Here is a 54,593-nt window from a genome sequence, read left to right on the forward strand (position 1 = left end):
TACTAGATAACATAGTCAAAGACAAAGTCAGAACAGCTTTCCCATTTTGACAACAGATGTCGTTCCGGCGGGAGAAAACAATAGGCGAATATCACAGCCAGTCACAACACTGGCGAGTCAGTTATACTGTGAAACACTGTCGTTCCACTATTACTGCAGATATATTATGGACATTTTCTCCCATTACAATGCAAAAATCCAAAGAAATCCTTATGTGTAGCACCTTTAACCAGTGATAACTAGAGAAGTAACTTTAAAGCTAGAATCCTTAATTGAAACAAAAACAAAGTGGTCCCCCCACCTGAGGGATGGGCCTGGAGAAATATAGGCTCTCAAATTCATAGACACCGCTATGGATGCAGGCACTGACCATCCACGATGTTTCCATTTACATTGTTTACAAACATTGGAGTAAAACAAGCTTGTATTTTGGTTCTGATGGTGTACGACAGTTGAACAAAGCTCATGAGGGATTCCTATAAGATATATCCTATAAGAGCCAATGGGTATACAGTATATAATTCATATACAAGTCCGAAAATGGATGTAGCGTCTAAGGATGTCACGTTCTGACCTTTATTTCCGTTGTTTTGTATTTATTTAGTATGGTCAGGGCGTGAGTTGGGTGGGCAGTCTATGTTTGTTTTTCTATGTTTTGGGGCATTTCTATGTTTTCGGCCTAGTATGGTTCTCAATCAGAGGCAGGTGTCATTAGTTGTCTCTGATTGAGAATCATACTTAGGTAGCCTGGGTTGCACTGTTTGTTTGTGGGTGATTGTCTATGTTGATGGCTTGTTTCAGCACAGGTCTCATTTTGTAGCTTCACGGTCGAATTTGGTTTATTGTTTTTGTTACTCGTTTGTATAGTGTTCAGTCTTTCTTGATTAAAGATTTGCCATGGACACTTACCACGCCGCGTATTGGTCCTCAGATCCATCTCGTCTCTCCTCTTCAGATGAAGAGGAGGACGGCCGTGACAGAATCACCCACCAACCAAGGACCAAGCGGCGTGGTAGAAAACAGCGACGACAGCAGCAGCAGCAGCGGCAGCAACAACAACAGCGGCCGGCTTCACAGGACTACACAACTTGGGAGGAGATAGACAGATGGGCCATCGACCCAGGGAGAGTGCCGGAGCCCGCCTGGGATTCGATGGAGCAGTGCTAGGAAGGTTACAGGAGAATGAGGTTGGCGAAGGCAGCACGGCAGTGCGACAGGTACGAGAGACAGCCCCAAAATTTTTTTTGGGGGGGGCACACGAGGGGTGGAGCTAAGCCAGGTAGCAGACCTGCGCTCACTCCTCGTGCTTATTATAAGCAGCAAGATGCTGGGCAGGCACCGTGTTATGCGGTTAAGCGCACGGTGTCGCCAGTACGTGTCCATAGCCCGGTGCGCTATAGGACAGCCCCCCGAGAGTGTCATGCGAGTGCGGGCATCGAGCCAGGGCGTATGGTGCCTGCTCAGCGGGTCTGGTCGCCGGTACGCAGTTTTGGCCCAGGGTATCCTGCGCCGGCTCTGCGTGCTGTGTCTCCGGGGCGCTGGGAGGGTGCAGTGCGTCCTCTGCCCGCGCTCCGCTCGTACCGGGCGACTGTGGGAATGGAGCCGAAGGGAGAGGTGCGTGTAGTAAGCACTAGATCTCCCGTGCTTACCCACAGCCCGGTTCAACCTGTGCCTGCACTCTGGACGGTCCGGGCTAGAGTGGTTATCCAGCCTGGGGAAGTGGTGCCAAGGTTGCGCACCAGAGCTCCAGTGCTCCCCCACAGCCCGGTCTTTCAGGTGCCTCCTCTTAACCCCAAGCCTCCTGAAGGTCTTCCCAGCCTGGTGGTTCCTGTGGCAGCCCCACGCACCAGGCTGTCTCTCTGTCTCCTCCCTGCAGGTGGTCCTGTCTGTCCGGCGCCGCTGCCGGAGTCTCCCGCCTGTCCGGCGCCGCTGCCGGAGTCTCCCGCCTGTCCGGCGCCTCTGCCGGAGTCTCCCGCCTGTCCGGCGCCTCTGCCGGAGTCTCCCGCCTGTCCGGCGCCTCTGCCGGAGTCTCCCGCCTGTCCGGCGCCTCTGCCGGAGTCTCCCGCCTGTCCGGCGCCTCTGCCGGAGTCTCCCGCCTGTCCGGCGCCTCTGCCGGAGTCTCCCGCCTGTCCGGCGCCTCTGCCGGAGTCTCCCGCCTGTCCGGCGCCTCTGCCGGAGTCTCCCGCCTGTCCGGCGCCTCTGCCGGAGTCTCCCGCCTGTCCGGCGCCTCTGCCGGAGCCTCCCGCCTGTCCGGCGCCTCTGCCGGAGCCTCCCGCCTGTCCGGCGCCTCTGCCGGAGCCTCCCGCCTGTCCGGCGCCTCTGCCGGAGCCTCCCGCCTGTCCGGCGCCTCTGCCGGAGCCTCCCGCCTGTCCGGCGCCTCTGCCGGAGCCTCCCGCCTGTCCGGCGCCTCTGCCGGAGCCTCCCGCCTGTCCGGCGCCTCTGCCGGAGCCTCCCGCCTGTCCGGCGCCTCTGCCGGAGCCTCCCGCCTGTCCGGCGCCTCTGCCGGAGCCTCCCGCCTGTCCGGCGCCTCTGCCGGAGCCTCCCGCCTGTCCGGCGCCTCTGCCGGAGCCTCCCGCCTGTCCGGCGCCTCTGCCGGAGCCTCCCGCCTGTCCGGCGCCTCTGCCGGAGCCTCCCGCCTGTCCGGCGCCTCTGCCGGAGCCTCCCGCCTGTCCGGCGCCTCCCGCCTGTCCGGCGCCTCTGCCGGAGCCTCCCGCCTGTCCGGCGCCTCTGCCGGAGCCTCCCGCCTGTCCGGCGCCGCTGCCGGAGCCTCCCGCCTGTCCGGCGCCGCTGCCGGAGCCTCCCGCCTGTCCGGCGCCGCTGCCGGAGCCTCCCGCCTGTCCGGCGCCGCTGCCGGAGCCTCCCGCCTGTCCGGCGCCGCTGCCGGAGCCTCCCGCCTGTCCGGCGCCGCTGCCGGAGCCCCTCTGCCCAGATCAGCTGTCTCTCTGTCCCGAGCAGCTGTCTCTCTGTCCCGAGCAGCTGTCTCTCTGTCCCGAGCAGCTGTCTCTCTGTCCCGAGCAGCTGTCTCTCTGTCCCGAGCAGCTGTCTCTCTGTCCCGAGCAGCTGTCCCTCTGTCCCGAGCAGCTGTCCCTCTGTCCCGAGCTGCCCCTCTGTCCAGTGGGGTCATTGAGAGGGGTGGTCATGCTGAGAGAGCCACGGAGGCGGACAATAAGGCGGACTAAGACAATGATGAGGTGGGGTCCGCGTCCCGCGCCTGAGCCGCCACCGCGGACAGACGCCCACCCAGACCCTCCCCTATAGGTCAAGGTTTTGCGGCCGGAGTCCGCAGCTTTGGGGGGGGGTACTGTCACGTTCTGACCTTTATTTCCGTTGTTTTGTATTTATTTAGTATGGTCAGGGCGTGAGTTGGGTGGGCAGTCTATGTTTGTTTTTCTATGTTTTGGGGCATTTCTATGTTTTCGGCCTAGTATGGTTCTCAATCAGAGGCAGGTGTCATTAGTTGTCTCTGATTGAGAATCATACTTAGGTAGCCTGGGTTGCACTGTTTGTTTGTGGGTGATTGTCTATGTTGATGGCTTGTTTCAGCACAGGTCTCATTTTGTAGCTTCACGGTCGAATTTGGTTTATTGTTTTTGTTACTCGTTTGTATAGTGTTCAGTCTTTCTTGATTAAAGATTTGCCATGGACACTTACCACGCCGCGTATTGGTCCTCAGATCCATCTCGTCTCTCCTCTTCAGATGAAGAGGAGGACGGCCGTGACAAAGGATTCCAGCTTTAACCATTAGTTTCTTGTTAGATCCATCCTTTGAAGTTTCAGGATTTTGAGGAACTCCCTCCTGGTTTTATAACTCTTATCACAAACGGCACGCTTCATGTTGTCATTTATATGCTTGGAGATACTTGCGTTAGGTTTGGACACCCTCCACAAATGAATTACTGTTGTGCTATGTGTGCAAGTGACAGAAGTTGAACCTTATCTTGTCTTACCATGTGCGTTGCTATAGTGCTAGGAATGTGATAGTTGTTGCTGGTTAGTACTCTGCATGATCATGGAGTAAAAAGCATGGACATGCACGTGTTACAGAGAGAGCGTGCAGAGCTGTGGCCTTGCATGAGGACTAAAGAGTAACCTGCTAAAAAGTATGTCTTCGTGGTGTGTGTGGTTGACATCTGAGTAAAGTGTTGACTAGGGTTCAGTCAGTTAATTGACATTTAGAGTTTTTTAAATTGTATATTTTGTACTGTCTTGATGTTCTTCTCTGTTATGTTCTTTTGTGAGTTGCATTATTTTGCTTTGCACTCTGCTGAGTTTATCACTCCAAATCTTCACTTTGTTTTGTCTCAAGTCATTCACGTCTTGAACATCAGTCATCAGATTCATTGTGAGAGGTCAATCATGTCAGATATGAGTAATTACATTGACACCGTGTGGGTGACATCGTTGATTCATTTTCCTCTATGCCGGTTTTGGCGATCGTCCAGTAATGAAATGACTTACTACAACCATCATAATGCTGTACTTCTCTCACTAGAGTGCTTTTTCACCATCCATTTCAATGGGTTGAAATTGTTACTGTAGCTGGTTGACTAAAGCCGTTAATCAGACATTTCGGTCAACACTTTAATGTATGTGTCCTTATTGATGAAGCCTTTATAACAGCTATATTACACATTATACCAAATGTCATAAGCTGTCATAAGTATTTTTAAATAGTAGTGAGTAACGGCATGAGATGTTATAAAACTAGTTAATAATGGGTTTTATAGATGACTGTTCATTCTGTTGTCATATTCTCTAATGTCAACTGTTAGTAACAACTGCTATTATACAGACTGCAAGACAACTTTTGTCATATGTTATTACATGCTACATAAGTGTCTACATACCAGATGTTATAACTGGGTGTTTTGTCATTTACCAACCTCTGTGTCACATTATTAAATTGAATGGAATGACGGACGTCATAACCTTGTCATATGGCTTTATAGTGTGTGCACAAACACCTTCAGTATAGTGACATTCATTTGAGGTGTTATGAAACAGTTACTGTATGAATGTGCTTATACCACAGGTCGAGTTGAATATCACAAAATGTTACCATTCAAATGATCTCCAAGAAACATGGGCAAATGGGAGCACAGATGTAGATTTGATTCTGGCGCCTACTAGCACTCTTGACTCCACATCCTGTAGTGCTTCTGTCAAGGCACAGCCTTATGGCTGTAGCCTAGCAGTTAACAGCACTGGGCCAGTAACTGAAAGATCGCTGGTTCGTATCCCCTAGCCGACTAGATAAAAACCTGTCGATGTGCCCTTAAGCAAGGCACTTAACCCTAATTGCTCCTGTAAGTCTCTCTGGATAAGAGCATCTGCTAAATGACTCAAATGTAAAAAGGTAAATGCATATTGCCAATGGCACATCATCCAGAATAGACACTATGTTGTTACATGATATAAAGCAAAGATATCGAACAAAACTTCAGTCAAACTCCATGTAGAAGCAGAATGTACATTTGATATCACTCTCATTTCAAGTGGACATAAGTAGTGTGACACCACACAGTTGATAACTTAGTAATGTCATGATGTGGCCCTTTCTGAGTATAGATCAGGGCTTCTCACTCTCTCCTACACCCAGGTTCTGTTATCTCAGGTTGTAAATTCCTAGCGGAGACCCATTCCGAATGTGTACATTTCTCAATTATGGTGTTTGCTTCTAATTCTTGAATAAAATGATTGAGTAAAGATGAAACTATTTGTGAAATGATGTAATGTGATGTTAAACCTTTAATGTGAGAGAATTTTGTTCCCTTTAAAGTTTAACTAAGTCATTGGCCCGCCCCCATGAGCACAGACATGATCTGGCGTCATGGAACCGCCTTTTCTATTGTTACGAATTAAAGCCTCTCCTAAGAAAATCCTCTTTAGACTGAGCAAACCCACAGCGTGAGCTGTGATTGTGAATAGTTTAGACCACGCATACCTCGGTGTAAATTGAGGTGGAACAGGTTTGAGTACCAAGATTAGAAAACCATACCACATGGAGCACTGGCTACACGGCTGGAAACGGTTCAACTCTGAGACTATCGATCCCTGCAGAATAAGAGCAAATCTTAGATACTAATTACTAGTATGCAGCTAGAAATTATGTAAACCTGGGACGAGAATACAAACAACTTTCTTTGCGAACATTTCTGAATGGTACTCTAAAGTATCCATTCTAACCACAAAATACTTTGAAAGAGAGAGAGAGACTCGGATGAACTGACTCTCCAGCAGACGGACTGGAGATTCCAACAGAGAAGATCACAACAACAGATGTGATCTTCTCTGGGGTGGCAGGTAGCCTAGTGGTTAGAACGTTGGGCCAGTTAACCGAAAGGTTGCTAGATCAAATCCCTCAGCTGACAAGGTAAAAAATCTGTTTCTCTGCTCCTTAACAAGGCCCACTGTTCCTAGGCTGTCATTGTAAATTAGAATTTGTTCTTAACTGAATTGCCTAGTTTAACAAAAAATGTGGCCATGGTGACTCCTGTAGTCAAATGTATTTGTTTTCCGTAAAGGCTTGCACCAGATTTCCTCTTCCTCTACCCCTATGGACTTCACCAGGTGAGATCCTAAGTGAGCATGTTATCATTCAAATGTAACTATAGAACAGTCAAAGTCATGTTCTTCATGAAATTGGATGATATTTGAAGGAAACCAGATCAATGTAGGAAAAATTACTGTAGATTCTACATTGATAAAGTTTGATCATAAAGTTACTGGTCTCCTGCCTCATTTAAAACAATTGGATTCGTTAGGATAAAGTTATTGATAAAGTTTGATCATAAAGTTACTGGTCTCCTGCCCCATTTAAAACAATTGGATTCGTTAGGACAAGGTGACATTTTAATACAACAATGGCAAAATGATATTTTCACCCCTAATTGAAATAAGTACGTCATTGTAACCAACATCGGGGGAAGGCATGTTTGCAGAGGGGCGTGGTTTATATAGCTAGATAGCTACTGTAGAGCTACTGTAATGTGACTGTAGGGTGTCAGCAAATATAAATACAAGTTTACCCTATTAATCTATGGCAAAGATACTTAAATGTTTCCCCTTTCATTTATGTCTGGTGTTAGCTTGTTACCGGCTAGCTAGTTCTTCAGCAAGCATGAAACAAAGGGGGGAGGTGTCATTCAAAACTCTGACGCAGTTGTCAAGTCAACACATCCATTAGTGGAGGTGGACTGCATCACAAGAAAAATGTTGATATCATTGACACAAGTTCAATGTTGAATGAGTTGCTTTGTGTATCACCAAATTTGCTTGAGATGATGTGACTGCAACACTGTATCGAAGTTGCTTGACATAGGAGTTTCATAGAGCTGTCAGTCAAGGCGAGCTCATGAATTTAAGCTCCCCTTACACTCAGGGTTGTTTGGATGACCCAACTGCTGGGTGGCTGGCAATGGGTCACTTAGTTTGTTTGTTTTTTTTAAAAGAGCAAGGTTGGTTTGGTGATGATGGGTTGTTGAGATATGACCCAGAGGGTCAAATCAGAAGTATGGAGGCTTGGAGTTTTAGGGGCGTGGCTTTAAGGAAGTTATTTTGGGCCACCCGTGAGAGTAAATGTAAATCCTGTTCATCTTTTCTGTTGAATTGTTGTGACATGTTACAGCTGAATGCTGACATTTCTGTAGCTTTAATTATGCCTGCAGAAGTATATTAATTATTTAAAAGCCTATGCAAATCAATGCTATATCCCCAATGGGTTAGTAACCACTTTAGTGCAATATGTCAATAATAATGTTAATATTTTTGTGTTTGAATATGTGATGTGAAATAATATTAAACGAAAATGTAAAATTGCAGTGTTCAGAATTAACATGACTAACCGGAATTACAAAAATAAATAAAAAAAAGCCTACTAATGCCTAAAAAAAAAAGCCACACCTCCTGAAAATAACCTATGGATTTCAATAAAAAGACCAGGCTGCTTGGTCAACCCAGAATGAAAGTGAATAAAAACCCATCTGATGGTTAAATTAACCCATGTTTAGATAATCACATAACCTGTCACTTTATGCTGGCTTGCAAAATTATGTCTAATTCCGGTAGAAATCAAACCGGAATGGGGATATCCAACCTTCTGAATTTTATATCACCCACAACCTGCATTCAGAATGACTGCCAGGGTGGGAAAACTGAAATATGAGACTACCTAAAGCATCTAAATTGGAACAACCATTTCAGTAACATATCGGATTAGTTTAGAAAATGTATGACATTTGTATTTGAGAAGCATAACATCAATTAATCAATGTACATTAAAAACACATAGATATTGGCGGAGCTAGCATGTTGGAGTGAACGGATGTGCGTGAGAGGCTCCTACAACCTTTTTGCGAAATAATCTAATTTAATCTACTTTATGGCACTTTTTACAACAAACGTTTCTTTCTAATACAGAATAGTAACTTTTTGTATGAAAATGCCGAGTAATAAGCGACCAAAGGACAATAAATCCACAGCGGAGGCCTACTCCCCACTAAACAACGAGATAGACATGGCGGGAGGCACCTGCAACAACGTGACACTTACAGAATTTACCCGGGCTTTGGGGGAGCTACGTGTTGCTATAGCTGAGGATCTTAAGGCCACTATTGCTGAACTGGACACCAAAATCGAGAGCATCATTCAAACGGTTGTTTCGCAAGGCCAGAGTATTGTGGACCTAGAGAAAGCTTCTGAATTCAACGCTGCTAGGATCGACGAGTTAGAGAAGCTATGCAGGTCATTGCAGGATAGTGTGCAGAGGCTTTCTGTGAAAGTGGTGGACCTGGAGGGCTGATCCAGACGTAATAACCTTTGCGTTGTTGGTCTGGGTTTATTTTTGAACCATTCCATTGTAGATTTTGCTTTATGTTTTGGATCATTGTCTTGTTGGAAGACAAATCTCCGTCCCAGTCTCAGGTCTTTTGCAGACTCCATCAGGTTTTCTTCCAGAATGGTCTTGTATTTGGCTCCATCCATCTTCCCATCAATTTTAACCATCTTCCCTGTCCCTGCTGAAGAAAAGCAGGCCCAAACCATGATGCTGACACCACCATGTTTGACAGTGGGGATGGTGTGTTCAGGCTGTTGAGCTGTGTTGCTTTTACGCCAAACATAACATTTTGCATTGTTGCCAAAAAGTTCAATTTTGGTTTAATCTGACCAGAGCACCTTCTTCCACATGTTTGGTGTGTCTCCCAGGTGGCTTGTGGCAAACTTTAAACAACACTTTTTATGGATATCTTTAAGAAATGGCTTTCTTCTTGCCACTCTTCCATAAAGGCCAGATTTGTGCAATATACGACCTGCCTGGTGTGTTCCTTGTTCTTCATGATGCTCTCTGCGCTTTTAACGGACCTCTGAGACTATCACAGTGCAGGTGCATTTATACGGAGACTTGATTACACACAGGTGGATTGTATTTATCATCATTAGTCATTTAGGTCAACATTGGATCATTCAGAGATCCTGACTGAACTTCTGGAGAGAGTTTGCTGCACTGAAAGTAAAGGGGCTGAATAATTTTGCACGCCCAATTTTTCAGTTTTTTATTTGTTAAAAAAGTTTGAAATATCCAATAAATGTCGTTCCACTTCATGATTGTGTCCCACTTGTTGTTGATTCTTCACAAAAAAATACAGTTTTATATCTTTATGTTTGAAGCCTGAAATGTGGCAAAAGGTCGCAAAGTTCAAGGGGGCCGAATACTTTTGCAAGGCACTGTAAATATGTAATTTTACTATTACAAGTGTTACCAGCCAAGCACACCAACACCATCACAGCTCCTCCTCCATGATTCATGGTGGGAACCACACATGCAGAGATCAGCCGTTCACCTTCTGCGTCACACAAAGACACGCCGCGGTTGGAACCAAAAATCTCAAATTTGGACCAAAGGACACATTTCCACCGGTCTAATGTCCATTGCTCATGTTTCTTTGCTCACACAAGTCTCTTCTTCTTATTTGTGTCCTTTAGTAGTGGTTTCTTTGCAGCAATTCGACCATGAATGCCTGATTCACGCAGTCTCCTATGAACAGTTGATGTTGAGATGTGTCTGTTACTTGACCTCTGTGAAGCGTTTATTTATGCTGCAATTTCTGAGTATGGTAAATCTAATGAACTTATCCTCTGCAGCAGAGGTATCTCTGGGTGTTCCTTTCCTGTGGTGGCCCTCGTGAGAGCCATTTTCATCGTGGCACTTGATGGTTTTTGCAGCTGCAATTTAAGTGTTCTGACCTTCATTTCTTAAAATAATGATGGACTGTCGTTTCTCTTTGTTTATTTGAGCTGTTCTTGACATAATATCTACTTGGTAATTTACCAAATAGGGCTATCTTCTGCTACCCCTACCTTGTCACAACACAATTGATTGGCTCAAACACATTAAGAAGGAAAGAAATTCCACAAATTAACTTTTAGCAAGGGACACCTGTTGATTGAAATACATTCCAGGTGGCTACTTTGAAGAATCAAAGGTTGGCTACTTTGAAGAATCTCAAATATATTTTGATTTGTTTAACACTTTTTTGGTTACTACATTATTCCATATGTGTTATTTCATATTTTTGATTTCTTCACTTATTTCTACAATGTAGAAAATAATAAAATAAAGAAAAACCCTGGAATGAGTAGGTGTGTCCAAACATTTGACTGCAACTCATTATACAGTATGTTTCTTGTTGTGGAACACTGTATAGCCTATAGCTCAAAAACACTGTTAATGAAAAGGTTGCTTGTGAAGTCGAACAAGGGGATCAGAGGGATACAGGCCTATCAGTGTAGAATGAGACATGCAGAGAGAGATGGGGTGATTTTAAACCTCAGCTTTAACCGTAACGTTAACCACACTTCCAACCTTATCCTAACCCTAACCTTAAATTAAGAGCAAAAAGCAAATTCATTTTTACGATATAGTTTTTGGGGCTGTGGTAACCATTGGTGGTAACTAGTGACAACCGTTATGGGCAGAGGCTCTGTTTCCGGGCGTGATTACGTCACTCAACCACCGTGAAGATTCTAGTTAGTTTAGCCAACTCAACACTTACCACCCGGCGACTCCCGGACCCAAACCCGGATAAGAAGTGGGCCAACAATTCACTCGGTCAAGGTAACGTTAATTTGCAAGATTTCAGAATATGTGCATTTCATAGATAATGCGTAGAGAAAATATCTGATCTCAATGATGAGGTAGGTAGCTGCAATAACATTAACTTAGCTAGCTAATGTTACTTGTTAGGCAGCTAGTGTGGGCTCTACCGATAGAGCTAGCTAGCTTTACAGAACCGGTTTTAAAGAAGTAATTTATTTTATGATTATGATCTGGCGTTTCTGCGAAGAAACAATAATCTGATTTTAAATAAGTGTAACATCTGTGTTCGTAGCTAGTTGGCTAGCTTCATTTGTTTTAGCTTGCTAACTTGGCACATTTTGTCACCATGCAATCATGTCTCTAGTTGAGAACACTTTCTGAAAAATCACTTTGGAATTATTGTGATCTTATCCTACCTAGCGTGAGGTGTGTGTGACACTAACAACTTCAGAGATTCAGCACTGAAACACTGTGTTAACTGAGACCTGTGGCAATGGAATCTCTACCGCCAGGAAAATCACGACAAGCTTGTCAAGTTCAGAATCAGCAGATGCCTTGGAGCAGGATGTTGCTGGGATCACTGATTGTCTTCAGTTGTCTGGTAGCTTCTGTGTCCTCTGATGAGGATTACTATAAGTTATTGAAGGTGTCCAGAGAAGCCACAACCAGAGAGATACGACAAGCCTTCAAAAAGCTAGCTCTGATCATGCACCCGGATAAAAACCCAGTGAGTAGCCTGCCCTATAGATAGATATACACTACCTGTCAAAAGTTTTAGAACACCTACTCATTCAAGTGTTTTCCTTTATTTTTACTATTTTCTATGTTGTATTGTTGGAAGACATCAAAACTAAGAAATAACAGAAATGGAATCATGTAGTAACAAAAAGTTAAACAAATTAAACAAATCAATTTGCCTTGATGACAGCTTTGCACACTCTTGGCATTCTCTCAGCCAGCTTCACCTGGAATGCTTTTCCAACAGTCTTGAAGGAGTTCCCACATATGCTGAGCACTTGTTGGCTGCTTTTCCTTCACTCTGCGGTCTGATTCATCCCAAATTATCTCAATTTGGTTGAGGTCGGGTGATTGTGGTGGCCATGTCGTCTGATACAGCACTCCATCACTCTCCTTCTTGATCAAATATCCCTTACACAGCATGGAGGTGTGTTGGGTCATTGTCCTGTTGAAAAACAAGTGGTAGTCCCACTAAGCCCAAACCAAATGGGATGGCTTATCGCTGCAGAATGTTGTGGTAGCCCTGCTGGTTAAGTGTGCCTTGAATTCTAAGTAAATCACTGACAGTGGCACCAGCAAAGCACCCCACACGATCACACCTCTTCCTCCATGGTTTACGGTGGGAAATGCACATGCGGAGATTAGAGGTCGACCGATTATGATTTTTCAACCGATACCGATTTATTGGAGGACTTAAAAAGCCGATACTGATTAATCGGCCGATTTAAAATAAAAAAATGTTTTTATTTATTTATTTGTAATAATGAAATTTTCAACAATACTGAATGAACACTTATTTTAACTTAATATAATACATCAAGTTCAATTTAGCCTCAAATAAATAATGAAACATGTTCAATTTGGTTTAAATAATGCAAAAACAAAGTGTTGGAGAAGAAAGTAAAAGTGCAATATGTGCCATGTAAGAAAGCTAACGTTTAAGTTCCTTGCTCAGAACATGAGAACATACGAAAGCTGGAGGTTCCTTTTAACATGAGTCTTCAATATTCCCAGGTAAGAAGTTTTAGGTTGTAGTTATTATTGGAATTATAGGACTAATTCCCTCTATACCATTTGTATTTCATTAACCTTTGACTATTGGATGTTCTTGTAGGCACTTTAGTATTGCCAGTGTAACAGTATAGCTTCCGTCCCGCTCCTCCCAGGGCTCGAACCAGGAACACAACGACAACACCACCATGCAGAGCAAGGGAAACAACCACAGGCTCAGAGCGGGTGACGTTTGAAACGCGCACAAACTAGCCAGCCATTTCACTTCGGTTACACCAGCCTCATCTCGGGAGTTGATAGTCTTGAAGTCATAAACAGCGCAATGCTTGACGCACAACGAAGAGCTGCTGGCAAAACGCACGAAAGTGCTGTTTGAATGAATGTTTACGCGCCTGCTTCTGCCTACCACCGCTCAGTCAGATACTTAGATACTTGTATGCTTTTATGCTCAGTCAGATTATATGCAACGCAGGACACGCTAGATAATATCTAGTAATATCATCAACCATGTGTAGTTAACTAGTGATTATGATTGATTGATTGTTTTTTATAAGATAAGTTTAATGCTAGCCAGCAACTTACCTTGGCTTACTGCATTCGCGTAACAGTCAGTCTCCTTGTGGAGTGCAACGAGAGAGAGGCAGGTCGTTATTGCGTTGGACTAGTTAACTGTAAGATTGGATCCCCCGAGCTGACAAGGTGAAAATCTGTCGTTCTGCCCCTGAACGAGGCAATTAACCCACCGTTCCTAGGCCGTCATTGAAAATAAGAATGTGTTCTTAACTGACTTGCCTAGTTAAATAAAGGTGTAAAAAATATAAAAATGTCCAAAAATACAGATTTCTGATTGTTATGAACTTGAAATCGGACCTAAGTAATCGGCCATTCCGATTAATCGGTCGACCTCTAGCGGAGATCATCCATTCACCCACACCGCATCTCACAAAGACACGGCGCGGTTGGAACCAAAAATCTCCAATTTGGATTCCAGACCAAAGGACACATTTCCTCCGGTGTAATGTCCATTGTTCGTGTTTCTTGGCCCAAGCAAGTCTCTTCTTCATATTGGTGTCCTTTTTAATAGTCGTTTCTTTGCAGCAATTTGACCATGAAGGCCTGATTCACGCAGTCTCCTCTGAACAGTCGATGTTGAAATTAGAGGTTTACCGATTTAATCGGCATGGCCGATTTAATTGGGGCCGATTTCAAGTTTTCATAACAAATCGTCAATCAGACTTTTTGGGCGCCAATTACATTGCAATCCACGAGGAAACTGCATCGCAGGCTGACCACCTGTTACGTGAGTGCCGCGTCAAAAGGACCTTGTGGCTACAAGGAGCCAAGGTAAGTTGCTAGCTAGCATTTAACTTAACTTATAAAAAACAATCAGTCTTCACATAATCACTAGTTAACTACACATGGTTGATGATATTACTAGGTTGACTAGCTTGTCCTGCGTTGCATATAATCAATGCCGTGCCTGTTAATTTATTATCGAATCACAGCCTACTTCAACTTCGCCAAACGAGTAAAGTTTTAACAAAATTGCACAATTGTTGCACAAATGTACCTAACCGTAAACATCAATGCCTTTCTTAAAATCAATACATAGAAGTATATATTTTTTAAACTTGCATATTTAGTTAAAAGAAATTCATGTTAGCAGGCAATATTAATGAGGCAAATTGTTTCACTTCTCTTGCGTTCAGTGCAAGCAGAGTCAGGGTATATGCAACCGTTTGGGCTGCCTGGCTCTTTACGAACTGTGTGAAGACCATTTCTTCTTAACAAAGACCAGAATTAATTTGCCAGAATTTTATGTATTTATGACAAACATTGAAGGTTGTGCAATGTAACAGCAATATTTAGACTTGGGGATAAACGTTTTGTTTTCTAAATGAAAGTTTCCGGATTTTACCATATTAATGACCAAAGGCTCTTATTTCTGTGTTTATTATATTATAATGAAGTCTATTACTTCATAGAGCAGTCTGACTGAGCGGTGGTAGGCAGCAACAGGCTCGTTCATTCAAACAGCACTACTGCATTTGCCAGCAGCTCTTAGCAATGCTTGACATACAGCGCTGTTTATGACTTCAAGCCTATCAACTACCGAGATTAGGCTGGCAATACTAAAGTACTAGAGAGAAATACTAAGGTATAGAGAGAAATAGTCAATGTGTCATAATTCCTATAATGACTACAACCTAAAACTTCTTAACTGGAAATATTGAAGAACTGGAAATATTGAACTACCAGCTTTCAGATTACTGCACCTGTACATAGCCCACCTATAATTTAGCCCAAACAACTACCTCTTTCCCAACTGTATTTAATTAATTAATTTATTTTGCTCCTTTGCACCCCATTATTTTTATTTCTACTTTGCACATTCTTCCATTGCAAAACTACCATTCCAGTGTTTTACTTGCTATATTGTATTTACCTTGCCACCATGGCCTTTTTTGCCTTTACCTCCCTTCTCACCTCATTTGCTCACATTGTATATAGACTTGTTTATACTTTATTATTGACTGTATGTTTGTTTTACTCCATGTGTAACTCTGTGTCATTGTATCTGTCGAACTGCTTTGCTTTATCTTGGCCAGGTCGCAATTGTAAATGAGAACTTGTTCTCAACTTGCCTACCTGGTTAAATAAAGGTAAAATAAATAAAATATGTTCTGAGCAAGGAACTTAAACGTTAACTTTTTTACATGGCACATATTGCACTTTTACTTTCTTCAACACTGTGTGTTTGCATTATTTAAACCAAATTGAACAAGTTTCATTATTTATTTAAGACTAAATAGATTTTAGTTCAAATGTGTTCATTGTTCATTCAGTATTGTAATAATGACAATTACAACAAATATATATATTGTGGCAAATCTCTTCAAGATTAGGAGCGTTTGTCACAAATTAAGTGGGAAACTGTCAGCAAAATCACAGAGTTATTTCGAACAGGAAATAACCTGTGTGCTTGTATCTCCGTTCTGGTCCAACCAGGCCGCAGGCAAGGACAAGGATAGCAGGGTTCGGTACACGAATCAGGTTTTCGGTAGGTCGAGGTCCAAACGCCAACAGGTAAGTCCAAACAGTCAGCTCATACATGGTAAATCCAGCCTATATATATATATATATATCTCTATGGTTCACAGATCCTTCCAGCCCTTTCTCTCTCTCTTCCTGGTTTGTCTTGACCCCTTATCTGTGGATCGGCCCCACCTTCTGAGGGTTCCCCTTGCTTCTGAGAATTGTAGTTTTGGCAGTCGGACATTTTGTGATCTGTAGTTCTGATCGGGGTGGCCATTTTAGTGATAAGGCAGAGACCCTTTATTAGTTCACATATCTGACATTTACCACTCGACCCCCTTCTTTGCCACAAAATGTATATAGGCCGATTTAATCAGTATCTGCTTTTTTTGGTCCTCCAATAATATGTATCAGCATTGAAAAATGATAATCGGTCGACCTCTAGTAGAGATGTATCTGTTACTTGAACTCTGAAGCATTTATTTGGGCTGCAATCTTGGGTGCAGTTAATTGCAGATTCCTGAGGCTGGTAAACTCTAATGAATGCATCCTCTGCAGAAGAGGTAACTCTGGGTCTTCTTTTCCTGTGGCGATCCTCATGAGAGCCAGTTTCCTCCTAGCGCTTAATGGTTTTTGCGGCCGCAGAAACTTAACGTTTTTAAAGTCTTAAAGTAAAGATTGACTGTCGTTTCTCTTTACTTATTTGAGCTGTTCTTGCCATAATATGACCGCCAGGTGCACGCTGTTTCCTCCGACACATTGGTGTGCGTCCCCCCATGAACCTCGCGGTCGCGGCCGGCTGCGACAGAGCCTGGGCTCGAACCCAGAGTCTCTGGTGCCCTAGACCACTGCGCCACCCGGGAAGCCACAAATTAACTTTTTTAACAAGGCACACCTGTTAATTGAAATGCATCCCAGGTGACTACCTCATGAAGCTGGTTGAGAGAATGCCAAGAGTGTGCAAAGCTGTCATCAAGGCAAAGGGTGGCTACTTTGAAGAATTGTTTAACACTTTTTGGGGTTGTTTCATAGTTTTGATGTCTTCACTATAATTCTACAATGTAGAAAATAGTAAAAATAAACACCCTTGAATGAGTAGGTGTGTCCAAACTTTTGACTGTGTGTGTTATAACATGTTAAAATGTAACTTATCATTGGCTTTAACATATCACAACATACTGGTGATTTCCTAGACTGGTCCCAGATCTGTTTTTGCTATTTTTCTTAATTCTATGGTCATTGTCACAACAAAACAGCACAACCACGTCTGGTAGCAGGCTAGATATTTTCTACAAAGTCCTTTACTGAATTTGTTGCTCTCATTGTCCAGCATGATGAAACTGCCCATGACAAGTTCCTGAAGGTAACCCGAGCCTATGAAGTTCTGAAGGATGACGATCTGAGGAAGAAGTATGACAAGTATGGAGAGAAGGGTCTACAGGATGAGCAGCAGGGAGGAGGACGATATGAGAGCTGGAACTACTATAGAAATGAATTTGGTAAATCCATTTTTATTTTGGAGTAGTCTAAGAATGTGAAATATAAACATTGCCAAGAAATATGAAGAAAGGGGATTGATGGGCCACTGCTAACATGCAACATTTTCAGTCATTTCCTCAGGATGTTGGTGTGACTTGTCATCTTACTCTTTCTGCAGGTATCTACGATGATGACCTAGAGATTGTCACTTTAGATAGGGGAGACTTCGGTAAGTGATGTCACACTATTCCAAACCTTCAGAGCCATCCTTTCTTGTTGGGGTATGTTTGTTGTTATGATACTGACTCTACTACTATAGATGCAGCAGTGAACTCCGGGGAACTCTGGTTTGTCAACTTCTACTTCCCTCGTTGCCATCATTGTCACGAGCTGGCCCCCACGGTAATACTTTCCTCACTCACTGTAAAAGTGCATTCTGCAATATTTTCTGCTATTCGTTGGTTGTTTCATATACTTAATTAAAATGTCCATTGAACAGTGGTAGATATTGCAGATGGTACCTTTGTTTAAGTCGTCTTCATTTATCTTTTGATAATTGTCATCTGTGTTTGATATTTCAACATATTATGTTACTTTGCGTGTGTGTCCGCAGTGGAGGGAGTTTGCTAAGGAGATGGATGGAGTGATCAGGATAGGAGCAGTGAACTGTGGAGACAACAACAGACTGTGTCGCAGCAAAGGCATCAACAGCTACCCCAGCCTCTACATTTACAAAGCTGGAATGGTAGGAGAAACCTCACAGCTGTCTTTTAGGATAGCTCTGTCATGCATCACGTAGCCTGGTTAAACCAGACTGAATGCTACGCTCACCATGGTTTTAGCACGTTGTTCAATCTGTTTTAAACAGGCTACGTATCACTCACTGCTCATGGTGTTAGGAACAACCCTCTAAAACGCATCCCTTTCTGTCGTCCCAATAGAATCCAGAGAAATACTTTGGAGATAGGGCCAAGGAGAGTTTGACTAAGTTTGGCATGCAATTTGTGAAGAGCAGAGTTACAGAGCTGTGGCAAGGCAATGTCTTCACTGAGATTGAGGCAGCATTTTCATCTGGAGTTGGATGGCTGATCACCTTCTGTGCTGACTCTGGAGGTAAGACGAGCTGTTAAGGGTTACGTTGAGATGCTTTGTCATGTTTACAAATAGAGACTTTTAGTCAGAAGTAGTGAAACCAATATGGTAGGAATTGTATTTTCTATACAGTTAAAATATGATCTGTGTTTGATCTCTTCATAGACTGTCTAGAGTCACAGACGAGGCAAAAATTAGCAGGAATGTTGGTAAGTCCTCATTGAACCCATGCTGTATGTTTACCTTCCCATGAGCATACATTGTTATTGTGACTGAAATATGTCTCTTCTCTTGTGTTCTCTTCAGGAAGGTCTAGTGAACGTGGGCTGGATGGACTGCTCAACACAGGCTGAGTTGTGTGACAGCTTTGAGGTGACCACCAGCACCACAGCCTTCTTCCCCCCCGGCAGTTCACTGAAGAACAAGGGCAGCGTGCTGGTGAGTGAGGCCCATGTTTTAGTTTTGTTTGCGTACACTAAAAACAAAGCATAACATGAAATGTATTTGTAAGTGAGAAGGAGAAACCCAGGATGGGTTTATCAAGAAGCCTCACCATACATGGCTTAGAGAACACTTTTTATTTTATTGACATGAGATGATAGAATCATGACTGTTCTGAAAGCCCAGATTTACAACAAACATTGGTTTCATCACAACAACAGTTCCTGCAGAGTTTGGATACCAGAGAGATCTATGGAGAGGTGATGCAGCATCTGCCTGACCTGGAGGCTCTTACTAAGGAAACCTTCCAGGTACAGTAATAATAACCCAATAATCAAATCTAAGGTACAGTAAAAATCATCTGTATTGCCATCTTGTACCACCATATATTTATTGTGCCTGGGGGGGGTGGGGTTATGTCTTAGTGCAGAGTCCTCTGTGCTGTCCAATCTGTGAGAGGCAGACTCGGTTGTTGGAGGCAGACTCGAATGTTGTGGATGTTTGAGTGGTGTCCTGATGTTCTTTCCTCTTCCTAGTAATACTATACCTACCTACTAAAAATAACCACATATATTTGACATGAAATAATCTGTTGTCTGACATGATTTCAGTTGAGGAAAACACCTGTAGTGGTGATGCTGAAATATTTAGGAAAAATACAGTTATTCTGTTCTATTCTATTCTCCATCGGTCTCTGTAGAGTAAACTGGCCCATCATCGGTGGCTGGTCAGTTTTTCTTTCGGACAGAAGACCATGGCATCTCATGAGTATAAGAAGCTCAAGGCTCTTCTGAAGGCAGCCCACATACAGGTAAGGTCTGAAATCCACAATGAATATCGCTCTGATTCACTGTTCATTCACGTCACTGATTCAGTCTGGATGTTTAATACTGCCAGTACTCTGTGCTTTTTTTCTCAGGTGGGAAAGGTGGACTGCCTTACTGACTCAGAACTATGTGTCTCCTTCTACATTCAAAAGCCCTGTATCGCTGTCTTCAAAGGCCTTGGGATTCATGACTTTGAGATCCACCATGGTAAGTCAGCGTCTTATTCGAACTCAATCGATTTGGGTATTTCACTTGGCATTCCTTTTCACTGGTTGTTGTATACATATGCACATTTGTATATCTACTCGGGGGGGCTCCCGAGTGGTGCAGTGGTCTAAGACACTGCATCTCAATGGTACCTGGTTTGAATCCAGGCTGCATCACATCCAGCCGTGATTGGGAGTCCCATAGGGCGGCGCACAATTGGCCCAGCGTCATCCGGGTTGGGCCGGGGTAGGCTGTCATTATAAATTAGAATTTGTTCGTAACTGACTTTCCTAGTTTAACAAAAAGTATTTTTTAATTTTTCTTGTTTTGTGTTTCATGAGAGCTTGAGTGAGTAAGATTTGCAATCTATTTCTTATAAATGGCAAATAAACTGTTTATGTTCTCCCAGGGAAGGATGTGCTGTATAACATCATAGCATTTGCTAAGGAGAGTGTCAGCGCCCATGTCACCACTCTGAGACCAGAGAACTTCCCCAGTGATGGAAAGGAGCCCTGGCTAGTTGACTTCTTTGCTCCTGTAAGTATCAGCCTAATGTTAGTGACTAATACTCTACTTGCTTATCGATGTTTGAAAGATCAAATCACATTGTAGTTGTCACATGCGCCGAATACAACCGGTGTAGACCTTACAGTGAAATGCTTATTTACAAACCCTTAACCAACAATGAAAAAATAAGTATTAAGTCAAAAATATAAAATAAAAGTTGAAAATAATTAAACAGCAACAGTAAAATAACAATAGCGAGGCTATATACAGGGGGTACCGTTACAGAGTCAATGTGCGGGGGCACCGGTTAGTCAAGGTAATTGAGGTAATATGTACATGTCGGTAGAGTTAAAGTGACTTTGCATAGATAATAAACAGAGTAGCAGCAGCATAAAAGAGGGTCTGGGTAGCCCTTTGATTAGCTGTTCAGGAGTCTTATGGCTTGGGGGGTAGAAGCTGTTTAGAATCCCTTTTGACCTAGACTTGGCGCTACGGTACCGCTTGCCGTGCGGTAGCACAGAGAACAGTCTGACTAAGGTGGCTGGAGTCTTTCACAATTTTTTGGACCTTTCTCTGATACCACCTGGTATAGAGGTCCTGGATGGCAGGAAGCCAAGCAGTTGACATACCAGGCAGTGATGCAACCATGCTCTCGATGGTGCAGCTGTAGAACCTTTTGAGGATCTGAGGACCCATGCCAAATCTTTTCAGTCTCATGATGGGAATAGATTTCGTCGTGCCCTCTTCACGACTGTCTTAGTGTGTTTAGACCATTTTAGCTTGTTGGTGATGTGGACACCAAGGAACTTGAAGCTCTCAACCTGCTCCACTACAGCCCTGTCGATGAGAATTGGGGCGTGCTCGGTCCTCCTTTTCATGTAGTTCACAATCATCTCCTTTGTCTTGATCACGTTGAGGGAGAGGTTGTTGTCCTGGCACCACACGACCAGGTCTCTGACATCCCTATAGGCTCGTCGTTGTCGGTGATCAGGCCACTGTTGTGATCAGGCCACTGTTGTGTCGTCGGCAAACGTGATGATAGTGTTGGAGTCGTGCCTGGCCATGCAGTCATGAATGAACAGGGAGTACAGGAGGGGACTACAGGAGCACGCACCCCTGAGTGGCCCCCGTGTTGAGGATCAGCATGACTGATGTATTGTTCCTCACCACCTGGGGGCGGCCCGTCAGGAAGTCCAGGATCCAGTTGCAGAGGGAGGTGTTTAGTCCCAGGGTCCTTAGCTTAGTGATGAGCTTTGAGGGCCCTATGGTGTTGAACGCTGAGCTGTAGTCAATGAATAGCGTTCTCACATAGGTGTTCCTTTTGTCCAGGTGGGAAAGGGCAGTGTGGAGTGCAATAGAGATTGCACCTGTGGATCTGTTGGGGCGATATGCAAATTGGAGTGGGTCTAGTGTGTTTGGGATAGTGTGTTTGTTGATGTGAGCCATGACCAGCCTTTCAAAGCACTTCATGGCTACAGATGTGAGTGCTACGGGTTGGTAGTCATAAACTAGGTGTGGCTATTAAAATAATAATCTGTTGGTGACTAACATTAATCCCTGAAAGTAAACAGACTTTAGTTGTGTAAAGTGAACTAGATCCTGTTGAGTTGGCTGAGACATTGGGTGAGGTCCATGAACAAATACTAATATACGGTTTCCTTGTAGTGGTGTCCTCCCTGTCGTGCTCTCCTCCCTGAGCTGAGGAAAGCCTCGATCCAGCTGTTTGGTCAGATGAAGTTTGGAACGCTGGACTGCACCGTGCACGAGAGACTCTGCAGCATGGTGAGTGTTGGAGAACATACCAAACGCAAACCCCCTAGATGTGCTATTCTTCTATGTATTCCACAATATCTGCTTAGATGTATTGAGAGAGCCTGGTTGCCAGTCTGTTTAGCTAGCATTCTACTTCTTGTACTCCATGTCGTGTGCATATGATGCGGTGTAAAATTAGTGGAATGTTAGCTAAGAAGACTGCCAACTAGGCTAGAATTGCAGAGCCAGCCATGCTCTGTTGCTCCCAGAGTTGTCCCCAAATCATGGCCCTACTGTATGACATAATTTCTCACTATAATGAAGGTATTCATGATTGAAGTAAATAATAAGCGTTTCATTCAATAGACTTAGTATGACTAGTATCAACAAAGCCGTTTTTATTTGTTCAGGTAGCATTTTTACTGTTTCCTCTCGGCTGTATGGCATATAGGCATAGTAGAGCTATCATTCCTCTGGCTGTGTTGTAGCAAGGCTAGCCGTAGGGCTATCATTCCTCTGGCTGTGGCATAGAGCCATACTAAGGCCATCATTCCAGCCCTGTCACCTGTGATTGTGTGGTGAACTCAGTATCCACTTTTCCTGGCCAAAATAAAGATGTTCTATTTTATATCCTGATCACATCCCTGAGTATGAACCAAATTAAATGTGTTTGTGGTTTTGATGGATAACTTAAAGTGGCAGTGGCTACCACAGTTATTTAACGTACTGTATGTCCTATGTGCCTGTTTTAGGTCCACGCCTACGCAACCACCTTGATATTTAATCGAAAGTACTACTAGCTACCAGTGATGTTGTGTTTGTGTTTTCAGTATAATATCCATGCCTACCCGACCACGGTAATCTTTAACAAGTCCTCCATCCATGAGTACGAGGGACATCACTCTGCTGACGGAATCCTGGAGTTCATACAGGTGAGAAGCTTACCATTAGCCTAGTTCACAGTATCGGTCCATCTCCTTTCTAGCCAGTGCTTATAGTGCCACAGAAGTTTAAAACTAAGAGACTCAACATAGTTACTTCATGTACCTTGTGAAGGAAACGTAGCACTCTCCAATAGCCTTAATTGTCTGTTACTGTTATACAGTACATCCCTACTGTAGTGACTCCTCTTTCTTCCCACTCTTCCAGGACTTGGTCGACCCCACTGTGGTGACCATGGACCCAGACAGCTTTGCAGAGCTGGTGAAGAGGAGAAAACACAGCGAGACCTGGATGGTGGACTTCTATGCACCGTGGTGTGGGCCCTGTCAGGCCCTGCTGCCCGAGTGGAGGAGGATGGCACGGGTAGGTAGTGGATTGTAGGGTGGTAGGCTATAGGCTGTATAGAATACCTACTAGGTAATAGGCAGTAGGATGGTAGACTTCTTTGCCCCCTGGTGTGGGCCCTGCTGCTGGAGTGGAGGAGAATGGCACAGGTAAGTTCAGTAGGGCAGTTGAGGGATATTGAGGGCTTGAATCTAGCATAGATGGAGAGATACATGATATCTATTAAGATAAAATATTAGCATTATCTCATTTAATTCTAGGGTGGGTGGGTGTAATCAACAAATCCAACTTAATGCATTTGTCAAGATTTTTTAAATGTTAATTCACTCTAGCGAATCATTTGTTTTCTGGTTTTCTGTCTGTTGATGTCTCTTCTCAGGCGGTGAATGGTATGATAAAGGTGGGGACGGTAGACTGTCAGAAACACCACTCCTTCTGCCAAGGAGAGAGTGTCAGAGCCTACCCTGAGATACGCCTCTACCCTCAGAACGCCAACCGACGAGACATATACCAGTATGTACCTTACTGTTCTTTCAGTCTTACTATAGTTACTGTTTACGTGTTCTACAGGTTACACTAAGTTTACATGTTTTAAAGTATACTACATGTTGTAAAGTTTACAGTAAGTTATGTTGTAAAGTCTGTAAATAAGAGTGCTGTTTTTATTTCCCTCACCAGGAGTTACAACGGCTGGCACAGAGATGCTCACTCTCTCAAAGTCTGGGCTGTGGGGTAAGTTCTCTCCTCCTGTGTTTCTGTCCTAGCCTTTTAACAGTCACCACTGTTGGAACCTTTGTATCTGATTTGTAGTCAACAGAAAGGAATTCATACAGTGTCTGTCTGTGTCTTAGTACTCTCCCAAGAGCATCAGTGGATCTGACTCCAGATGACTTCAGGAACAAGGTAATAGGAGGGAAGGATCACTGGGTGGTGGACTTCTATGCTCCGTGGTGTGGACCATGTCAGCACTTTGCCCCAGAGTTCGAGGTCCTCGCTCGGGTAAGATATTTTCTCCACTCCTCCATCTCTCAAACGCATGTTTCTTGGCCCGTTTTCATAAAGCATCAGAGTAGGAGCGCTGATCTAGGATCAGGCACCCCCTGTCCATGTAGGCTGATCTTATTTATTATGATATAAATGGCTCAACTGATCTACTCTGAGACACTTCATGAATATGGCCCCTATTCATGCTTATAATATGAATACATTGTTATGTTCATGCTAGAGCGAAGTTATTGTACTTTATACAACGGGTGGGTCTAATCCTGAATGCTGATTGGTTAAAACCGCATTCTAGCCTCTGTCTATTCCACAAGTTACCACTGGCTGAATCTATGAAGTTAAAATGCCTATTTACTCTGTTCCATCTGACTGCGCAATCCACTGTCTCGTCAACCCATCCAGACAATTTATAAACTTGATCTCCACTATAAAAAGCATCTAGGCATTCTTACATTTCTTTTAGACTAACATCTCATTTTCAACAGCGGAGATTTGTATAAACCTTGCTGTCTGTCTCTCGGACATTTGCAACATTGTTTCAATATTCAAATTGGATCTCCAGCTGTCCCATAGTAATGAACGAGTCGGGACGAGAGATGCAAGCAGGCAGCGTTTCTCCGCCAGTCGAAATCATGAATCAGCTGGCATAATTTTTATGGATATATACAAATAAATGTCACTTGAAAACAGGTAAAACCATATGAAGCGCAGCTAGTTTACAGTCTTTCCAGCTTCAGTTTGAAGTGATTGTGTTAGCCGTGTTGGCTAGCTCCTCTGAACAACAGTGTCCTGATGGGAGCATATTTTCTATGCCAGGCAAAACCTTGCCTCATCAACTCATTGTTATGGATGTCAAAACAAATGCAAATGCTGCTACTGTTGTTATTCGGGCTGCACTGTTTGAAGTGACTAAGTTAACCGTTGTTGGCTAAGAACAGCCCTTAGTTGTGTGCTATTCAGTAGTGCATTACTTTTGACCAGAGCCCTATGGATAATGTAGTGGTTCTAATGTGTTGATTCACTGGGCGGCCATGTCTTTTTAGTGGGAAAATAAGGAAATTTGTGCTTTTTCCGATGTAATCTTTCTTTGTCTAGATGGTGAAAGGGAGTGTGAGGGCAGGGAAAGTAGACTGTCAGGCCCACTACCAGACCTGTCAGTCAGCTGGCATCACAGCCTATCCCAGCGTCCGATTCTACCCACACCTGGGCACCAAGAAGGTAAGAGACTCCTGATTGGTAACTTTTTTTTAATGGGTTAGCTATTTATCCAGGTAAGTTATTTAGAAGACTTCATATTTACGACCTGACAAAGAGGCGGCAATGATAGTTTTTCATTATAGCAGCTTATCGTTATCTTACTTATTCCTGTCCTTGTTAGAGGACAAGCTGCAAGTTGTAAGTTAAATACATTTGATTACTATGTATCAGAAGTTCCAGTAGTTAGATATTCTTATTGAAACTTGTTTAACTGTATATTTGATGTAGTATTTTTCCTTTGAGGACCTCTTGCCTAATAATACCATTTATATTATTAGAGTGGCGGAGTCAGTCCCCCAGATCACTGTGCCCTAACTAGCCCCTCCATCCATCCTTCCACCCCTTACTCCTTTCATCCCTCTGTCCCCAGCGCGACCAGGGAGGGGAGCACGTCAACAGCCGGGATGCTAACAACATCGCAGACGTCCTCCACCAGAGGCTCCAGCAGTTATCTCCATGGTTACAGGGCAAGGCGGACAACTTCAAGGTAAGCTTCTTACGCAATTCAGCAACTCTGCAATCACCATTTTGCTTTTTAATCTTAGTAGCTATCTCTTACCTTTTGCAGTCAAGTGGAAATATATTATTCTCTGGCACAGACTTTTAGGTGAGAGTTTGGGTTTTGGGCTTTGGCTTAGCTAATTCAGGCAAGATGACTGCTAACACTTTATTTCATTTTATTATTATTATTATTATTATTATTATATATATTTATTTTTTTAGGCCCATCCATCACCTCCACGCCCCTCTTCGGAGGACAAAAATAAACGTTTTTACTTATTTTCATTTTGTTACGTATTCAGAGCTCTTGACTTTTTCCATATTTTGTAATGTTACGGCCTGATTGTAAAATTGATTAAATTGTTTTTTTCCCCTCGTCAAATTACACACACTACCCCATAATGACAAAGCTAAAACAGGTTTTTACCAAAATAAAAAAAAATATTAAAACATCAGATTTAAATAACTATTCAGACCCTTTACCCACTATTGCTCAGCTTGGCTGAGCACCAGCTCTAGGAAGAGTCTTGGTGGTTCCAAACTTCTTCCATTTAAGAATCATGGAGACCACTGTTCTTGGGGACCTTCGATGCTGCAAAACATTTTTAGTACCCTTCCCCAGATCTGTTTCTTGACACAGACCTGTTTCGGAGCTCTTGCTCTGACATGCACTGTCAACTGTGGGACCTTATATAGACAGGTGTGTGCCTTTCCAAATCTGGTCCAATCAATTGAATTTACCACAGGTGGACTCCAATCAAGTTGTAGAAACATCTCAAGGATGATCAATTGAAACAGGATGCACCTGAGCTCAATTTCGAGTCTCATAGCAAAGGGTCTGAATACTTATGTAAATAAGGTATTTCTAAAAAACCTGTTTTCCCTTTGTCATTATGGGGCATTGTGTGTAGATTGATGAGGGCAAAAATAATATTTAATTAATTTTAGAAAAAGGCTGTAACATAACATTTGGAAAAAGTGAAGGGGTCTACATTTTACATATGTGGCTTTTATTTATTTTTTACAGTAGTTAAATAGCAAGAATAAAGTATTTTGATATACGTTACATCTAGATGGATATTACTTGTACATCATGTTTTCACTCACAACTATTATAGAACATTAACTTTTAAACCCACCCCTCAGCTACTCTGTCCATCCCACCTGTCTCCGTAAACAGCTCTCTTATGATTTCCATGTGCCATATTTTTCAACTGCTAATAGTTAGTTGAAGTGACTTTGGATTGAGTTGGCTCAGTGTATCAAACCACAATCACATTATCTCTCTCTCTCTCTTTTTGTTTTTCTCTCTCTTTCTGCAGGATGAATTGTGAGTTCAAGGGGGTCGATTCCACTGAGATGGTTTTCCTTATGGAAACATAAAGGATGGACACACACACACACACACACACACACACACACACACACACACACACACACAACAAACAAAAAGACTCTGAGAAGAGATATGTTTCTGCAAGGAGGATTACTGCCAAGGAAAGAAGACGTTATTGAAAGGTTACCTCAGTATTGTCGTACTGTCAAAACAAACCTGTTTCTCAACTGATTCAACGATAAGGAAAGACTGACTCGCTGTCTTAGGTTTTACTAGTTCTATAGGTGAAGTGTGTCCATATGGTAGGTGTCGACCTGCCTGATATCTGAATGTACTGTCTGATGTAGGTTGGGGACAAGATATTTTATGCCTATATTTATGATACAAAATGGCAGTTTATCAGTTTATAATGCGCCTGCCAATGTCAATGCTTCTTGTTGATTCAACTTGAACCATTTGAGTGTAGTGAACAGTGTTTTATTCATTCTGTGAAGTGACCACACTGTACTGGCTGTGTTGGTTGTATTATTATTATGATGATACCAATCTATTTGTTTGTCTGCTGATAGTAGGGTTCAGTATGCAACCTCTGTATACAGTAAAACACACAAACACACTTTAGAAAATACATCCTGTACACTGAAAACAATTAACAGAACATATGTTACCAATTCACTCCACATCATTCATTAATATGTTACTGTTTGCCATCACTGAAATGTGAATGGAAATGGTTTGATTAGTTGTGGGATGATGCAGTCTTGCAAAAGTTTTCTGTCATACCAGAAATGTGGGAAATCTAGCACGGTTTTATAGAATGTCTTTGTAATCTGGTATTTTCAACTCAAAATACAATACTATCTTTGGATGATGTTTGATAGTAACTTATGTGGGAACTTGTAGTCTTGAAAATAAAACTACAATGCTGAATAGTGTCCCTTTAAGACACTCCTTCTTTTCCTTTCAAGTTGTTTTGTACGGACTCTTGTATTGAGTAAATATCATGTTTAAAAAATATATATACAGTGTATTCGGGAAGTATTCAGACCCCTTTTTCCAATTTTTGTTGTTACAGCCTAATTCTATTATTTTTTTCCCCTCATCAATCTACACAAAATACCACATAATGACGGCAAAAACAGGTTTTTAGAAATGTCACATTTACATCAGTATTCAGACCCTTTGCTCAGTACTTTGTTGAAGCAACTTTGGCAGCGTTTACAACCTTGTCTTCTTGGGTATGACGCTACAAGCTTGACACACCTGTATTTGAGGAGTTTCTTCCATTCTACTCTGCAGATCCTCTCAAGCTCTGTCGGGTTGGATGGGGAGCATCACTGCACAGCTATTTTCAGGTCTCTCCAGAGATGTTCGATCGGGTTAAAGTCGGGGCTCTGGCTGGACCACTCAAGGACATTCAGAGACTTGTCCCTAAGCCACTCCTGCGTTGTCTTGGCCATGTGCTTAGGGTCGTTGTCCTGTTGGAAGGTGAACCTTCGCCACAATGTGAGGTCCTGAGCGCTCTGGACAGGTTTTCATCAAGGCACTCTCTGTACTTTGCTTCATTCATCTTTCCCTCAATCCTGACTAGTCTCTCAGTCCCTGCTGCTAAAAACATCTCCACAGCATGATTCTGCCTCCACCATGCTTCACTGTAGGGATGGTGCCACGTTTCCTCTAGACACTTGGCTTTCAGGCCAAAGAGATCGATCTTGGTTTCATCAGACAAGAGAATCTTGTTTTCCTATGGTCTGAGAGTCTTTTAGGTGCCTTTTGGCAAACTCCAAGTAGGCTGTCGTGCCTATTACTGAGGAGTGGCTTCTGTCTGGCCACTCTACCATAAATAACTGATTGGTGGAATGCTGCAGAGATGGTTGTCCTTCTGGAAAGTTCTCCCATCTTCACAGAGGGACTCTGGAGCTCTGTCAGAGTGACCATCAGGTTCTTGGTCACCTCCCTGACCAAGGCCCTTCCCCTCCGATTGCTCAGTTTGGCCGGTCTTGGTGGTTCCAATCTTCTTCCATTTTAAGAATGATGAGGCCACAGTGTTATTGGGGACCTTCAATGATGCAGAAATGTTTTGGTACCCTTCCCCAGATCTGTGCCTCAGCACAAGCTTGTCTCGGGGCTCTACGGACAATTCCTTCGGCCTCATGTCTTTGTTTTTGCTCTGACATGCACTGTCAACTGTGGGACCTTTTATATAGACAGATGTGTGCCTTTCCAAATCATGTCCAATCAATTCAATTGACCACAGGTGGTGGACTCCAGTCAAGTTGTAGAAACATCTCAAGGGTGATCAATGGAAACAGGATGCACCTGAGCTCAATTTCGAGTCTCATAACAAATGGTCTGAATGCTTATTTACATAAGGTATTTCTGTTTTTTTTTATTTTTAATACATTTGCAAAAAAATGTCAACCTGTTTTTGTTTTCTCATTATAGGGTATTGTGTGTAGATTTGAGGGAAATAATGTATTTAATCCGTTTTTAGAATGAGGCTGTAATGTAACAATGTGGAAAAAGGGAAGGGGTCTGAATACTTTCCAAATGCACTGCATATTTAAATGCCATTTAACTTCATCAGTTCCAAAAGTATCCACTAGATGGCAACAGAACAATGAATTGGTCTTCTCATGTTTAACTCAGATTTCATTTTATTTTATTTGTCACTTGCACCGAATACAACCGTTGTAGACTTTACCGTGAAATGCTTACTTATGAGCCCTTTCCAAACAATGCAGAGTTAACATTTAAGAAAAACTTGCTAAATAAAAAAGATGTCTAATAAAATGTTTCTACAGTTGCCGACTGTCTTTTGCTAGTTCATCTCTAATTCAGAGGGGTTGGGTTAAATGCCGAAGCCACATTTCAGTTGAATGCATTGTTGTACAACTGATTAGGTATCCCATTTTCAATGCAATTTCTGGGATAATTAGGCATATGTTCTTATTTATGCCAGCAATCTTTTGCTTATTGTAAGAGGATTCTGCAAGCGGTGGTTGGTACAAAGTTTGAGAATACATGTTCTGTATGTTGTCTATTTCAAAAATAGGATCCCAACTATTTTAAGCTGACTGTACTTCTGTGTAAGTCAAAGTACTAGCTACAAAATGTGGAATTCATCCTTTGTCTTTGAACAGTTTATTATAGCCATCTTTTGACTGAGTTGATTTTGAAACAAGAAGTTGGTATTTCCAGGTTCAGAGGGCACATGGGCTGAGTTTAGACAGGCAGCCCAATTATGATCTTTTTTCACTACTTTGGTCTTTTGACCAATCAGATTGGCTCTGAAAATGATCTGCTGTGGAGTTAATATTTTTTTAAAAATCTAAATACACCCAGTTTCCCTTCCAGGGCAGATTACTTTGTGCTTAAATTATAGACTGTTATTGTATCACTTTTTATAGTAGAGAAGCTAGAATTACAGTACAATGTTACCAGTGTCATGTCATGGCTGTTCACTCTAGCGTGACACACTCCAGGGTCCTGTTGCTTCCAAGAGATCTTCTTCTCCCGCCCTCTCTCTATCCTTCTCTCTATTGCTCTTGGATGACAAATGAAGGTGACCTGTCGTCTGTGCAGTGTTATCAAATATCTGCTAACAAAAGGTTGCCTGCTCCCAGAACCATGACTCTGACTGTCTGTGCTCCATCTACAGTCCTCTCTCTGCCAGACAGTGGTGAGAAAGTGCCTGAAAGAATAACTGACCTCAGTATTTCACACGCTAAGGAACTGCTGACAAGAAAAACTGTCTCCTGGGTCTCCTTTCCCTTCTTCATTTCCTGTGACACCGTAGGGTAGGCTTTCATGAACATCATGGGCCCTTATCAGAAACATATGTCCAAAAACCTTCAACACTCAAATATAATATGATTGAAATTGTAGTTTTACTGTAGGGGGATGCACAAATCAATGGCTAATGTACATGGTGGTATTGTTTCAGGTGTGCCTTTGTTAGTACACAATACATTAAGAAAAATCACCCAAAAGTTAATGCTAATCAGTGTAACAGTAATCCCATGCAGCCTTATTTACATGTTGAAACACTGGAACATGAGATGTAATCTAAACCTCCGTTAGGATGATAGAAACCCTCATTAGTTCCTTTAATGATGTTCTATTATGTCATTATTTCTATACAGCCTATACTTTCTCGTTCTGAACAATGCAAGTGTTAATGCAAGTGGGGCGGGTGTGGCTTTCTGACAATGATTGCAAGAACAACTGCTGACCGATTTGAGGGCTCCAATGCATCACCCCAAAACATCTGCTGTCGCTTGTTAATTAACGCTTGATCTGATTGAATTTAGGCCTAACAGTGCATTTTCACATAACACCATCTGGGCGACGAAACAACGGAGTCCCATTCATTTTCAATGGAGTGAAGTGGGCGGGGATCGTTGGGCGACGTGGGCATGACGTGTGAACAAGGCAGGACAAAAGTTGGTGAAAGCTGAACCTTATGCAAATATTCTGCGATATTGCGATGCTAACGACCAATTGAAGCTCACTGCAGCCCAGCCCTTACTGATACCTAGCACTACCTACCTTGCTTGCTAGCACCAACATGAGGGCGAAGCTACCATCGATATCCGAATTATCATGTAATGTGGAAATCCCCTCTAAGGGCACTATTCAATCCATAGGTCTGAAGATCCGCTTTATAGTGTGATTGACAATTAAAAGCTATGTTCCCGTGGTTGCAGATACTGCATTAACACTAAACGCTGCATAGGTCGGTTCAATCGGAAATTACCTTTACATTTAACGCGGATCTTCCGCAATATTTCCAGATATAGATTGAATCCAGCACTAATTGTTATAAGGCTGTTGTTTGTAAATTTAGGATGTCAATTTTAATTTCCCTGTAACACTTTACTCAACACAGTTCTAATTTCATAAAGTCATTATTTGAACTTTTCTGGCAGACACAGACGTTTTTGTCTTTGATACATGGGTAATCTGTTTCTCAATTTGTCTTAATCGGTGTATATATTTTCCATGAAACGTTATTTAAAGTTAGCACGCAAAAGGCTATTTAAAGTTAAAGTAAAGCCAAGAGTCCCATATGAGTAAGCAGAGTAACCTTTTGCTGCAGCGAGTTGAAACACTCCTGGTTTCCAACATGGCAACAGTTACACATGAGTTAGCATAAACTGTTACACAGGAGTTAGCATAAACATCATTACTGTTCAGCTCTATTATTTGCACGATAAGGAAATGTCTTTGTTAAACACAATCTAGTTTTTAAAACTTCAGATCGCTCCTCCACACATGTTTCATCCCTGGCTGCTACAGTAGCTATTTAATCTGTCTTTCAGTCCACGGCTGGCCTTCATTTGTTTGTGATTCCAGCAGCAGACAATTTTGCTTGATCATTTCTCCTTCAATTTCATGTGAATGTTTTCTCAGGTGCCGATTTAAATGTTTTCAGTGCTTTAGGTCTACTGCCAAGCCAGATCCAGGCCCCTCTCCTCCATTTTGTTAGGGCCAATTCCTCTGTGAGACTAATGTAATGCTAACGTAATGCTCCACGTGCACACACACACACACACACACACACACACACACACACACACACACACACACACACACACACACACACACACACACACACACACACACACACACACACACACACACACACACACACACACACACACACACACACACACACACACACTACCAAAGCAATCCCCCCTTCGATCTGATCTAGAGAGCCACAGCTCATGTGGGTGATGTGGGAGGGTTTGATTTAAAGTACCATAAACCTTCACTCCACCATGCCACAGCAGATAACTAATTGTAAGCACTTTCATATGTGCCCAGAGCTGTGCTAGCTGTATGACGTAATGCATGCCCTGTCCCTGGGCATGCATTACGCCTACATGCACGCCTACAGTACCAGTGGGCTGGACAGGAGGATTATCCCTGGTCACAATGGACATATTGTGAGAGTTTGAACTAAACATCAAGGGCTTGTAGCATGACATCAACAAGAACAAAAGGAAAATGCAGACTAGGCAAACCCTGAGACTCAAAAGAAACCAAGCATCAAAAGAAATCCCTTTGAATGTAGTGTACAAATAATCTCCACACACTTTTGAAAATACTTACAATATACATGTAACTGACAAAATAAAGGAAACACTTGAGTAAATACACATTATGTTGGTGTTTTCTTTATTTTTGCAGTTACCTGTAGGCTGTAGAGAAAAAATGTGTTTGAGTCAACCAGGGTTTCTGTCAATTCCATTTCAATTCAACCCTGATGAGCCCACTGCAGTCGTGATCTGGGTTCTGGGAGAGAAGAACTAATGTCTGCCTCCTTGTCTGGCTCTGCAGGTGCACTCTGGAGAAGAGGAGGGAGGGAGGGGGGGGGGTGTGTGTGTGTGTGTGTGTGTGTGTGTGTGTGTGTGTGTGTGTGTGTGTGTGTGTGTGTGTGTGTGTGTGTGTGTGTGTGTGTGTGTGTGTGTGTGTGTGTGTGTGTGTGTGTGTGTGTGTGTGTGTGTGTGTGTGTGTGTGTGTGTGTGTGTGTGTGTGTGTGTGTGTGTGTGTGTGTGTGTGTGTGTGTGTGTGTGTGTGTGTGTGTGTGTTGAGCTGCAAATCTACCTGAAATATCTCACAGATGTGTACTGTATTCACACTGACAGGCTGCCAGGCCAGACTGTTAAAACAGCTGTACCTGCTGTAATGGCCCAGTCCCCCAGTCTGCCACAGAATAACAACATACCCTTTTAATGAGGTGAAAACCAAGTGGACTTTTCCTGAGTAGCCTACCCTACTATGTGTAAGGGCATTCATATCCATAATTGCACTAAGAGAGGCTGGAGCACGTATGCCCTGACTAACTGTCTTGGGCATTAGTACGGTGGGGTTGGGGGGAGTGGTTGCTGTGGTCTGTCAGGTGTCAGGTGGTGTAGCTACATGTCAGTACCTCTGTAATGTGTCATGTTCAAGAGCTGTAGAAGTATGATTGAAGACTTAGGAGAGTCAGAGACTAGGCCAACAAGCTCTCAGTTTAACCGCAGAATCTGACTTTTGACCATAAACGTCAAATTTCGAAAGTTAAGTTTAAGCATTAATTCTGAATGGTTGACGTAAGGATTAAGGTTTAGGATAGGGTTAAAACAAATTGAACACGTGACACTCAGAGCCAGAGCTCACAGCTTATGCCCATTCACCATCCCCTAGTGGCCAGTTTTGAAGTCATATCCCGATGTCCTGCTTACCAGGACGGATGTCAAATTTCGCAGTGGACCTTGAACAACTTGGCTGGACAAGGCTACCATTCAGGTCACCTCCTGTTCAAGTGTCTATTCGGCCAGCCATAACCCTAACTTGTAGGCTCTAGCTTATACAATGCATTACTTTTTTGGACAATGCTATACTTCGACAGCCTAGTTTTCACCTGACACAGTGGTCTGAGGTAGCCTAGTGGATAGAGCATTGGGCCAGTAACCGGAAGGTTGATGGATCGAATCCCTGAGCTGACACAAGTTAAAAAATTTGAAGGCAGTGTTACCAAATACTAATTGAGTGTATGTAAACTTCTGACCCACTGGGAATGTGAAGAAATAAAAGCTGAATAAATCATTATCTCTACTATTATTCTCACATTCTTAAAATAAAGTGGTGATCCTAACTGACCTAAGACGGGGATAATGTTTACTCCGATTAAATGTCAGGAATTGTGAAAAACTGAGTTTAAATGTATTTGGCTAAGGTGTATGCAAACTTCCGACTTCAACTGTAAATGCGGAAGACACATTTCAGTTGAATTCATTCAGTTGGACAACTGACAAGGTTTCCACTGTGAAATTCATGGTTTGTACCCCTTATCGGCAGATGCTGGCTTGCAAAGCGTTATATCATTCCTATTGGAATCCAGACAGAATTAGGATATCTAATGACTGGAACTTTTAATCATCCGCAATCTGCAGTTAGAATGACTGCCAAGGTAGGAAGACTGATATATGAGACTACCTAAACCATCTAAACTGGAACAACCATCTCAATAACGGGTGAAATAAGTCCAAACATTTGCAGATTGGATTGGTTTAGAAAAATGTAATCAGAGGGTGGTTTTAACCTTCCAGACTTGGAATTGTATCAACTCACCACCCAAGGCTTTTACTTGAGACATATTGTTCAATGCACTAAAGAGGAACAATGGGTACAATTGAAGATGTACATGCTCATCCCCAGAATCGTTTCACTTCATAGTTAAGAACACTATAACAATATGGAAGAAAATGAAATGGATTCTACAAGAACCAATATCACTCCCTAAAAACACACCCATGTGGAACAATCCTTGGATTGCTTTTCAGAATTCACCGATAAATTGGCCCACATGGAAAACCAAAGGCATAGAAACCATAAATGACATGGTAATAGGAAATACAATTATTTCCATGACAGAATTAAAATGCAATTTTGGACTGATTAATGTAGACATTTTCAAATATATGCAGGTTAAAAGTTTTGTATCACGAAATTTTGACCTGAATGCTTTTGGACATCAGAGCAATGTTGAGGGAATCCTATCTGTCAGATAAAGATATTGATGTGATAGGTAATATATAAAAAGTTTGCAGAGAGCCTATCCAACTGACAATTTAATAGAGAAAATAGAAACTATTGGAAACAACTATTCTAAAAAATAATAATAATAAAAATAAAAAAAATAAAAAAATGTGTTATTTATTTTTGTGTATTATAAGCTAAATTAATCAGTCAATGTGCATGCAAAAACACACTGTAAATATTAAAGCATTCAAAAAAGCAACCTGCTGCAAAGCATTCTGGGAAATATGATAATGTATTTTTCACTCTATTCAATAAAAAAAAACTGAAGCGGTTACAGATTTTGCAACATATATTTTAAGGTACTTTCCAGCCGACATAAGCAACAATTACTGTGAATACAGTTTCTGCTCAACTAAAGCGGGAACATTGCCTTTAAATTTCAATCACGCTGTAAAGCTGAATTTCCACAATGCGGATAGAATGGAGCCCTGAGAGAGTTAACGGAAATTAACTCAACACAGTCGAGTAACAACAACACCAATGAACTCCTTAGAGTCGATATCCTCGCTCTGGCGGAAATACATTAGATCCGCCTGTTTAAGCTAGATATATCTGTTTTGTTTGCATGTCAGAGCTAAAGCGGTGTTTGAATCAGTCTTCTCACGAAAACACAAGTGTCATGGCAGTCATCTGAAGTCAGTACCGCCGATCGATCTGCCAACTTCTGTCTGTAGGGTTCGAACAATTTGGGCTACACACTGATATGACTCCACCATCGAAAGGTGAGACTCTCACGAACAAGTACATGTCCACAAGCCTCACAAGACTAGTCTGAAGGTAACCCAGTACCAGTTTTAAAGAATTATCAAAGTATATATGGAAGTACTTCAGTGACAAAAAAAGGGATTAAATATGGGTCTCTCAGATTTAGGACAGACACTTCTAAACATTTTATACTTATAGGAGTCCTAAAACTGAAAATTAAATAGTTAAATGATCCTTAGTATGACTATCTTAAAACAATTATATATGTTAGCTTAGTAGGAACCCAGCCCCAGGCCCTTAGACCTTTAGCACACAGCAGGAACACAGCTGTTTACACAGGGCTGACTCAGGCACGGCGTGTGTGTGGTGTGGGGTGGGGTGTGTGGTGGTGTGGGGGGTGGGGTGGTGTGGTGTGTGGTATCCTGGGGGGCTAGAGAAAAGGCTAATAGATAATAATGACATGTATCTCTCTCAACAAGGTCCCCACACAGCTGGATTACTTTATATCACTTAGGTTTCATCTGTACTTTCACCTGTATATTTTCATATCCATTTTCTTCGCATACATTTAAAAAATATTTTTCTTAAACTCAACTTCAACATATTCTCCTGCAACCCCTCTCACCCAATGTGGTATGGATCTGCTATTTACTTTACCTTAGAACCGGAACCCCCAACAGAGGCTAGCCAGCTTACTAGCTATTAGCTAGTAGTCAGATAGTCACTGCTAGAGGTCATCAGCTAACCTTTAGCCTGGACAACTCCTGCCAGTCTGCACAGCGTGATTCAATACAGAGCATATCGGACTTCTTCTTCTCCATATCTCTGGATTCCTATCGCAAGCTCTGAACCTTTTCACCTGGATCATTGCAGCTAGCAAGCTGCTATCCAAGTGGCTACTCCTGGCTAACGTTTCTGTCCCGAAGCAAGCACCAATTAGCTTGGAGCTAGCCAATGCTAGGCCCATCTCTCGGCTAGCTGAAGAGGTCCATCAGCCACTCCTTGGGCTACAATACCTATTTTGTCAATTGGCCTGGACCCCTTTTACTGCCCATATGGAGCCCCGCCAATTCATCACCACTGGACTACCGACGTAATCCGCCCGAGGGGTTTTTTCAACAGGCTCCTACGTCGCAACGTCCCCTGAATGCCCATTTGCTAGCCGCGGCCCGCTAGCTGTCTAGAGCATATCGGACTGTTAACTAAAGAGGTCCATCAGCCAATTTCTTGGGCTACTATACCTATTTTGCCAATTGGCCTGGACCTGTTTACTACACGGACCCCTGCTGTTCCATCACGACTGGTCTGCCTGAGGGGGCTACAACAGACTTCTTCCATCGCAACGTCCCTCTAAGGCCCTTCTGCTAGCCTGCTAGCCCCGGCCTGCTAGCTGTCTGAATTGCCGTGTCTCCAGCCCGCCTAGCTACTCACTGGACCCTATGATCACTCGGCTATGCATGCCTCTCGCTAAGGTCAATATGCCTTGTCCATTGTCTTCTTGGTTAGTGAATATTGTCTTATTTCACTGTAAAGCCTCCAGCCCTGCTCAATATGCCTTAGTTAATCATTTTCTTCCACCTCCCACACATGCGGTGGCCTCACCTGGTTTAAATTGCATCTCTAGAGACAATACCTCTCTCATCGTCACTCAACGCCTAGGTTAACCTCCCCTGTATTCATATCCTGCCATACCTTTATCTGTACATTATGCCTTGAATCTATTCTACCGCGCCCAGAAACCTGCTCCTCTTGCTCTCTGTTTTGAACGTACTAGGCGACCAGTTCTTTTAGCCTTTAGCCGTACCCTTATCCTACTCCTCTGTTCCTCTGGTGATGTAGAGGTTAATCCAGGCCCTGCAGTGCCTTGCTCCACTCTCATTCCCCAGGCTCTCTCATTTGTTGACTTCTGTAACTGTAAAAGCCTTGGTTTCATACATGTTAACATTAAAAACCTCCTCCCTAAGTTTGTTTTATTCACTGCTTTAGCACACTCTGCCAACCCGGATGTCCTAGCCGTGTCTGAATCCTGGCTTAGGAAGGCCACCAAAAACCCTGACATTTCCATCCATAACTATAACATTTTCTGACAAGATAGAACTGCCAAAGGGGGGCGGAGTTGCAATCTACTGCAGAGATAGCCTGCAGAGTTCTGTCTTACTATCCAGGTCTGTGCCCAAACAATTTGAGCTTCTACTTTTAAAACTCCACCTTTCCAGAAACAAGTCTCTCACTGTTGCCGCTTGCTATAGACCACCTTCTGCCCCCAGCTGTGCCCTGGACACCATATGTGAATTGATTGCTCCCCATCTATCTTCAGAGCTCATGCTGTTAGGTGACCTAAACTGGGACATGCTTAACACCCCGGCCACCCTACAATCTAAGCTTGATGTCCTCAATCTCACACAAATTATCAATGAACCCACCAGGTACAACCCCAAATCCGTAAACACGGGCACCCTCATGGATATCATCCTAACCAACCTGCCCTCCAAATACACCTCTGCTCTCTTCAACCAAGATCTCAGCAATGACTGCCTCATTGCCTGCGTCCGTAATGGGTCTGCGGTCAAACGACCACCCCTCATCACTGTCAAATGCTCCCTAAAACACTTCAGCGAGCAGGCCTTTCTTTTTTTTTTTCTTTTTTTTTTTACCCCCTTTTTTCTCCCCAATTTCATGGTATCCAATTGTTAGTAGTTACGATCTTGTCTCATCGTGACAACTCCCATACGGGCTTGGGGAAGATGAAGGTCGAAAGCCATGCGTCCTCCGAAACGCAACGCAACCAAGCCGCACTGCTTCTTAACACAGCGCGCATCCAACCTGGAAGCCAGCTGCACCAATGTGTCAGAGGAAACACCGTGCACCTGGCGACCCGGCCCGCCACAGGAGTCGCTAGTGTGCGATAAGACAAGGATATCCCTACCGTCCAAACCCTCCCTAACCTGGATGACGCTAGGCCAATTGTGCGTCGCCTCAAGGACCTCCCGGTCTCGGCCGGCTGCGACAGAGCCTGGGCGCGAACCCAGAGTCTCTGGTGGCACAGGAGCAGGCCTTTCTAATCGACCTGGCCCGGGTTTCCTGGAAGGATATTGACCTCATTCCGTCAGTAGAGGAAGCCTGGTTATTCTTTAAAAGTGCTTTCCTCACCATCTTAAATAAGCATGCCCCATTCAAAACCAGGAACAGATATAGCTCTTGGTTGACTCCAGACCTGACTGCCCTTGACCTGCACAAAAACATCCTGTGGCGTACTGCGTTAGCATCGAAAAGCCCACGTGATATGCAACTTTTCAGGGGAGGTAGGAACCAATATACACAGGCAGTTAGGAAAGCAAAGGCTAGCTTTTTCAAATAGAAATGTTCATCCTGTAGCCAAAACTCCAAAAGGTTCTGGGACACTGTAAAGTCCATGGAGAATAAGAGCACTTCCTCCCAGCTGTCCACTGCACTGAGGCTAGGAAACACTGTCACCACCGATAAAACTGCGATAATTGAGAATTTCAATAAGCATTTTTCTACAGCTGGCCATGCTTTCCACCTGGCTATCCCAACCCCTGTTAACAGCCCTGCACCCCCACAGCAACTTGCCCAAGCCTCCCCCATTTCTTCTTCACCCAAATCGAGATCGCTGACGTTCTGAAAGAGCTGCAAAATCTGGACCCCTACAAATCAGCCGGCGCCGACAGAGATGGCCGGCTCGCTTCGCGTTCCTAGGAAACTATGCAGTGTTTTGTTTTTTTACGTGTTATTTCTTACATTAGTACCCCAGGTCATCTTAGGTTTCATTACATACAGTCGAGAAGAACTACTGAATATAAGATCAGCATCAACTCACCATCAGTACGACCAAGAATATGTTTTTCGAGACGCGGATCCTGTGTTCTGCCTTTCACCCAGGACAATGGAATGGATCCCATGCAGCGACCCAAAAAAACGACTCTGAAAAAGAGGGAAACGAGGCGGTCTTCTGGTCAGACTCCGGAGACGGGCACAATGTGCACCACTCCCTAGCATCCTTCTCGCCAATGTCCAGTCTCTTGACAACAAGGTTGATGAAATCCGAGCAAGGGTAGCATTCCAGAGGGACATCAGAGACTGTAACGTTCTTTGCTTCACGGAAACATGGCTCACTGGAGAGACGCTATCCGGGGCGGTGCAGCCAGCGGGTTTCTCCACGCATCGCGCCGACAGAAACAAACATCTTTCTGGTAAGAAGAGGGGCGGGGGCGTATGCCTTATGACTAACGAGACATGGTGTGATGAAAGAAACATACAGGAACTCAAATCCTTCTGTTCACCTGATTTAGAATTCCTCACAATCAAATGTAGACCGCATTATCTACCAAGAGAATTCTCTTCGATTATAATCACAGCCGTATATATTCCCCCCCAAGCAGACACATTGATGGTTCTGAACAAACTTTATTTGACTCTTTGCAAACTGGAATCCATTTATCCGGAGGCTGCATTCATTGTTGCTGGGGATTTTAACAAGGCTAATCTGAAAACAAGACTTCCTAAATTTTATCAGCATATCGATTGCGCAACCAGGGGTGGAAAAACCTTGGATCATTGTTACTCTAACTTCCGCGACGCATATAAGGCCCTGCCCCGCCCTCCTTTCGGAAAAGCTGACCACGACTCCATTTTGTTGATCCCTGCCTACAGACAGAAACTAAAACAAGAGGCTCCCACGCTGAGGTCTGTCCAACGCTGGTCCGACCAAGCTGACTCCACACTCCAAGACTGCTTCCATCACGTGGACTGGGACATGTTTCGTATTGCGTCAGATAACAATATTGACAAATACGCTGATTCGGTGTGCGAGTTCATTAGAACGTGCGTTGAAGATGTCGTTCCCATAGCAACGATTAAAACATTCCCTAACCAGAAACCGTGGATTGATGGCAGCATTCGCGTGAACCACTGCTTTTAATCAGGGCAAGGTGACTGGTAACATGACCGAATACAAACAGTGCAGCTATTCCCTCCGCAAGGCTATCAAACAAGCTAAGCGTCAGTACAGAGACAAAGTAGAATCTCAATTCAACGGCTCAGACACAAGAGGCATGTGGCAGGGTCTACAGTCAATCACGGACTACAAGAAGAAATCCAGCCCAGTCACGGACCAGGATGTCCTGCTCCCAGGCAGACTAAATAACTGTTTTGCCCGCTTTGAGGACAATACAGTGCCACTGACACGGCCCGCAACCAAAACATGCGGACTCTCCTTCACTGCAGCCGAGGTGAGTAAGACATTTAAACGTGTTAACCCTCGCAAGGCTGCAGGCCCAGACGGCATCCCCAACCACGCCCTCAGAGCATGCGCAGACCAGCTGGCCGGTGTGTTTACGGACATATTCAATCAATCCCTATACCAGTCTGCTGTTCCCACATGCTTCAAGAGGGCCACCATTGTTCCTGTTCCCAAGAAAGCTAAAGTAACTGAGCTAAACGACTACCGCCCCGTAGTACTCACTTCCGTCATCATGAAGTGCTTTGAGAGACTAGTCAAGGACCATATCACCTCCACCCTACCCGACACCCTAGACCCACTCCAATTTGCTTACCGCCCAAATAGGTCCACAGACGATGCAATCTCAACCACACTGCACACTGCCCTAACCCATCTGGACAAGAGGAATACCTATGTGAGAATGCTGTTCATCGACTACAGCTCGGCATTCAACACCATAGTACCCTCCAAGCTCGTCATCAAGCTCGAGACCCTGGGTCTCGACCCCGCCCTGTGCAACTGGGTACTGGACTTCCTGACGGGCCGCCCCCAGGTGGTGAGGGTAGGCAACATCTCCACCCCGCTGATCCTCAACACTGGGGCCCCACAAGGGTGCGTTCTGAGCCCTCTCCTGTACTCCCTGTTCACCCACGACTGCGTGGCCACGCACGCCTCCAACTCAATCATCAAGTTTGCGGACGACACAACAGTGGTAGGCTTGATTACCAACAACGATGAGACGGCCTACAGGGAGGAGGTGAGGGCCCTCTGAGTGTGGTGTCAGGAAAATAACCTCACACTCAACGTCAACAAAACTAAGGAGATGATTGTGGACTTCAGGAAACAGCAGAGGGAACACCCCCCTATCCACATCGATGGAACAGTAGTGGAGAGGGTAGCAAGTTTTAAGTCCCTCGGCATACACATCACAGACAAACTGAATTGGTCAACTCACACTGACAGCATCGTGAAGAAGGCGCAGCAGCGCCTCTTCAACCTCAGGAGGCTGAAGAAATTTGGTTTGTCACCAAAAGCACTCACAAACTTCTACAGATGCACAATCGAGAGCATCCTGGCGGGCTGTATCACCGCCTGGTACGGCAACTGCTCCACCCACAACCGTAAGGCTCTCCAGAGGGTAGTGAGGTCTGCACAACGCATCACCGGGGGCAAACTACCTGCCCTCCAGGACACCTACACCACCCGATGTTACAGGAAGGCCACAAAGATCATCAAGGACATCAACCACCCGAGCCACTGCCTGTTCACCCCGCTATCATCCAGAAGGCGAGGTCAGTACAGGTGCATCAAAGCTCGGACCGAGAGACTGAAAAACAGCTTCTATCTCAAGGCCATCAGACTGTTAAACAGCCACCACTAACATTGAGTGGCTGCTGCCAACACACTGACACTGACACTGACTCAACTCCAGCCACTTTAATAATGGGAATTGATGGGAAATGATGTAAATATATCACTAGCCACTTTAAACAATGATACCTTATATAATGCTACTTACCCTACATTATTCATCTCATATGCATACGTATATACTGTACTCTATATCATTGACTGCATCCTTATGTAATACATGTATCACTAGCCACTTTAACTATGCCACTTTGTTTACATACTCACCTCATGTATATACTGTACTCGATACCATCTACTGTATCCTGCCTATGCTGCTCTGTACCATCACTCATTCATATATCCTTATGTACATATTCTTTATCCCCTTACACAGTGTATAAGACAGTAGTTTTGGAATTGTTAGTTAGATTACTTGTTGGTTATTACTGCATTGTCGGAACTAGAAGCACAAGCATTTTGCTACACTCGCATTAACATCTGCTAACCATGTGTATGTGACAAATAAAATGTTATTTTATTTTATTTTATTTGATTTGATTTGGCTAGACAATCTGGACCTTCTCTTTCTATAATTATCCACAACATTTTTTGCAAGCCCTATTTCTAGCCTGTTCAACCTCTCTTTCGTATCGTCTGAGATCCCCAAAGATTGGGAAGCTGCCGCAGTCATCCCCCTCTTCAAAGGGGAGACACTCTAGACCCAAACTGCTACAGACCTATATTTATCCTACCCTGCCTTTCTAAGGTCTTCGAAAGTCAAGTTAACAAACAGATCACCGACCGTTTCGAATCCCAGCCTACCTTCTCCGCTATGCAATCTGGTTTCCGAGCTGGTCATGGGTGCACCTCAGCTACGCACAAGATCCTAAATTATATCATAACCACCATCGATAAGAGACAATTCTGTGCAGCTGTATTCATCGACCTGGCCAAAGCTTTCAACTCTGTCAATCCCCATATTCTTATCGGCAGACTCAACAGCCTTGGTTTCTCAAATGAATGCCTCGCCTGGTTCTCCGACATAGTTCAGTGTGTCAAATCAGGCGGGCCTGTTGTCCGGACCTCTGGCAGTCTCTATGGGGGTGCCACAGGGTTTAATTATCAGGCCGACTCTTTTCTCTGTATACATCTTGCTGCTCACTACTCTGGACAGTTCTGACTTAGAATATGTGGACAACTACAAATACCTAGGTGTCTGATTAGACTGTAAACTATCCTTCCAGACTCACATTAAGCATCTCCAATCCAAAATTAAATCTAGAATCGGCTTCTTATTTCGCAACAAAGCATCCTTCACTCATGCTGCCAAACATACCCTCGTAAAACTGACGATCCTGCCAATCCTTAACTTTGGCAATGCAAAATAGCCTCCAACACTCTACTCAGCAAATTGGATGTAGTCTATCACAGTGCCACCCGTTTTGTCACCAAAGCCCCATATACTACCCACCACTGCGACCTGTATGCTCTTGTTGGCTGGCCCTCGCTTCATATTCGTCGCCAAACCCACTGGCTCCAGGTCATCTATAAGTCTTGGCTAGGTAAAGCCCCACCTTTTCTCAGCTCACTGGTCACCATAGCAGCACCCACCGGCAGCACACGCTCCAGTAGGTATATCTCACTGGTCACCCCAAAGCCAATTCTTGCTTTGGCTGCCTTTCCTTCCAGTTCTCTGCTGCCAATGACTGGAATGAATTGCAAAAATCACTGAAGCTGGAAACTCATATCTCCCTCACTAACTTTAAGCACCAGCTGTCAGAGCAGCTCACAGATCACTGCACCTGTACATAGCCCATCTGTAAATAGCCCATCCAACTACCTCATCCCCATACTGTTATTTATTTTTATTATTTTTTTGCTCCTTTGCACCCCAGTATCTCTACTTGCACATTCATCTTCAACTATCACTCCAGTGTTTAATTGCTAAATTGTAATTATTTCGCCACTATGGCCTATTTATTGTCTTACCTCCCTTATCTTACCTTTTTTTTTTTTTTTTTTTTTTACCTTTATTTTACTAGGCAAGTCAGTTAAGAACAAATTCTTATTTTCAATGACGGCCTAGGAACAGTGGGTTAACTGCCTGTTCAAGGGCAGAACGACAGATTTTGTACCTTGTCAGCTCGGGGATTTGAACTTGCAACCTTTCAGTTACTAGTCCAATGCTCTAACCACTAGGCTACCCTGCCGCCACCTCATTTGCACATACTGTATATAGACTTTTTCTATTGTGTTATCGATTTGTATGTTTGATTATTCCATGTGTTACTCTGTGTTGCTGTTTGTGTTGCACTGCTTTGCTTTATCTTGGCCAGGTCGCAGTTGTAAATGAGAACTTCTTCTCAACTAGCCTACCTGGTTAAATAAAGGTGAAAAAAAAATGTCCCTCGACAGGTAGGTATTGTTTTGTTCTCAATGTAGCCGGTGTGAAATGCCTAGCTAGTTAACGATACGTAGCGTTCAATCACTGATGCCACTCGCTCTGAGACCTTAATATGGTTGTTTCCCTTGCTCTGCAAGGGCCATGGCTTTTGTGAACAGATAGGTAACGATGCTTCGTGGGTGACTGTTGTTGATGTGTTCAGAGAGTCCCTGGTTTGAGACAAGGAGAGGGATGGAAGCAATACATGAATATTGAAAATGCTATTCTATTCTTCCTCAGTGTAATCCAGTGTGAAGTTACAGCCTGTGGGTACTTTATGGCACTCTAATTGAGAATGTAAGTCAGGCACTTGATGGAGAAAAGCCATTAACTTGAATAGAGGGCTCCTGGGTATAACTAACCACTATGTGAAACACATAAACAGATAGGATAGGGGCCACACGGGACTCCCCATGTACGTTACTTAGCCTGACACTTTTTCATTGTGTGAACCAACCTTTTTCATTCTAGTCTGTGGCTGCTGCACACAGTTTGAGCAAATTAATTTAGGAACGTAGTTACAAATAAAAAACAAACTCTCTCTCAGTTGAACTATTCTCTAATGAAATTATAACGCTTATAACACAAAACAAAATTCCAATATTTTTTCTAATGGTTATTTCAAATGACGTACACTTTCAAAGTTATATTGTGTGTTTTCCGTGAACTTCAATGTTCCCCTAATAAAAACCACACTGTGGTTATAAGGTGTTACAACTCACTGACGCCAGAAATGGTGGAAGGGCTGCCAGCTCTACACCGCTCCACAGCTCTCCGCTCCAACCCATTCCAGTGGCCCCGGGTTGGTCGGGTGGGTGGGGTTTTTCCACCTCTCAGAGGAAAATAAACATGGAGCAATCATTCAGTCACCCCGAGGCCCAGCAAACAGGCTCAGCGAAGCCTCGTTGAAGCCAGCCATCAGCAGGGGAAGTAGAGGTCATCCCTCCAGGGGGAACATTAAACATGCTGGGCCTGGGCAATAAGCAGAACAGCAGCAGCACAGAACCTGTCTCTATACATCTACCCAAACTTCATGTTTCACACTTCTAACGCCCATGGTCTGGCCCGTTCACACTTCCACCAATGATAAACCACAAGATAATCAATTAGGGTCTGTTGCAGCCTGGTAAATCTTATCTGACGCAAGTTAGTTTGCATTGGACATGGGACAAAAGCAACCATGGAACCAGCTGGGACACTGGTTAAACACATTTTGTCCAGACTTGATATGCTTCCTAGCTAATTCTTCTAACATGTGGCTCTTCTACTCATAAAGCCAGAGGATGAGGAAGGAACAGATCAGCCATCTCCTCCAAAGGGTCCAAAGGGGTCGCTTGTGGTGATGAGAGGTTTTGTTCCAGTCTGTTCTCTATGTGACGGTGGTCGGTGCGCACCGCAAACCGGTGAGGACAGAGAAAACAGAGGTTTCTGACAGAGAGAGAGAGAGAGAGCAAGAGAGAGAGAGAGGGATGGAGAATAGATGGAGAGAGAGCGAGAGAGATGGAGGAAATATGGAAATAGAGAGATGGAGAAGAGATGGAAAGAGAGAGAGAGAGAGATTGAGGAAATATTGAAATAGAGAGATGGAGAAGAGATGGAGAAGAGATGGAAAGAGAGAGAGAGAGATGGAGGAAATATGGAAATAGAGAGATGGAGAAGAGATGGAAAGAGAGAGAGAGAGAGAGAGAGAGAGATGGAGGAACTATGGAAATAGAGAGATGGAGAAGAGCTGGAAAGAGAGAGAGAGATGAGTTTGATGTGTTGCCACTGTGTTCTCCTCCCTGGACCGTTTCATCTCTCTCTCTCTCTCCAGCCACAACCTCTGAGCATTGAGCCAGCGAGGGCTTTGACCCAGGGTTCTCCCCATCCCCTCACCTCCCCCTGCCTTCCCCTGAGCTCCAGCACAGGAAACAGAGCTGCTGAGCTTTCATGGGAAACGGGTAGATACTGCCTCAGTCTCCCCAGCGAGGTAGAGGAGAGGAACAGATAGAAGGAGAGCAAATAGAGGTGAATATTCTGGAATCAGAGAATAGTTTCTCATCATGCATCATTGCATTGTTTTATTCTACAGGAGAATGACAAACGGCAACTCTAATTAAATTGTTTTAGAGTTGATGCATAATTTCATTATTGCAAAGTCATAATGTGAAATAAAATCACTCCTTTTGCAGAGTGAAGAGTGATTAAAAGTGCACTTTATCTGACCTATCGTTCCAGCTTTCAGCCGAGAGGTAGCAGGTACAGTAGGGCTTGATGGTGTGTCAATCACTGTGCTCTTATGGAAGTCATTAAATATGTGTCTTATAAACCCAGTCAGTAATGTGTTTAGGGAGGCAGGAAGGCGCTGGCCTGGAACAGAGTGGTGCCTCTTCCATGATCTCACACCACTTGAGCTGTGTCCAAATGACACCCTATTCCCTAGATAGTGCACTACTTTTGACTCTGGCCCATAGGGTAGTGCACTATAGGGAATTGGGTGCTATTTGGGACACAACCCAGCCCCGAGCATAGCGGCTACGCCGGAAAACAAGATTTACATCTCTCACTGCACTGTACTGGGATCTGATGGTTTCCATATGGTGCATCATTTACGTGAGTAAAATGCAGGAGGTGGGACAGATGAATTATGAGAGTGATTTATCCCAAGTGTCCGGTTGCACTAAAACAAGACAGAGGTAATAGTGTGTGTGTGCACCTGTGCATGCCTGCGTGTGTATGGCTGAAGATGGCCTCCCAATTCATGGACCGAACATCGAGGTGGGCTTGTTATAACAAGTTCATTTTGTGTTCATTATCTCATAAACTCACCACAGACAGTCCATGATTAAGTCTCCTCACCCTACACTTCATATCTGATCACCTGTAAATAAGGTTCCGGCAGCACCCGACAGGATGACGTTGTCATAGAAATAGAACGATCATCATTCTTAGTCTATGGACTTCACATAGGGAGATGTAGAATCTTTGATGACGTACAGTAGTGTGGGCCAGGAAGCATTCAAGACCTCAGTATTATCGCTGACCTGGGTGACAAATAATAAAATATCCACTTTCCTATTTAGTTTCACATGACAAGTAAGCAACATTAAAATAGTTAAATTATGAATTGTATTCTTGTTCTATTGTGCATTTTTTACTATGCACTCTATTCTTCACTTGAGTGGTGAATTAGGTTGCTTGACAAACTAATAAACTTTGTATGGTTCATGTGATACTGGTAGACCTCTTTTAGTGTGAGGAGAATCGGTTTTGCTGCTTCTGTCTGTCACTGCGCAAGGCCAAGCTTTATCTGTTCATAGCGAGCAAGCATTATTTCACATTAGAGGCCAACACTCTTTCCCTGTCGATTGGTTTGGTTTTGAGACTGTACTGTTGGATGATAAACAGACTCCCTCTGACTAAGAGCATGAATGCTTTCATAGGCTGGGAGGGAGCAGGCGAGCAGTACGCTGATTTGGCCTCAGTCCAGATTCTCTCTCTGACTTTCCTCAACCTCGTAGCCACTCATACATATAGCTTCCCTCTTCATTCCTTGAACTCCTGTTCATTTACAGTACAGACTTCTCAACATGCTTCTCTCAATATGTTGAAGTGTGTAGGCTAGTCAGTCATGGCTACCCATGTTGTAGCTTAGTCGGGTCAATTTAGTCAGGTTGAGTTCTTCAAGTAGGTTAGGCTATAGAAAATATTGTCTTGGAATAAAAACATGTTCTGATCACATTATGTGCAAGACAGCTCATACAGCCATGGACTATGCGTTGGATATGACACCAGCCAGACAATGTTTAATAAAGCACTCAAATCAGATTTAAAATCACAATTGAGCTGGTTAGCATTTCATAGATTTATATATGTATGTATGTTGTGTACGAAGACAAACCAGAGTGATGTATATGAGAAGTATAAAACTACAGTTCAGTTTAGAAAAACCCGAAGCACCAAAAACGACCGGAAGAAAGACACTTAGCAAATCATCAGAGCTCCAAAGCATGAGACATATAAGAAAGCAATTCAAACATTTGTTCCAGAGAGAGAGAAAAAGAGAGAGAGAGGGAGACATATTACATGTAATGCAATCATTATTTCAATAGCTCAATGTTGTCGTGTTTTGTGTTGTCTTCAATGACATATACTCTGTCTTCTTGGATCAATCTGACCTTTCTTCGCATACTGACAAAAACATATGTCCCTGCCTCCCTCCCACCTTCCTCATCCTTTGTTCATTTTTCTCCTTTGAAACATGTTAAATCCTCTTGTAGTGTAAAATAGCCAGATTACAACTTGTTTGTGTTTCCTTTAAAAGAAATAAAGCATAACAGAGCACCCCATCATAAAAGCACTTTGGTATCTTAAAGACATCCACTTCATCCCATGTGCAGTCTCTAGCTGCTAGATAAATATTCATCATTTTTCTTTAGAGTGCTTCTAACATAATGCTGTGCTAAGACCATTGTGCATCCTAAATGACACCCTATTTCCTATATAGTTCACTACTTTTGACCAGAGCCTGGGCCAAGTCCAAAGTTCCCTATATAGTTAATAGGGTGCCATGTAGGATAAAGTCCCTGTCACTCTTCCAGTAAAGTCCCTCGCAAGTCTCGTCCAACTGTACACACACTCAGCACTGTTAAATGAACATTTTGTTTGTGCAAAAAAAATTATGAAAACACACACACTCAAAAAAGAATTATAAACAAATATAATACAAAACAAAGCAACAACTAAAAAATAATCTACATTCAGCTACAACAGTTTTGAAAAATAAAACGTGCAATAGTGCAATTTCAGTTTTCTGTCTGCAAACACTTTTCTTTCTATCTCCATATGTTGTCCCATATGTCATCATTTAGGGTTGCAACATTCTGGTAACTTTCCCCAAATTCCCAGAATTCCCAGTTGGAGGATTACATATTTCTTGCTTATTCCCCCCTGATTCCAGAAAACTTGGAATTTTGGGAAAGTTGGTGGAATTTTGCAACCCGATCATCACTGCACAGGGACGCGTCTTGGTTGATCAGTGGCGGCTCCTCCGCATATTGCTTCTCCCCGAGTTCCCTCGGCTCTGGTCCCAACGCCTCACCTTCCTCCCCATACGGTCCTTCCACTTCTGTGCAATGGAGCCTTCGATGAGCAGAAGTCTACAGACAGGTGGGGGGCATATGAGTTACAATGTGTTATGAATTACATAAAGCTGGAAGTAGGGCTACAGTAGGTACTACTGCCTTCCTTAAAAATGTACAACAGGGTTGGAGTCAATTCCATTTCAATCCTGAATTGAAATGGAATTGACTCCAATCTTGTTGTACATTTTTAACTGAAAGTTCCATTCCAATTCCTATTCTCCTCCATTGCTATCAATTATGACATTTGGAATTGACAGCTCTGCTGATGTACACAATCATATATGATTCCATGAATGATTGTTGCTAATAGAGATACAGTAATACGACTGGCTAAAGACGTACCTGGATCTCTCCTCGTTCTCGTAACCCATGATGATGTACTCGTCGTTGGCAGTGAGAGGAGGACAGGGACAGCCAGAGTTGTAGTACAGTGTGACTGTATCACGAGGGATGTTCACTAAGGAAGACTTCAGGATGTCTTTGACCTCCACGATGGCACTCAGATCATGATTTCTGCTTCTAATCTCCTTCACCCTCGCACGAATCACTGGGAGGAAAAGATTAAACACGATTTTATTTTATTTGATTATTTTAGGAACCTTTACATTTGAAAGCCAATTTGTTTGACTGAACATTCAGGGACGGTTTCCTGGACATGAATTAAGCCTAGTCCAGGACTAAAAAGCATTTTTGATGGAGATTCCATTGAGAGTGCTTTTTACTGCAGGACTAGGTTTAATCTGTGTCTGGAATAACATCCAGAGTTTTAGGACAATGATAATATCATGCATTGTAATAATCAGCTAACTATATCTCTCTCATTCTGGAATCTTCTCTCACTCACTTCAGAACTGCAAAAGTAATTGCCTAAAAAAAATCCTACAGAAAATAACTCACCATAGTTGTAATTACTCTTTAGGTAGGTCTTGAGACCCAGTCTTACCGACTTGCACTTGCATCGATCTGAAACAATAAAAGGATGTGATTCATTGTAGAACATCTGGTATTTGAACAGCAATATTACATTCTTGAAATAAATGTAATGACAAACACATCAAAATCTATATCGTATTCTAACATAATACTGTACAGAAAAGATTCTTCAGCACTAAATTCAATAGCCAAAGATTTGTAGACATACATTTCTAAGCACATTATGATACATTTTTAGTATGTTAGGACAAAAACAGCTCCATGCAAAAGTATTCAAATGTTTAGATAAAGCAAAGAAAATGTGAATATTATTTTACCATTGTTGGCTCCTTTACAGTTCACATTGTGAGAGTCACTTGGAAAGTCAGGAGTTGATTCTGAATAAAGATAACAATGATGAGAAAAATTTCACTGAAGAACAGTACAATCTATCACTTCACAAGTAGCCTCTAAAACAATAGGCAACTGTGGTTTAATTTTTTTGTCACTTTATATTGGGAACATATTCAAGGGTCACATGGATCTTACCAGGTGAGCATTTTGAGGGGTCTTGATAATAGGGGTTGTCTGAGGAAGAGAGGAATAATATTTACTTACAAGTGGCTGATGTAGAGAATTGTACATCATCATCATATTTTCCATTTGATCTCTTTCTCTTTATATTATGTGAGGTATATTTATTCACAATATATATTTCAGAAATACACCCTTATCCTACCTGGTCCTTCTGCTTTGACAATGGCCTCTGGCGAGATGCAGACTCCCCGGTCATAGACTGGCAGATCCTCGCAGGCCAAGCTCTCTGGCCAGGTGTGATTATACCGCTTCATCACCGGTTCACAGCCGCACTTCGCCCGTTCACACACCGACTTGCATGGCTTGATAGGGTCGTGTTGGAAGTCAATAGTGCATATTGGAGCGTACATTGCGCACAGAAAGAACAGTAAATCTGGACTGCACTGAGTGCCAAGAAGCCCTTCAAACTGCTCAATCGCTAAGACTGCGTTCGCCTGGGTGCTGTGGTGGAGGTGGTTGGGCATTTTCGTCATGTTCCAGGGCATGGACTTGCACAGTGGGATCCGGATGGGCTCGCAAGCCGCTGCGGACGCTCTGGGTATCCCAAACAGACAGGTAACCGCGAGGAAGGAGACGAAGAACTCGTGTGAAAACATGATCATCCTCAGTTATATTCAGACAGGTGGTTTCGGATAACAAAATTTAAAAAAAATGAAAGCTAAATGCAATGCCTGGTTATGAAGTAGGCATGGATAAACTTCAATGCAATCCTAAAATCTATAGCCCTAAAGTTGCTGTCGAAAGTTGTCTGTCTACCTGGACGTGTCCAAACTTAGCGTCACGTAGAAGGAACGAGGAGCGAAAGTCATCTTTCGTGCGTAAAACCAAAACAACAAAGCCGATTCGAATCGAATTCCTAGCGGGAGACAACGTGGAGATTCCTTTAGTTTTCCCACTGTTCTTTTGTTGCTTATTCCATCGGCGCGTGTGTGATCATATTGCGGGTGGAAGTGGGCTGGGGTGGTGGCTCCGCTCTCTCTATCCCTTCCTCCCCAGACCAGTTTGCGCTGCAGTGATTGCTCGCTGGAATCGCAGTGACCGCACAGTGCGGGACCAGCTTTTTTACCCCTCCGCATCATCATCATGCCTCAGTCTGACCCAGGACACTCCTCCTCTCCTGCTTCAAGCCAATACCAAGCAGGGCTGGATAGCTTGTCCCACAGCCTTCTTTGAAACGCTTGGTCGTTATGAAATAGGCTATATAGCCTAACTCATTTCAGTAGCTAGGCCTATTCATTTCTATTTGGATTAAAAGTCATGAAACCCTTATAAAGACACCAGTATAAAGTCACAAATCTAAAGACATATGAGGATAGTGCTAAGTACACAATCAACTTTAATCAAGCCTAACTAGTGTAAACACAACACAATTGTCTTTGATGAGTGTTAATAGGCTTATTGGCTGTTGACAAGATTAAGAATGTGTTAAATAGCATCCTTTATGCAAACAGTGTTTAAATAATATACAATGAACAGCATGGAGGATTTTAAAGAGATCGTTTACATTACATGTGACCAAGAGGTCATATAGGGTCAAATAGTTAATTATAATTAAGATACAGTATTCACCATTTCAGTGTTCACTATTTAATTAAATACAATTTCAGTGATCACTATTTAATTAAATACCATTTCAGAGTTTTCTGGATCCATGCAAAATTAGGCCAAATAAAGTGGAGCAAATTACTGTTATGAAAGCTTCTTAAAGAGCCTTTTCATTTAGTTTCTCACAAATTCTGTACCAGTGGAAAAGAGAGCAGATTTAGGATTTAAGATTTGTAGATCAAAGGGTCGCCTGATTACCTGTCAGCCATTATTATAATGTTCACATTTGTTCCTCCAGTCAAACATGAACACGGAAACTACTGATCGTGTGTGTTCACACGTATCTATGCTTGTGTGTGTGTGTGATCACGGGACTGAGGGGGTGTTTAACATTATGACCAGGGGAACGTCAATGTGATGGCTGCTGGCCGGGACCCTCAGGGTGGAGGAACACTTCCCCACTAATATTTTGACAGCAAAAAAAACACAAAAAAGCACGAAACAAGTGACTAA

At 43.3% G+C, this 54,593-nt stretch overlaps 2 protein-coding genes across 4 annotated transcripts; one reads left to right on the top strand and one right to left on the bottom strand.

Annotated features, from left to right (window-relative positions):
• Window positions 1-10,980: 10,980 nt before the first annotated feature.
• dnajc10 (DnaJ (Hsp40) homolog, subfamily C, member 10) lies at window positions 10,981-28,503 on the top strand. Of its 3 annotated transcripts, none has more exons than XM_021579518.2 (22): window positions 10,981-11,113; window positions 11,516-11,822; window positions 17,211-17,379; window positions 17,538-17,588; window positions 17,679-17,761; window positions 17,973-18,104; window positions 18,301-18,472; window positions 18,617-18,660; window positions 18,758-18,889; window positions 19,114-19,203; window positions 19,593-19,703; window positions 19,812-19,926; window positions 20,336-20,463; window positions 22,099-22,215; window positions 23,016-23,117; window positions 23,335-23,490; window positions 23,852-23,985; window positions 24,151-24,204; window positions 24,324-24,471; window positions 25,570-25,692; window positions 26,102-26,218; window positions 27,555-28,503. In XM_021579518.2, exons 2-22 carry the CDS (start codon window positions 11,589-11,591, stop codon window positions 27,564-27,566), a joined length of 2,424 nt encoding a protein of 807 aa, XP_021435193.2. In that variant the 5' UTR covers window positions 10,981-11,113; window positions 11,516-11,588; the 3' UTR covers window positions 27,567-28,503. The 3 variants fall into 3 exon arrangements, with proteins under 3 accessions (XP_021435193.2, XP_021435195.2, XP_021435194.2); XM_021579520.2 differs by having other exon boundaries at window positions 10,996-11,113; window positions 11,608-11,822; XM_021579519.2 differs by having other exon boundaries at window positions 11,013-11,113; window positions 11,555-11,822.
• A 21,157-nt stretch (window positions 28,504-49,660) lies between these two features.
• frzb (frizzled related protein) lies at window positions 49,661-53,590 on the bottom strand. Its single transcript, XM_021579521.2, has 6 exons — window positions 52,678-53,590; window positions 52,488-52,526; window positions 52,277-52,336; window positions 51,924-51,989; window positions 51,369-51,573; window positions 49,661-51,041 (listed from the first exon to the last, which is right to left on the bottom strand). The coding sequence occupies exons 1-6, from the start codon at window positions 53,135-53,137 to the stop codon at window positions 50,918-50,920; spliced, it is 954 nt and encodes a 317-aa protein (XP_021435196.1). The 5' UTR covers window positions 53,138-53,590; the 3' UTR covers window positions 49,661-50,917.
• Window positions 53,591-54,593: the final 1,003 nt, after the last annotated feature.

This window comes from Oncorhynchus mykiss, chromosome 22 (assembly GCF_013265735.2).
Source record: "Oncorhynchus mykiss isolate Arlee chromosome 22, USDA_OmykA_1.1, whole genome shotgun sequence".
Classification (NCBI taxonomy): Eukaryota; Metazoa; Chordata; class Actinopteri; order Salmoniformes; family Salmonidae; genus Oncorhynchus; species Oncorhynchus mykiss.

Bases quoted from the DNA above. Each gene is read 5' to 3' on its own strand.
- frzb (XM_021579521.2), bottom strand. From the start codon at position 53,137: ATGATCATGTTTTCACACGAGTTCTTCGTCTCCTTCCTCGCGGTTACC. The intron at 52,527-52,677 runs GTAGGATAAGGG...TCTCTTCCTCAG, and splicing joins TGTCAAAGCAGAAGGACCAG to ACAACCCCTATTATCAAGAC. The intron at 52,337-52,487 runs GTAAGATCCATG...ATCTTTATTCAG, and splicing joins CCCCTCAAAATGCTCACCTG to AATCAACTCCTGACTTTCCA.
- dnajc10 (XM_021579518.2), top strand. From the start codon at position 11,589: ATGGAATCTCTACCGCCAGGAAAATCACGACAAGCTTGTCAAGTTCAG. The intron at 23,491-23,851 runs GTAGGTAGTGGA...GTCTCTTCTCAG, and splicing joins AGTGGAGGAGGATGGCACGG to GCGGTGAATGGTATGATAAA. The intron at 24,205-24,323 runs GTAAGTTCTCTC...TCTGTGTCTTAG, and splicing joins CTCAAAGTCTGGGCTGTGGG to TACTCTCCCAAGAGCATCAG.